The 72089-nt window shown below is 32.5% G+C and overlaps 5 protein-coding genes across 23 annotated transcripts; 4 read left to right on the top strand and 1 right to left on the bottom strand.

The window, feature by feature from the left end:
• Nucleotides 1-1064: 1064 nt before the first annotated feature.
• LOC112272997 (uncharacterized) lies at nucleotides 1065-4093 on the bottom strand. Of its 4 annotated transcripts, XM_024501275.3 has the most exons (6): nucleotides 3352-4012; nucleotides 2966-3143; nucleotides 2293-2400; nucleotides 1964-2020; nucleotides 1664-1803; nucleotides 1065-1415 (listed from the first exon to the last, which is right to left on the bottom strand). In XM_024501275.3, exons 2-5 carry the CDS (start codon nucleotides 2987-2989, stop codon nucleotides 1666-1668), a joined length of 327 nt encoding a protein of 108 aa, XP_024357043.1. In that variant the 5' UTR covers nucleotides 2990-3143; nucleotides 3352-4012; the 3' UTR covers nucleotides 1065-1415; nucleotides 1664-1665. The 4 variants fall into 4 exon arrangements, 2 of the variants coding, with proteins under 2 accessions (XP_024357043.1, XP_024357042.1); XR_016499117.1 differs by lacking the exon at nucleotides 1065-1415 and having other exon boundaries at nucleotides 1720-1803; nucleotides 2261-2400; nucleotides 3352-4093; XR_002966859.3 differs by lacking the exon at nucleotides 1065-1415 and having other exon boundaries at nucleotides 1720-1803; nucleotides 2261-2345; nucleotides 3352-4009.
• Nucleotides 4094-4179: 86 nt separating this feature from the next.
• Nucleotides 4180-15743, top strand: LOC112273144 (uncharacterized). 13 transcript variants are annotated; one of them, XM_090245444.1, is made up of 21 exons: nucleotides 4187-5640; nucleotides 6062-6199; nucleotides 6881-6966; nucleotides 7149-7424; nucleotides 7745-7891; nucleotides 8359-8529; nucleotides 8670-8838; nucleotides 9065-9300; nucleotides 9552-9773; nucleotides 10159-10270; nucleotides 10580-10827; nucleotides 11218-11370; nucleotides 11896-12002; nucleotides 12241-12334; nucleotides 12598-12752; nucleotides 12881-13066; nucleotides 13202-13286; nucleotides 13532-13659; nucleotides 13974-14139; nucleotides 14519-14650; nucleotides 14953-15743. In XM_090245444.1, the coding sequence occupies exons 1-21, from the start codon at nucleotides 5331-5333 to the stop codon at nucleotides 15325-15327; spliced, it is 3696 nt and encodes a 1231-aa protein (XP_090101570.1). In that variant the 5' UTR covers nucleotides 4187-5330; the 3' UTR covers nucleotides 15328-15743. The 13 variants fall into 13 exon arrangements, 11 of the variants coding, with proteins under 11 accessions (XP_090101571.1, XP_090101575.1, XP_090101578.1 ...); XM_090245443.1 differs by having other exon boundaries at nucleotides 4189-5640; nucleotides 6869-6966; XM_024501608.3 differs by having other exon boundaries at nucleotides 4190-5640; nucleotides 6869-6966; nucleotides 9083-9300.
• Nucleotides 15744-16607: 864 nt separating this feature from the next.
• Nucleotides 16608-18590, top strand: LOC141044621 (uncharacterized). Its single transcript, XM_073529521.2, has 3 exons — nucleotides 16608-17079; nucleotides 17353-18186; nucleotides 18373-18590. The coding sequence occupies exons 2-3, from the start codon at nucleotides 18087-18089 to the stop codon at nucleotides 18588-18590; spliced, it is 318 nt and encodes a 105-aa protein (XP_073385622.1). The 5' UTR covers nucleotides 16608-17079; nucleotides 17353-18086.
• Nucleotides 18591-18767: 177 nt separating this feature from the next.
• LOC112273188 (bZIP transcription factor 46) lies at nucleotides 18768-21777 on the top strand. 4 transcript variants are annotated; one of them, XM_073529516.2, is made up of 5 exons: nucleotides 18768-19570; nucleotides 19893-20372; nucleotides 20469-20558; nucleotides 20753-20782; nucleotides 20902-21777. In XM_073529516.2, the coding sequence occupies exons 1-5, from the start codon at nucleotides 18770-18772 to the stop codon at nucleotides 20995-20997; spliced, it is 1497 nt and encodes a 498-aa protein (XP_073385617.1). In that variant the 5' UTR covers nucleotides 18768-18769; the 3' UTR covers nucleotides 20998-21777. The 4 variants fall into 4 exon arrangements, with proteins under 4 accessions (XP_073385617.1, XP_073385618.1, XP_073385619.1 ...); XM_073529517.2 differs by having other exon boundaries at nucleotides 18769-19570; nucleotides 20911-21777; XM_073529518.2 differs by having other exon boundaries at nucleotides 18769-19570; nucleotides 20469-20540.
• Nucleotides 21778-21952: 175 nt separating this feature from the next.
• LOC112273465 (uncharacterized) lies at nucleotides 21953-24182 on the top strand. Its single transcript, XM_024502299.3, has 2 exons — nucleotides 21953-23011; nucleotides 23685-24182. Exons 1-2 carry the CDS (start codon nucleotides 22640-22642, stop codon nucleotides 23781-23783), a joined length of 471 nt encoding a protein of 156 aa, XP_024358067.1. The 5' UTR covers nucleotides 21953-22639; the 3' UTR covers nucleotides 23784-24182.
• Nucleotides 24183-72089: the final 47907 nt, after the last annotated feature.

Here is a 72089-nt window from a genome sequence, read left to right on the forward strand (position 1 = left end):
ATAAAATCTTAAAATTAATATTAAAAAATTTAAATAAAAAAATATTAATATTAAAATTACACATTAAAAAAAAAAAAAAAAAAAAAAAAAAAAAACCATTTAATTAAGATAATTTAAACTTAAAAAACTTAACTTTTAAGTTGTGAAAATATATATTATAACAATTACAAGATATAGATAATACTAATAAATTATAGTATTGATTGTTAAAATATTTCATTATTTATTTATTTAAATAACAAATACTAATGAATAATTTTAATAGCACAAAATATATTTCTAAATGTAAGAGAGCTAATAAGACTAAAAGGTAGATAATAACAAGTTGTTATTAATTAGGTAAAATTAAATTAAAATAACTACAACTTCTTGGATTCTACAAAACAATCTTCAACCTAAATAGATGGATACATATAATCGTGTAAAATTTTATTCACAAGATGTAGGCATTTGTCTTCATTTGCTTGTCAACAATTCAAAGCCCTTAGAAATAGCATGCACAAAAGAGATTTCATTATTTTTATAAGTACCTTGTATTTTGAACAAGTATTACAAAGGCTTGTTAATGTAATAATAAAGAGGTCTAGCAACTCCAAAGGTTCTAAGTTCAAAATATTATTGATAACACTTATCTTAAACATCTCACCTATTACGAATTTTAAAAGATCCAAACATTTCCACAAATTTCTTTAGCCTCCTTTCTCTCAATTGCAACTATTAATAATTCTCCTACATCTTTCTTTGGGTTGGGCTCCCTTTAACCTTCCAAGCTTCCTCAGTTAAGCTGGTTATTTTAATTATAGGCACACTCAATTTTTGAACATGTCCAAACCGTCCCCATTGGGATGAATGGCAATTTGCTTGACCAATTTCAAATTCTCATTTTTCTTTATATCCAAATTGGAAGTTGATTCTTTTAGTGTTCTTTCTCTAGAGGTTGATTGTTTGTAACCCAACTTCTACTACAAGAGTATTAAAATTCATTAGAAGGATAAGCAAGGGATGTTTTCTTTCTGCTCAGCATGAGGAATCATCTTGAATACCTTTAAAAGAAATAAACATAGTGCGTAGAAACACATGTTTATGACCATGAAACACATCTGTAACAATTCTGTTGGAATCCACATTCTAATGACAAAGACATGGAGTGACATTCAATACAAATTCTACGAAGTCTACATCAAATAGGGGACTGTTGGAGGGAAAAAAGAAGAAGAATGTTCCAGTTAAATACTTGGAAGACGATTATAACTTGCAGGCATGATCTCAGGTTTTTCATTTTGCAATGCGCGCTTGAATACTCCAATCCACCTCAATCGACCGCAGGACACTTCGCGAGGAACGAATCCATACTGGCAGCAAAGTGGACCACAAGGGCAGCACAGCAGCATACCGCAGGAATGTGTAGGGAAGTCCTACAGAGGCATCCAAAGGCTTTTCGTCTTGAACTAGATATAATTAGAATGAAAACAATTCAGCTCTATTCTCATATCGCTCCATTTGAGTCTGAACGCATCTCATTTTTTAACAGAAACTAGTAGCACAAGAACCGATGAAATCTAATCTAGTTGTCAACATGAAGTAAGCGTACAGCATTCCAGTGGAACTAATTACCATCCACTGCCAGAAACAGCCTAAGACAACCGAATTTAAGCCAATTTACCATCAACTGCTTAATTTTGGATAATTGTGGTCCATACACTTGCGGCCAGCTGCCATGGCTCGTTTCGCAGTTGGAATAACATCATCCCGCAGTGAGATACTCATTATATGGTTAATTATTCCTCCATAACCTTTCAGGTGCTGCATTGTAGAACAACTAATAAGTCAAGTAACTGCACCTGTACAATTCATCCTAACGCACAATCCAAATGCATTGGCCCAAAAAGGCAGATAAGCGAGAACTAACTACAGTAGATTAGACCTGGGATAGTGATGCTACAATAAGATAAGTAAAGCCCACCTTCCTTGGCGTGAGATGGCCACAACCTCGATCAGCCACATCCAGAAAAGAAGCCTTCTGTTGAATTTTCAAAACCATACAAGCACATAGCATGCGTTAAAGGTGCGTCAATAGCATACGGGCAAGGGAGAAAACGAGTAACTGGGATTTAAGTTTTTCTTTTGAATAATCCCGTGCAGAAATGCAGCCCGATGGACCTAAAGAGCAACCACTTGTAGCACCAGGTCACTGTCTACTGCCTAAAACAAACAGAATCTCGATTATTGACGGAATGACCTCTAGGGGTGATGAGCACACATTTTGGCACAGTAACCAGGGGGAGGTCACACCATTGCCGGTGTAGCAAAACCATTGCGATCCTTCGCATCCTTTGCGAAAATATCTAACAATTGCCCATGCCAATCAGCCACTTTAGGCTTTTGCAACTTCTTTGATTCCTACACAAGGAAAAGTATAACTGCAATAAATTTTGAAAAGAAACACAGACGTTCAAACTAATTGATTTTATTGGAAAAGTGATGAATGAAAGATTTTCATTGAGCAGGTAGAAAGTGAGTTGTACCCATTTCTACATCATAGAGACCCAAACTATTTAACTACTCGAAACAACGACATCTATGTACCTCCCACATACGACAGTGAAAAGAACATGGTCTCGAGGCATTAAGTGCTCTAGAAAAATTACAGTAAAAAGAGAAATTTACATCACAAAAAATTCGTGTAGCCAATGTAAAAATAAACCTTGTAAGTCATACAAGTGTCGTGGGATCGAAGGTGAAAATCGTGCTCTTTCCTGTCTATGACAACAGAGAATGCACGTTGCTTTCCAGCACCTAAAGATACCCTGGCGAGAGAACATTCTCATTTCAAAAGCCCCAGAACTAGCTGGAAGATCTACCAGCTTATAGTGGTAGACACAATAAAAGGCCCATCGCAATTTTAACTCATAGTACAATCAAAGTGCTCCGCAGTTCAAAACCTTACATAGCAATTAGGGTTTACCTGAGTGGCGATCATGAGATACATATCATGATGGTAATGGTCGCAGAAGCTCTCCAGGTACTCGATCCAAACAAATTTGAGCTGAAGAAACACTCACACGGTTCATGTGAACGAGGATCCAACCGCGCGGTGTGCTGTCGGCCTAGTCGTACCCATGACTGATAACTTTATTTCACAGCTGCAAATGCACACGGAGAGGTCAGCAACAAAAAGGACTACTTTCGAAGGACTTAACCTGGAACACCGAGCGAGCTGATTCTGCGAAAATTTCAATGTAGAGAGAAAGAATCCTGCCCATCTGGTGGTGCTGGAAAGACATTGTCTGACATCATATTCCATCAACGTAGCTGCCACACTTTAAATCAAGAGACGAGGAATAAACCCACAAGACCAACAGCTCAACACGCCATCCGCTCTCCTCCTCTTCTTTCTATTCTTCCACTTCCTCTCACTCTGCTTCGCAAGTAAGCCATATCCTAGACCCGAGATTTCTTCAAAGCTCAACACGGTTCCCTTGGAGCTCAAGTCAATTCTCGTCAGAGAAGCAGCGATGAGACCCTCACAAGATCGCCACCTGGAAGCGCTCAGCAGCCAGCACAGCCCAATCGCTGCGCCAGGTCTCGCCCTGCTTCACTTCTTCCAGTCCTTCAACAACAATAAGCCTCACAAAGAGCCACCGACACACGCTTTCTGCAGTCTCTGAGGGCTTTCTCATGCGGGTTTCGCTCGAGACGCCCCCCTCACAATCCTGACAAACAATGGCATAGCGAAGAAGATCACCGTCGCATTCTGCATCCTCACTGCCAAATCCATAAAGCGACGATGCAAACCCACTGTGAAGACGACGCTGAAGTCCTCGAAGATGCTGTAGACCTCGAAGACTCTGAGGATTATGAAGACCACGAAGACCATGCAGATAATGAAGATCACGAAGACTGTGAAGAATGGCAGAGGGGTTTCGAACACTTGTATGATGAATGGATTGCTTCTTCACAAGCTTGAAGGCCCTAGGACTCCCCCCGCAATGGTGGTTGATTGATAAAGCACCAAAAGTGGATCATGAGTTAATTATTCCTGTCTCATGCATTCCTGTCACAAAAAGCTTATTTTATTGATGCCACTTGTAACGGCACTCGTCTGCAATTTCAGTATAAATTCGTTTGTATGTATATGTATAGGGGAATGTTAAATAGACATATGTTTTTACTAAATTGACCCACTCATCTTAACCATCATAAATATATAAAGTAAAAAAAGACGTCTAGATTCATTTCTTCACTACTGTAAAATTCTGGGTCTATTTAACATTCCCTTGCTTAGATTTATATTTATATATTAATGTTATATCATGAATTACGTGGGTTTTGAGTACTTGTATACAGACAAGTGCTACGTCTGAGTGATGATTTTAAGAATACTTCGTGCTAGAATATGATTATGGTTCAGTGGATTTGTTCTTTGACTGTAATATGAGTCAAAATCTTGTTTTAGCCATAGTGACCAATTTTTTTTCCTTTTTTCTTTCTTCATTTCTTTAATCATCAAATATTAATTATTAAAAATATTGATTAAAATAAATAAATAGAATTTAATTTTGAATAATTTACATCACTAACACAAATTTACTTTGGAAACATCCACATAACAGTGATGTAACAGTGTAAAATTGTTTTTTTATTTTTTTATTTTTTAAGTGGCATGTTAAATTTTTATTAATTATACAGATTTTTCATTTTTTAAAAAAATACTTAAATGTAGGATGTTGGTATTCTACTTTGCAAGAAGAAACCAATACATAAAACAAAAATTGTGATAGGGGTAAATTTTAAATAATCGTACATGAACAATCAAAACTGTCTAACAAATTTTGTAATCAAACATTTTACAAAGATTCTAAGGAAAACCTAGAAAACCCAATTAAAATTTGTTGTAATTACAATCACACACAACAATTATAAATCTTGTTTTTCATTCTTTGAAGTGGTTGTTTTTAAGTTGAGATCATTTCAAACCTCATTTTGATTAAAATATAATGCAACATCCATTTACAATTAGCATGCATCACATGAACAAATGATTCTGTTGCCAATGACGACTTTTTGTACTTACAATTGTGCACCCATGAGTCAATTTTTTGCAAGCATATTCAAAAGTTACATTAAGACAAGAAAAACAAAAACACTAATTTGGAGCATATAAAATTTCAACAAAAGAAACCTAATCTTTTTTTTTCGATTCATTTCGAACTTTGGAAAATGCACTAATTGAAAGAAAATAAATAAATAAACAATAGAATTATATTCCTTTGTATGTAAAAAGTAGTTGAATCTTTCTTTTCTTTGCTCTTTAGAAAAATTTGATAAAAATGGCTTTAGCTTCTCTTATACCACATCATGTTTTTGGAGTGCGGTCTACGTTGAAAAATTCATTGTTTTTTGTGGATGAGACTACGGTGGCCTATCCAGCAGGCCACAATTTGGTATTTTGGAACCTTGACACGAGAACACAAAAGATAATATCTGGGTCTCCGGAGATGGAGGGCATATCGGCAATTGCCTTGAGCCCCAATAAGAAACAAATTGCCATTGCAGAGCGAGTGTATGCATCTGAGCGGATGATTCGCGTCGCAAGTCCAACCACGCAAGACCCTAAACCTACACCTCCACCTCCACCAGGTAATATTTCACTCATAATATATTCTTGCTTTTATTATAATGAATGAGATAATCTAAGTAACAGTAAAGAATCTCCTATTTGTTGTTGTCAAAAATAAAATAAGTTAAACCTAAAATCTCAAGCTTTTTTGGGTATTACTTATGAATAAATTTGAATACAATTTTCTTTCTAAATTAAGATTTGCATGAACATTGTCTAGAATATGAGAGTTGTGTTTTTTGTTAAAATTTTATAAAAACTTTGTGGTGGAATCTAGCATGTGTTTTCTTGAAATCAAAAGTATTGACTTTGTTTCATTCTATATTATCACTAATTCAATCTGTCCCATATATCAATCAATCTTTTCATTTTTGTGTTATTAACAATAGTATAATAAAAAAAAAAGGGGGGCAATGATTTGAAACAAAAATGTGTATATAGAACAAAGATATCCCATGATAAGCATATATGATACTGTGAGCTTGAGGAAGAAGAAGGTTCTAAGCAGCACAGACATTGGTTCAAAAGAATATGTATCCATAACTTATACATCTGACACAAGGATGATTGCTGCTCAAGGTAATTTAAAGCCACAGATTAATGAGAGTTTTACAAAATGATTATTGTATGGAAAAACTTAACGTGTGTAGTTTGCATTTTACATTCATGCATATATATATATATATATATATATCTATATATTGAAGGTATACAAAATATTTCACCAAAAATCAAGTAATCAATAGCTACATTTAATGTGTATTTTACTGTGTTATTTTTTATATTTGATTTTAACTATGATTTTCTTATTTTTTTTTTAAATGTATAACCTTCTTTTTTTCTTTTTTTTTATTTTTCGTTGCAAATTTGAGGTTTTATAGTTGAGAAAAAGACATTATGCAGTAATTAATGATTTGGTCAGTTATAAAGATTTTTTTGTGGATTTGAATCTATCATGAATGTAATTCTTATGTTCATAAATTGGATTCTCTTCATTTAGAGCATCAAAAACAATTTTGGAACATTTCCTTATATACCTAATTGTAGAAACACAATTTTTAAGTGGACTCATATACGTTGAATAGCTTCATTATATCTTAACAATAAGCTATATTATCAAATGTGGTTTACAATAGCAAGAACGTTGCATCAATTTTATTTTTTTTAATACAAGATGTTTTTTTTTTTTTTTTTTTTTTTTGTTGAAATCAAAATGTTGGTCTGTTTGTAAATTAAAATAATAAAAAGGTGGAGGACCAGAATGGAATCTTGTGACATGGAGCATTGACAAACAAAAGATAATTGCATCTGTTAAAGTTTCACCACATGGGGCTGAAGCTCACCAAGTATTTCTATTCTACCTAATTCAAGTTTTTATTATTATTACTAATAAGAATATTATTATTATTATTGATTTTTATTTAAAGTAAATAAATGAACTGAAAAGTTATATTCACCTTATTTACTATTTAAAAAACAAAACAAAACTGATCACTTTAAGAACCATTTGTATTACAACTTCATATAGGTTCTATGTTGTCCTCAAAATCCGGCTTTGATTACAAGTATTGGAGTTGGATTTGCGCGAACTTTCAAAGCAACAGAAACACAAATACGACCAGTTTCTACAGGAGTGAGTAAGAAAGATGGTGCAACATTTGTATGTCATGTGTGGCTTGAAGAGAAAAAAAGTGGTGATGAAGACAATGAAGCCTTGGAACGAGAGAGCATTGAACAACAAAAAGATGGCACTTGTATCTATGCAATTGATTCGGGAGAGATTTTATTAGTTGATGGGGGTGAGGTCTGTCTTTACCATACAAGAGTTTCAAATAAAGTCTCAATATAACCACAATAAGTAATTATTTTGTGTGTGTGTATATCTATATATATATATATATATATATATACACAGATATACATGTATGTGTGTGTATGTATTTGTTTGTGTAAGATTTTAAATGGTTTTATATTTTTATAGTCATTTTTGTTTTAAATTTACTTATTTGGTGTATTATTTATTATTAATAAATACGTACTATGTTTTTGAGTGTTTATATTTTTAAAAATTTTGAGTTGATATGGGTTTTGTTATTGATATTTATCATTAAAATGAAAATTTAGATTGTGAATACCATTGGCACAAGTGTGGATGCACTTGGAATAGTAGAGGCTATTGTTCAATATTCCAAAGGATTCATTTGTGGTGAAAGGATGGGAGTTGTTAGCTTATATGAGAAAGCAGAATCTGGAGAATTTCATTATAAAAAGGTATTTTTACTATTACTATACTTTGTAGTGGGATGTGTATCCTTGAATATTGAATAATCTCCTAAAATGAGAGTTTTTTTTCCTTTTTTTTCTTTGTATATATTTTAAGAATCTGTCAAAAATGAGTTATTTTTTTGTGTACATGATATTATAGTATCTTTTCCTTACCAATTATGCCTTATTTCAATTTTCATATTGTATTAATAAGTTTGAGATTTTCTTATGGTAATGATAAGAATTAAATTATGGCTTAATGCAAACCAGGTTTTAGGGTTTAGGATTTAGGGTTTAGACTATGTTTAATTATAACAATGAAGGTTCATCTTGATGTTTAGTGCACATTTACTAAGTCTAAATTTGGTTTTTAATTTGCAACCATCCGAAAGTGATTGTCTACTTGATTTTAAAAACCTTGCACATTTCAAGAACTTAATTTCTTTCTTTCTTTTTTTTAACATGATTTGTAGACTAATCAAATAAAAATGGAAAATGAGGGGGTGAAAGTTTCTAGTTTGGCAATGTCTCCTAATGAAGATTGGTTGGTGTGTATAATGGAAAATGGTCAATTGATTTCATTTCCATTTCAAAATTTGGATATGGTAAAACCCAATGAAGTTCCAAAAGACATAATTGTTCAAGTACGTGCAAAGTGAACTATTTTTCAGTATTTTGAAATTTAACATTTGATTACTTAATTATATGTAAGTATTTGAAAGTGTGTTGGCTTGAGTGGCAATTCCTTGACATAAATACCTATTTTTCATCTTATGTTATGAAGGCATTTCACACAAGTACAATAACAGGAATGGATATGTGCACAAGAAAACCCCTGATTGCAACATCTAGTTTAGACAAGACTGTGAAAATATGGAACTACATCACCAAAACACTTGAACTAGTTGGAGTTTATCCTGAAGATGCACTTTCAATAGCAATGCATCCTAATGGTATAAAACAGTTGTAGTAAATGTATAAGTTTACTACTATTTTATGTTTTATATTAACAATGTTTATGGTGTTAAATTCTTAACTCTATCATAGTAACCATAATTAATATTTGCTACACCAAGGTACTTTATTGCATGAATTTCCAGATTTTTTTTTAGTATAACATTATTACAACTTTGAACTTTAACAAGCAAGAAAAGTAGAAAATAAAATAAAATAAAATAGCAAATGGATTTTGTGAAGGTCTTCATGTACTTGTGGGTTTTGCGGACAAACTCCGGTTTATGAATCTACTAATGGATGATTTAAAAACAATAAAAGAGTTCAACGTGAAGGGTTGTAATGAATGTTGTTTTAGCACTGGTGGTCAATATTTTGCTGCGGTGCATAGTAATGCTGTACATGTCTTTGAGACATACACATGTAATAATATTGGAAATTTACGTGCTCATAGTGGAAAAGTATATTTCACATTCAAATACTTATTATTGTCTTCTACATACAATTAAAAATAATAATCTATATATTCTTTAAGTGTGTATTTAATTATTAAATTTTAATTTGTGAATTTTTCTCTACATAAAACATGGTCATGAACCATCAAATTATATATATATATATATATATATATATAGATTCTAATGCTCGAGTATTTATTTTCTTCATATACACATAGGTAACATTACTTGTATTGGTTGATGGATGAATGAAGGTTCGAAGCTTGGCTTGGTCTTTTGATGATTGTTTTCTATTGACCGCGGGGGTTGATGGAGCCATATATGAATGGGAGTTAAAAACATTGAAAAGGGTGCGTGAAAATGTGATAAAAGGATGCCAGTATTCAGGAGTGGTATCTGTTCGAGACTCCAAAACATTTTTTGCTGTGGGCTCTGATAGAAAATTGAAAGAACTTGATGATGCCCTTCTTGTTCGGGTATGTATGATCCATATACTTCTTCTTATTATTACTACTACTACTACTACTACCAGGCATATACGGTAGTAGTATATATATTTGTGCCTGGTAGTAGTAGTACCATATACCTTAAATATATTTGAAATCTACTAAGGTTTGTGTTCCACTCAGCAAATAAAGTGTAGTTTTAGTTGATTGCTTCAGCATATATTATTGACTTATACCTTTGTGCATGTACCTATCTTTTTTTTTTTTTTTTTGTATTTGTATGAATACAAATATATGTGTGTGTGTGTATATATATATATATATCTATATCTATGTATGTATGTAAATTCACCCTTTTGTGTAGTTGTTTTATGTAAGCAACTGAAATCTTCCAAAATGAAATGTTATTCTGTAGAGTTACACAAGTGCAGTAGCATTGACTCAAATTAAACTTCCTTTCGCAAGTCGTCTGTTATTTGCTGGAACAGATGTTGGCAGCGTACGTGCCTATAAATTTCCATTATCTGGTACTATCAAACTTCAATACCACATCTGTAGATAAAAACATAGCACTTCTGTGCAAAATTCATTCCCCAATATTTGCCTTCTGCTTTCACCCCTCAATATGAGTCAATTCATGGTAGTGTTTTTTTGTGTGTTAATTTATTTACTTAGATAAAATCTATGAAAGTACAAAAATAAGTTTAAGTAAAATTTCTTTCTTTTCCTTTTATTTATTTATTTATTTATTTATTTATTTTAATGTTTTTTTTGTGAGTTTATTTATTTTGGAAATGATACTAATCAAAAAAATAACAATCACAATCATCCTTTAGGTGATTACTATGAAGTAAGGGCATTGACGGGTGCCATCACACGTCTATCAGTGAGTGTGGACGGCAATATACTTGCGTGTGCAGGTGAGGATGGTAGCATTGTGTTATTTGATATCCACAACAAAGAAAGAAGTGTTGTTTCTAGTGCAAGAAAAGATAAAGATGCTCTTGGTTGGGCTAAAGAAGTGTTGATTTATAAAGCGGACATGGAAGAAATGCATCAAACTTGTCAAGATTTGGAGTCAAAAGTATGTATGCATATGTATGTACACATATATTTGTAACAATTTGTAATTTTATGTGTTAAAGTAATAAAAACTTATTCTATACAAAATTAAAATAAACACAATATTAGCAATCAGATATTTTTTTTGTTCAATTTGATTATGTTACTTGAATTACCAAATTATAAAACATATGAGTAATCACAATTTCTTTCTCCTCTATTTATCTTTTTAGTTGAATAGATAATTTTTGATTATTCAAGAAATAGAACTACTATATAATTATTCATTAAATTTGGTGTTTTCCTGTATGTGTACTATAATGGATTCAAGTTGGTAGAAAGTTGAGGAAGTTGTAGTTGTTTTTGTGCAACACATGAAATTCAACCATTTCATGCAAATGGATGGATGTAGGTTGTGCAAATTTCAACTTATTGTGATTATCAACTCAAGATAAAAGACCAAGATTTTAATGACTGGATTAAAGAGTCAAATGAACAACATCAACATGAATTAGAAGCCAGTCGAATTAAATTACAAACAATGTTGCAACAAAAGGCAGAAGATGTATGTGAATTTAATCAAATTCATTTAATTACTTGAATATAAAATATAATTCTACTAGAAATATAAAAAAATAATACAGTTGAAAACCTCTCAACTTTGTCATTCTTATTTCGTTTCCATACATAGACTGAAGGTTCAAATTGATATGCAACATGAATATGGTAATCTTTTTGATGGATCTTGTTTCAAGCATTTAATTTTCATGCACAACTTTTTTCAGCCTTATATCATCCCATGATTCTTGGTTTGGAAGAGAAAATAATATCAATAATCAAAAAACATCACAAAAGAAGTTTAATTAATAGTATCATATTATATAAACATATATACATAGACAAAAAGTGATTCGATCATGTTGGTGGAATGTGATTTTTGAAAACTAATTGTTTGACCTACACTTATTTTCAAATCACATTTATCTACATAGGTAGAACTTTGAGATAAAATTTCATTACAATTTGAACATATATAGTGTGTTTATTTTTATCTATATATATAATTAAGTTGTGAAATAAAAAAAGCTAGGAACTTGAACAAGAAAAAAAACTGCTACTAATTGAAGAGCAACATGCACAAGTATTGCAAGATGTGGAGGCTCAGTTTCATAAAAGAATGTTGGCAGAAGTAGAAAGGTAATCTGTTAATATTAAAAATTAATATTGATATTATTATGATTATCACTTCAATGCAGTTTACATAATCAGTCTAACTTTTTGACCAAAATTCTAAGTGAATAATTCCAATGAAACAAGTTGATGTGCAATGAAGTTTATTTTGTTGATTCATAGAGATCAAATCAATCTTGCCTCTGTAAAATAAAAGGTTCCTAAAGTGATTATCTGGAATATTTATACATATTTACATGGAAAGATATCAGGCACTGGAACAAGAAAAAATACTCTCCGATGCAAAATGGCAAGATGAAATAACAGTTGCATATCGTACAAATGAAAAAGCAATGCAGGTGTACACATACAAATACATTTTTGTACACTAATCAGTACTTAAAAATTAAAATTTCATAAAGAGAAATACAATAAAAATAAATGATAAATAATAAATAAAAAAGAATCAAACAAATATATAGCTAATCTAGCAGTATCATGTATTATTGTTGAATTTGATCTATTCTTGATGGCATGAACTTGCATATATAAAGCATTAATTTGATTACATAATACTTTTTTATATATGGGAAAAAAATGTACTATGTTCTTTCTAATGTAGGATCTCATTGAAGCTTATGAAGATAAACTTGATGGAGAAAAGGAAGCATATCAACAATTAAAAAAAGATAAAGAACAATCTTACCTTGATTTTGCAGAAGTACGCAGACAACATGAATTTGACCAAGACCAAGAATTAGAAGAAATTAAAGCTAGGTAGTATATTATACCTAAAGAAGTATGTATCTTTTATTTAAAAAAATTGATGTTTTTTCTTCGTACATACATGCAAACATTTAGACATATTGTGTACAATTATTAATTAACACATTTGATTCTTGTAGCTTTGAAGTAAAACTTTCTGCAGAAAAAGATACACTGTTGCGTATTAAAGGAGAAAATGGTATTCTGAACAAAAAAATGAGTGAATTTTCAAAGGATATTGAAATACAACGCGAGGAACTAAAACTTTTGTTTCATCAAAAAAAAGAGCTATACAAAATAATTGGGATATTTGAGCGTGATATGATGTAAATCTACTTAACACAATCTAAAGTACTTCATTTTAATGTGCATCATATATTGTTTAATGTATCCTTTGAAATCAATCTAAAAATAAAATAATTACACAACCATTAAAGTCAGTTTCTTTGAAGTTGAAATAGAGCATTAAGAAAGGATATTGAAGAAAGAAACGAAACAATCACTGAAAAAGAAAGAAGGATTTATGACTTAAAACGAAAAAATCAAGTATTGATAGAACATTAAAGTTACTCTTGGATTTTTAAAATTTATGTAAAATTCAGGAATTTTCCAGCCATAATATCAATTATGCATTCATCAGCATAATTTTCAAAATAGAATAAACATAATAGTCAGTAGTTAAAAATTAGTAATCACCAAGAAGATAATAACTTGTATCTGCTTTCTTAATAATTAACAGGAAATGCGAAACCCAATGGTTTCTCATACTTTATTTAATGCTCAACTTCTAGGAACTTGAGAAATTTAAATTTGTATTAGATTACAAAATAAAAGACTTGAAACAACAAATTGGACCTCGTGAAGTAGAACTTCAAGACACAAGAGACATTATACAAAAGATGGAAAAAGAATTACAAAGGTTGTTACAAAGGAAAAAAAAAAAAAATCTTATTAAAAAAACTATTTATGTAAAAAAAAATCATTTGTACTAGAATACAAATAGTAAAATCACACACTTTTTGCTAATACAAATGATTGAACAATCAATTAGCATTAAATAAGTATACTTGCTTGAATATGTTTAATGTTGTTGTTGTGTATTGTGGATTGTGAATTTTAAGTAACAATGTAAAGAGTGTTTCTTCTGATTTGTACAACATCAATCATCGAACAATTGCGATACTTCAAGACGCTCTAAGGGAGAATTTGATTGAAAATCCATGATGTGAACAGAACCCATAAATCCTTGGAAGCACGTGGATTTCAATTGGCAGAGATGAAGTTGCTTGTGGAAGGAGCTAAGAAAGATCAAAATATTATGCGTCAAAAGATTGCTGATGATGGGGCCATGTTGACAAGTTTCCAAAGCGATTTCTGCCGACTTACTGAAACTGCTGATGTAGTTCATATATTTCATTCTCCAACATATTGAAGAAATATTTATACTATATACATTTGAAGAAATGTTTATATATATATATATATATATATATATACACTAACAAATCAAAATTATATATATACTAACAAATGAAAATTGATTTATGATATTTTGAAAATGGTTTGTGAGAAATAGTCAAGGATTGATTTTAATTACTTATTCTCCATTAAAAATATATTTTTTTGGATTTTTTTTTCCATTGATTTGCAAGTCACAAAAAAAAAAGTGTACATGAGATTTGATGATGCCTATTTCATGAAAAGAAACTTGTGATATCATACTTTTTGAAATTGTGGATTAGAAATGCATCTAAGGTTTATGTTTGAATTTTTGATAGAATGCACGAGAGGCTAAGGAAATGATAAAAAGGATGTATGAGAAATATATCCAGAATAAATTTACACCGAAGGAGCTTGATAATAATATATTGAATGAGTATGCCCGCCAACGCATGTTTCTAGAAAGAAAGGTGCATCCTGCTTCTGCAAATTTTCCCTGGCTCTTTTTTCTTTCTTTTATTTTATTTTATTTGATTATCAGAATATATAATCATCTTTTATTCTAATGATTTAAGCCAATTTGATAGTTACATATATATACACACAGATATATATATATATATATATATATATATGTATTTATTTATTGAAGAAAAAGGTTTTCATGTTTAGAAACGATGGACCTACACATATACTCAAGTCATCAAGATATGCAACCATACAATCCATTTTTAACAAAATTTTAATGCTATTTGATAACATACTTCTGTAGGTGGATAATCTTTCAAAGAAGCTATTTCAACAAAAGGAAATATACAAAGAACAACATGCCCAAATATTAGAACAAAACAATGTTTTAATCAAAGCATATCATGAATTACAAGAAAGAACCAAAGGAAAACATTTTGATAAATCACAAGATGATTTGACCTCCAAATCCAATTCACTAACCCAAATTCTAACACAAGAAATTCCAAGCATGAAAAACAGTGATATTGAAAAGTTACAAGATTATGTTAAAAATCTTGAACAAACCATTGATGCTCAAGCTAAAAGAATACAAAGTCTTGAAGATATGTTAGACAAATCAGAAAAAATTGAACCAAGGCCTCAATCGAAGCAAAAATTGCCATCCTTAGATCTGTAGTGAATTACTGTTGATAACAGCAATAGTAAAATTTTCATGCGTTTATTTCCATATGTTTTATATTTTGAAAAAATAGTATTTTTTTGTATTTTTTATTAAGTAGGCATGACTATATATATATATATATATACAAGAGAAGTCTTAGCTGTTGGATAATAGTATCTTCATTCAATTTTAAGTCTTAGAGCATAGTTTAGATCAATTTTTTTCTGAAAGTTTCTCATAAATTTAATTACTAAAAGATTCTCATGTATTGGTATATACTTCTAACATAGGAAAATACTTAATTTTTTTAAAATTTTATCTTATTATTTTATCAAACATAAGGTACAAAGAGAAATGTTGAAATTATCCTACTACAAATCTTCACTTTTATGCACTTCATATTCAATGTAAAATAAATATGTGAATAAGCAGCTCTTTTAGTTCCTCAATTAGTTCTGTATCTGAACAAAATGTAGTTCCACCAATATACACATATTAAAATAAATAACTAATATCCAATCTAATATTACATCTTTATCACCTAAACATTCATTTGGTGTCTTTGTATCTATATACATCAAGCTACATTTACACACAAGGGTGAAAAAAAAAAAGAAAAAAAATGAAGCTTTGGTAGTTTTCATACCACCTAATCAACACTTCCATATAAGAACTATGAATTGGTGTTTCACCACATCATCAATCAAACAAAAAAAAAGAAATACACAATTTTCTTGCTACGATTTTTTTTTTTTTTTTTTTTTTTTTTTGATTTGTTTGTTTGTTTGTTTGTTTGTTTTGTTTTTTGTTTTTGTAGTACTCAAAATGTAGAGTTTCACATCTTCAATCAAGTTTTCTGAGACATGTTTTTCATACCAAATAATCCTACAAATGCATAATAGTTCAAAAAGGGAAAAGGCGGGGGGGTGGTAAAATAAAAATAATCAAACTCACCAATTCCATGGGAATTGCAATGGCCATTGAATAAATACAGCCAACATGAGTGCCGAGGAGTGGTAACACAAGGGCAAAGAGAAAATAAGAAAGGAAAGAGAGGTAGAGAAAGAAAAAAGAAAGACCCCCGAAAGAGACAGAAATAAAAGAAAAGCCCGCTTGTAACGTGGCGCCTACATGCAGTGACACCTAGTACGAAGGGCCGTCAAGCAAGGGCCCTCAGCCAGGAATTTCCGGGGGGGTGCGCCAGGACGGGTCGTCGTCCCTCAGAGACCCGGCCCAGCCATGCCCAACCCACCCCAGCCCCCGTTTGAAGTATTCTTCCCCACCCCTACGCCCCGCTTTTTAATGGTCTTTTCCTTTGATCCACCGAGTGTCTGGCAGCACCGTGCCGCCTGGTTGCGAGGTTTTCTGGTGAGGAGGAGGAGTAGGATCTCGTCATCGTTGTAGTGGAAGTCCAGCGCATTTCTGTCGTAAGGACGCTCTCATACTCTCTCTGTGTGGCACCCAATTTCGTGGACCTTTCTTTCCATTGCCTCATCCTGCTCCACTCTAGCTTGTACACGCAAGCAAGCGCATCGGGTGAAGCAGCACGCAGGCACGCGGGCAGGGCTTGAACACAACACAGCACGTCACTGGAGTGAGTAGACTAGTAGAATTGCAGAAAGGAGCATCGTTCCCGAGAGCGAGGGTGAAGCCGAGAGTTGGGCTTCTCTATCCAACTCGTGTAGTGCCAGCCAGCATCGCTGCTTTGCCGCTTGTCACCTTCCCGACCCCGCTGCTGCTCTTGGATGCTGTTTCGTCGCTGCGTAGGTGAGTTTCCATGCCATGCACGTCGCTTTCCTTGTTCTGGGTTGTTTCCACTTGGTCGGCAAGGCTTGGATTTGTGCGGGTCGCCCCGCTTGGTTCACTCGGGGCGCGGATGCCGCCCGCCCCGACGTTCTCTTGCCCTTCCTTCCCTTGTGTTTTGCCGTTCCTGAGTTTTTGCGATGACTTGAAGCATTCGCCGGGGTCGGCGATGGCCATCGGCGGTGGTTCTTGGAAATATTAGAATTTTGCGAGGGTTGAAGAGGGGGTTGCTTGCAGAGAGAAAGAGCGCACCTGGTTGTGGCGATGGGTGAAGGCGGTGTGGCATCCCATCGTGGTTCATCGCAGGGTGAGCTGCGGAGTCGTTTGGGGTTGTGGTTAGGCGAGTTTCATGCATGGGTGCGGTAGTGAAGTGGGGGTGGTCGTGGCAGGGCGATTTGGGGTGGGTGAGAGGTAGAATGTGGTGCATTGGTAGCGTCTTGGTGTGGGGACCAGAAATTGGATGTGGGAAGGGAGGCTAGATTAGTAGGGTGGTGGTGGTGTGATGTAGGCGTAGATGGGAAGAGTTGGTGTTTCGGTGTAGGGTTTGGTACCTGGTGAGCGAGAGCATGCCGTGCGTGAATGCTGAAGGTTATGGTAGAGCGTTGGGAAGGTCGTGAGGGCGGAATGTTGGGTATAGATAGCAGTGGCGTTGTGAATGCGTAGCGATGGGGAGGCTAGGCATGGGCGATTTCAGTTCCTGGCACGTGAGATTTGGTGGTGAGTGTGGATGAAGGTGCGGGAAAGTGTTAGCATGGAAGGTATGTGCGGTGCGGTAACCAAACCACGGGAGTTGGTTATAGCGTCGAGTGTGGAGAGAGAGAGAGAGAGAGAGAGAGAGAGAGAGAGAGAGTGGTTGTGTGGTAACGAGTACCCCTGCGAGATGTAGTGAAGGGGATGATAGCAGAAGGAGTGGAGGTGGGTATGCAAAGGACAGCGTGGGAGGTGGATTCGGTGGGGCATCTGGGTTGGCGATGGGTGCAGTGGAGTTAACGGCATGGGCATGGGCATGGTCGGTGCGCGTGCGATGTGCAGTGTTCGGTGAGCATGTCGCACGGGTATGGAGTTGGCAGGGTAAGGATGCATGGGGTCACGCAGAGCTACGAAGAAGTTCATGAATGGATGTGTGCACGGTGGAGGTCTAATCTGGCGTGGATGTGGGTTTGAAGTGTGAAGTTATGGAGTTGCGTGTGTGCGTGTGTGGCGTGTGAGCGGATGCAGGTGGTTAGATGGCGGACTGAGTGTGTGTGTGGCCTGCAGACGGAGAGGTGGGGGTGCAATTGGAGACATGTCGATGTGATATAGTGTGTAGAAGGATCGCGGGGACGTGGGGTGGATGTTTGATGTGTTCGCGACTTCGGGGTTACGGGAGCCCAGTGAATCCGGAGCGTGGTACATGCACAGAGGGTGTGCAGCTGGAGTGTGGCGGGCAGGATTCGCGCAGGCGAGAGCAGACGAGGCGTTGGCACCTAGAGTAACGTGCGTGAGGGAGCGTGGTGCGGCGGACTGGTGGTGTTCGAGAGGGAAGTTTTTGTGGTAAGAGAGAGCAGGAGCACTGGCAGGCCCAGACGCCCGCAGCCGGGCCCGAAACCGTGCTGCCCGAAGGGTAGCAGCGTCGGAGGGCGAGAAGCCGGGTGTTTGGGCGGAGGACGGAGGCATGGCGTCGCGGGCGCTGAGTCCGCGAACGCAAGGTCGGGGTGGAGGAGCAGGAGCAGGAGCAGGAGCAGGGGGAGGGGCGTCGAACGGGGCGAGTGCGTCGAGCGCGAGCAATGGACTGGCGGGGTCGAGCCTGGCGGGTTTGGGAAGCCGGTTCAATTCACTGGCGCGGCAATCGTCGATATACTCGCTGACGCTGGATGAGTTCCAGAATGCGCTGTCGGAGCCGGGGAAGAACTTCGGGTCCATGAACATGGACGAATTTTTGAAGAACATATGGACGGCAGAAGAGAGTCAGGCGATGGCGGCGGCGATGGGATCCGTGGGCGATGCAGGACAAGGTGGCGGGGGAATGCTATCTCGGCAATCGAGTTTGCAGAGGCAAGGATCGATCACGTTGCCGCGAACGCTGAGCAGGAAGACGGTGGACGAGGTATGGAAGGACATACATCGGGGGTCGTCGGGGAATTCGGAGGGCAGCGGGGAGCCGGCCGCAGGGGCGTCGGAGCAGGAGAGGACGCAGACGTTCGGGGAGATGACTCTGGAGGACTTTCTGGTGAAGGCGGGGGTGATGAGGGAGGAGTCGGAGGTATCGACGCAAGGATTCGGGGCGTTTGTGGGGGCGCTGGGGAACCAGGAGAAAGCGAGAGGTGCGCACGGAGAGCGGGGTGGCGAGATCGTACCGACGCTGTCGCTGTCGCCTGCTAACGCGATGACGAGCCAGGCGACCATAGAAGCAATGCAGATAGACGAGTACAACAAGAACCACGCGGCTGCGACGCAACAACAGCAGCAGCAGCAGGTAAGGGATGAGGGTGCGGGTGAGGATAGTGGGGGTAGCGGGGGTGTGGAAGAGGAGTGTGAGAAGCGCATGGGCGTTGTGGTAGAGGGGTGGAGGTGGTAGAGCGGTGTGGAGGGTGGTGATAGAGTGGGAAGGATGAGGTGGTGGGTAAAGGTGGAAAGATGCGATGGGATGGTGGTGAGGAAGTGTAGAGGTGTATGTTGAGCGTGGAGTGTAATTGGGGACGCGTGTGGGGGTTAGGGTGTTTGGGGACAGCATGGTGGAGGTGGGGGTGTGAGGATTGTGGGTTGTGATGAGTGGCATTGCGTGGTTGTGAGAGCAGGCTGACTGGCTGCGGAGCATCGCCCAGCAACAGCTGCACCAGCAGCAGCACATGCTGCAACAGCAGCAGCAGGCAGCGGCGGAGGCGGCTTACGTGAACGTGGCGGCGAAGAGGATGGGGAACGGGGCTGGTCCGATGGTGGGGATGGCGGGGCTGGGGATGGGTGGAGCGATGGGGGCAAACATGGGGCCAGGCATGGGAGGGGGGATGACGGGCGGGGGACTGGCGATGGGGCTGGGCGGGGCGATGGGGGGCGGGATGACGGTGAACATGGGGCTGGCGCCGAATTCTCCACCGAGTCCGGATTCGGATGGGGGTCGGAGCGGTCTGTCTCTGTCGCCGATGCACTACGGGCTGGACGGGTCGGTGAGGGGGAGGAAGAGAGGACCGGATGGGCCAGTGGAGAAGGTGGTGGAGAGGCGGCAGCGGCGGATGATCAAGAACAGGGAGTCGGCGGCGCGGTCGCGGGCTCGGAAGCAGGTAGGGGGGGGGGTGAGGGTTGTGGTGGTGGTTGCGGTGGAAGGGCGGGGGTGTGGAGACGGGGATGGCTAAAGTTGTGGGGGGGTTGGTGTGCAGGCTTACACGGTGGAGCTGGAGGCGGAAGTGAGCCAACTGAAGGAGGAAAACATGCGGCTGAGGAAGCAGCAGGTATCCACCAGAAAATCTGTACGTACCGCCTTCTTGCCGAGTAGCAACCTGTTGGGTGGTTTTTGGGGGTTGCGGGGTTGGGAGGAGGGGGGAGAGTTGGTGATGCGGAGGACGTGTGATGCATTTGGTGTGGGGCGGGAAGGGGTGGATGGAAGGAAGGGGAAGAGCAGGATCTGAAGAGGTTGGGGTGTGTGTTGTGTTTGGTGATGCAGGAGGAAGAGGCAGAGCGGAGGAAAAAGCAGGTAGGCGTGGTGGGAAGGTGGCGATGTAGTTGAATTGGTAGGGGCGTTGGTGGTGGTGTCGTGGTGGTGGGTGGGGAGGTTGGAAATGCGGGGAGTGTTGATTGAGGCGAATGTGGCAGTGTTTGCAGATAATGGATATATTGAAGTCCGCGACGACAGTGGGTGGAGCGAAGAAGTCGAGCACGTTGCGGAGGACGAAGACGGCAACGTGGTAGTGGGGAGCGGGAGCGTAAGAGCCGCCGGGTGGGCGGTGGGAAATGTGAGAAAGGCGAGCAGGATCCGAACGGTGTGGGAAGTCGATGCATGTTCCAGGAGTGGGAACTGAGCAACAGCAGTTGAGGCTGGCTGGCGGCTGTAGACACATGGGTGGGATCTTGCAGCGGGTTGTCCCGGAGTCCGTGGAGCGGGTTCCAGGGAAGGCTGTCGGAGACGTGGAAGGATGGTTTGGAGAGAGCGGGGGGATGATGGACGTGGTGGGAGGAGGTGGGAGTGGCAGCATTGAAGAGGAGAGAGGTGGGAGTGGCAGCATTGAAGAGGAGAGATGTGAATAGCGGTTTGAGGGGAGAAGGAAGCGCGGGAGGAGTGGGAGGTTCCCAGGCGGTGGGTAGAAGCAGCGGCCAGCGCGGCGAGAAGGGGCGGTGGGAGCGAAGTAAGTGCGAGTGGAGATGTATAGCACAGTGGTTTGCTGTGGAGAGAGCAGCATTGTCTGTTTTGGGGCCTCACCTGTACACATATGAGCGCAGCGTTTTGCGTGAGGTATCCATTACAGTGTAGAGTTGGTCGGGGTTAAGGTCAGAGATAGAGGTAGTGAAATGGAGGAGTTCCAAGGCCATCAAGGATGGTCTGTTGAGTTATTAGAGTGGGCACACTGAGGTGGAGGGCTTTGGGGAGGTTGTGCGGTATATCCGAGGGTAAGAGGGATCGATTTTTTGCACATGTGTGTACGAAAGCATGACCGACTGAAGCGAAGTTCAGACAAGCAATCTCCGTTCCTATTTGTGTGTCGTGGTCCATGAAGTGGTTGGTGTGAGAATTGTTGACCAGTGCTTGTCTATCGTGGATGACCCTTACAATATGGAAGAGGTTGTTGTCCATGTTGCTTATTTCGACTTCAGTTTGATTGCAGTCGGTTTCTTTGATGCCTTGCTGAGTAATTTCAAGTCTCTCTTAACTATAATCTCGTTGTGTTAGGTTTAGGGCTGTGCTCTGTTGTGTTCATTTTGATTTTCTTACATTCTGTATTGTTTAATTGTTTGGTTATAACTAGAGGCCTTCTAATGGGTTGAAATCAGCAAATTGTGAGGTTTAGTCAATTGATTGGTGTTCGTTGTTTTGAAATCGTATCCTTAATTTTTGAAGAGAATGATCAGTAGTACCATCATTGAATGATTGGGAATATTGCCTCGCTTTATTTTGAGGAGTTTATATGAAATATTTAATTCGTTACTCTTGTTTTTTTAGGTGATAACACAAAAGACTACTCATGGTGGACTTTCTGTATGTTTCAATTAAACCTACTTCTCAGTGCATCCATGAATTGTGTAATTAGTGTAAATTCCCTGCTTCATAGTGACACTGTCGTGTTGTGATTTATTTGAGTTTGGATAGTGTATAAAAGAACACTTCTGGTTATTGTGATTTCCCTGGGGTGAAAAACTAGATTTTAATAATATTGGTTTTTAAAATGGGTCATATAGTACAAGGTATTCATCCATTTCAGGACGATCACTTAAACTTTCTCATTCGAGATCTGACTGTATGCATCTTATCCTTCAATAATGTGAGGCGACGTGGGTAGCAACTAGTGGCGTCTATTCTTCGAGGAAAGCTCTCAGCAGGTGCCTCAAAGCGGCCAAAATGGGGATGCTGTCAAAGCATAGCAATAAATTATTTTTGGGTTGTGCCCGCTTGTTACTTGGCGGCCGCTTGGCAGTGCCTCATTGGCCCCGTCTTTATACACAATTTTTTTGGAATTCCCACTGCGATGCTGCAGTCGTATGTCACAGGGGTCTGACACGTGTTGGTGAATTTCCGGATTCATGCAAACTGGGTCTCGGCACTAATTCGGGACCCGGAAAGATCCTGAAATTGCGCGGGTACGTTTCCTTTTTTCCCAATTGGTGGGCAAGGTCGGGCCGGGCTAGGTTCAGGTTGGCACGGCTGGACCTGGACTTCGCGATGCGGTGGTCTCATCTCATGGTGTGGGTCCGTGAGTTTTACCGGGCCAGGGTGATTCATCTCCTGCCTCCCCTTCTCGATGCATTGTACTACGGCCTGTATATGCCCCTTCATGTCAAGATATTGCAATTTCATTATTTATTTATTTTTAAGTTTTGAAGTATTTAATGGATTAAAAATTTTAAAATTGAATCTTAAAAGTTAAATCAAGTGCTTTCTAGTTTGTGTGTATATAGAATTAAATGATTTTCATATATATATATATATATATATATAGACAGAGTTGTTAAAGCCACACCCCAATGTTCTAAAGCCACATCCCATATAACCATCTCATGATCAATTCTGTCCATTCCTGTCTTCCTCCTTTGTTCCATGTCTTTGTTTCATGTTTCAAACTTCCATGCTTTGTTTTCTAACCCCATCCCTTGTTCCCTATCTCCCAACATTTGGTTTGGGGATGTGGCTCTAACAATTCCCTATATATATAGATATTTGTAAGAGAATATTTTAGCATGATATTTTCACTGTCTTTTATTTATGCCAATTGTAAGACATAATTTTTTTTGTATTTTCATTTCTATCACTCTAGAGTACTTGCACAATGGAATCTGATTTTGAATTGATCAAATTATTTGCATTTTTTTTTTTTTTTTGATTGAATTGTAATAATTTTTTTGGAAATTACTCTACAATATGATATGAACCTCTTCATGGATGGCAGTACTCATGCCCGAACAGAGACACTGGTACGCAATTCCTAGAAGTCTGCAGTCGACTGTTAAAAGTCGGCCACCCCTCACTGCGTGCGATTCTGGGTTGACTAGCCGAAGCTGTGATGTGTGGCAATCGCTTGCGGTGCATGAGCGCATTCGAGCTTTTGAGGGGATTGGAGAATGAGATGAAGCGGGTAAATTGGTTCAGGTGCTGGTGGGTTTCACAGACTGGCTGTGAAGGCGGAGTGCGCATTTGGCGTGCACAGCTCCATCCCTTTTTTTTGTCTGATTTCGAAGACCAATTTGCTTCGGTGGAGGCTCATTTTTCATTTCCATACTTTGAAGTCCATGTGTCCACTAGAAGTTGCTTATTTGTGTCCGGCACATCAAACGTTGACGTATGCATTCTTTAATGCATACGTCATATTGTGTGTACAACACTTGGTTGCAAGAGGTTCAAAATTTATTTTTAAATATAATTGGTATGATTTTTTTTGTAATAGCAATTATTTAATGTTTATACGTGCATATACATGTTAATTTAAACTTGTATTATTGGGTGTAGAATTATTCATTGTAAATTTCAATTAATATCTTATTTGGAAGAGAAGTTTTCTACTCTGAAGATGAATTTTGTAAATTTGTGTAAGTTTTGGTTGATACTCTTCTGCTTGATGTATATAAGTTTTATTGTTCTAATTGATGACTTAGGAATAAAATTTGGTCAATAAAGATTATATATATATATATATATATATATATATAATAATGTTTATATACATGCATATATTTGTTGTTGTTGTTGGTGTTGTTTTTTTGCCTCTTATAATTTTATATTTTTATAATTTTTATATTTTTTGGTAAAAGCTTCAAAAAAAAATCATCATTTAATAGAATTTAAATTTGGTAGAACAAAGATTACATATTTAAAATATCTAACAATTTTTTTTCAAGATAAGATTATATTTAAATTATTCAAATTAAAATTTTTGTACGTTTTTATAATTTGAATAGTAAATTTGAACCTTTGTTGTCAAAAATACTATACATGTATTAAAGATATTATGTTGCTAATTGAACCTAATAATTATCTTATTAATATTTCTACTTCATACTAAGAATTTATAGTTTGATGTTTGAGTATATATTTTTATATATACAATTCTTATTTCATACAATTTTATTTTATTTTTATTGCAAGATAAATTCTTTTCTTTAGGAATTTGATTTTAATGTACATCCGTATCCTTGACAATAGACCAAATTATTAAGTCGACACTAAGGAAATTTTCTTGTCTTACAACTCAAACTATATGCATAAATCTAGTATGTATCAGATTTGCAATAGCTATTGCTACAATCTATTTATTTATTTTCTTTTGATGTTATCTAAGACCTTAAATTCTAATAAGATTCATGATTTCTTTTCAAAGTATAAAAACTTCAATCCACAATAAAAAATCTTTCACTTTTAAAAAATAAATTATAATTTAAAACTAATCCAAACTTCTTCTATTATTAAAAGTTTTTTATTCTCAAACTTTCTATTCTCCTACATGATTCTTTAGACCACACACTTCTACATTATCATGTATTATCTTATATATTTAATTATTATTTTATAAATAAAGTTATATTTAGTTTAAATCTCACTTGTCTAACTAAATAATATAATTCATTTAATATTAGTCAAATTTATCTTTAATAATTCAAAAAAAATTGGTATTCATCAAATTTATCTTTAAATTAATTTTTTTTCATAATAACTTTTAATTCATTATGTAAAAAAATCTATTGTCTTATTGTATCCTAAGACCTATATATGATATTATTTATACATTAATTGTCTATTATACAATAATTTGGTTTACAATTGGCAAGTATTAAACCAAAAATCAAACAACTTTAATAATATTTATAATATAATAAGATAATAAAAAGACTACATATCTATAACATGTTAATAAAAAAATATGATAAATTTTTAGAAGAATTTTATTAATTTTATTTTAAAAAAAATTAAAGAATTAATATTATATATATATAAGTATTTTTTACTAAAAATTATAGTAAATATAGATATATAAAAATTAAATATCATAAAATATACAAAAATAAAGAATAATGGTGTTTTAGGCTTTAGATGGAAAAATCCCTTTAACTTGACATTCTTATCAAGTCAAATCTTGTAAGTGTTTTTAAGAGTAAAAGTTGATGTTTATAAGATTTTGCTTAGCTATGGTGATTTAGCCATTTGGTAAACTTTTAGGATATTTTCTATATACTTGTACTCTTGTACTCATTTTTTGTGGTGTAAGAGATAGCTTGACTAAGTTGTATTTAGATTTTCCATCCTTAACTTGATAAGAATGTTTTTTCTTCTTCAACTTTGTAGAATTGAAATAGAATAGAAAAAAATAAAGAAAAATAAATCCTCTCTTCTTTAATTATTTTAGTTATTATTATTTTTATTATTAATTTTTTTGTATTAATTTAGATATTATGTTGCTAATATTTAATTACTATTGTATGGAATTGAATACTAATTTAGTATGCAGTGCAACACAAACTATAAGTTGAGGTTTTGGTGCAGCACAAAGGTGCAATCAAGGTACTATACAATATCAAAGATTAGAGCAAAGAATAATATTAAGCCTTTTTTTATTACTATTTATGGTATTATGTAATTAATTACTATGATGGATTAGTAGAGTTTACAACAAGGCCTAAAATGAACCTTTAGAATGTAGAGTACAATAAGATAGAGTACTTAATTTATAAATTAGATTTTGTGCTTCAATTAATTCTCAGTCACAAAGTTGAAGTAGTGGTAGAAATATTTGAGTTATAATATTTGATTTGATTTTTTTTCTTTCTTTATTTTTTAAAAGATATTATTTATTTATTTATTTATTATTTTCTTATAAAATAATTTTATTTTTTGTTATAAAAAAATAAAAAATAAAAAAGCTATTGTTGTGTAGGATTTCATGAACCTTACACTCGTACACTTTGCACATAGCCAATCTTATCTACATTGCCATTATCTTGGCTACATATTGATTCTTTTAGTATCAAGTAATGCTAAGCAATACAAATAGTTGGCAATTTGTAGCAACGAAAGCAACAATACTATGTGCTAATTTGCAATACTTTGTGATAATTGGTGGTACAAAGTAATAGGAAAAAAACAATAGAATGATAAGAATCAATGCAATGATAAGAGCCATTGCAATCATAGGTAATAGTATGTGATCTCAGGACTTTTGAAAAAAATTCCATCTAAAATTTTTAAGTGTCAAAGTTTGAAAGTTCTCTTAGGAAGCATATTAAGCTAAATTTGATAATTTTTGATTCATTATTATATAAAAGTTACATGTGATTACTAATAATATTCTTGATTTATAAATTAAAAATCATCTTGAGTACTTAAAAGAAATTTATTCAATAATATCCATTTTCTAAGTAAATTTTAATCATTTTTATTTTTACAATTCACATTTTAAAACTTTAGTGCAATCTTCTTTAATTATCAGAAGTTTTGTAATCTATAACTATTAATCATAAGCGGATGTTATTTATTCTTATTCACTTGTAATTTTTGTTGTTCTATTATTGGAATCAAAATTTAATTTAAATTTATAATTATTGTCTCTAATACCTTTTTTTAGTTATAAATATTATTACCAAAGATTTGTGGTATTATCCTATTTTGTATTGTAGTAGTCTTTGATAGTAAATATATTGCAAGAATGAAATTGAATTAATGGTTAATAAAATCTTCTTCTTTGCACCAAGTGAACAATGCTTATTAGCTTTGTAATGATCAATAGTTAATTTCTTATAAATTATAAAGGTTGATATTAAGGACATGAATCTCAAAGCACTAAAACATCAATGTACTTTTGTGTCATTTAAAATGAATAGATAATCACTCAAAGATAGTATAAAATTAAAAATAAAATAATAATTACTAAAGTATTAAGGACACATATTACAAAGAACCAAAATGTCAATACATTCTTGTATCACTAAAAAAGAGTAGATAATCACTGAAAGATAGTATAATATTAAACTGAAATTGCTATTGCCAAAGACAAGAAAATTTGAGACTTTTGAGATAAGATTAAAGACTAGAAAAGTACTGAGAAAAATAAAAAATATTTTATTCTTGCCTCCATATATACTATCTAATTAAGAGCTACGTGGCAACATTCTATAAGACCTCCAATGCATGTCTAATTTAGAAGCCATGTATCTAATTTGCAAGACAAGTTTTATAGTACGCCACATGACAAACTTCTACTACAAGTGGCCAATATGTGCAATACATAGCCAATTTTTTAACCTAATAATTACATATAAACAAATATAAAGTCAAATTCCAATATTGAACCTTTTAAAAAGATTTTTCATAAGATATTATTAAATTTACCTACATTTATTCTCTATAGTAATTTTCGAAGATGTATATTTTTTAATCTATTAAAAATATTAAAATGAATAATTGATGAATTCTTTAAAATATTAAGACCAACTATACCCTTATTCAACAAAAAAAATTTTAAATTCTTAAAAGAATAAACTTTGTTGCCATTATCAATTTTTGACCAACAATTACTATTTTCTATTATTGACAAATCTCTAGTCAATTCTAACAACTAACAAAAAACTTCCTCATCTCTAGCAATGTCGCCTCTATATCAACCTTGGCAGTCCATCCAACTATATAATCCTCATCAATACTATGTATTCCATGATTTTTATGAAAATTTTATTTGTCTTGTTAAAAAAAAATATAAATCCTTCAACTTTCAAAACGCATATTCTAATAAATGGTGGATCAAAGCTATAGTCTTTAAACTTCTCTCCATTAAAAAAAACATAACTTGGATATTAGTACCTCTTTTACCAAGTGTACAACCAATTATTTTTTGTAAGATTTCTAAATATATACCTAGTACTAATAGTCATCCAACAATAAAATAAATTTTCAAAGCAAGGGTTGTAGCTTAAGATAATAAATATTTTCTTCTATTTTTTTATTAAAAATTAATTTGATTCATTATAGTAGTTGTGGTTTATAAAGGCTAGTCGATTTATTACTTTGGTATTATTACGGCTATTATAATTAGAGATCTTAATGACATTGTATATATACTACAACGACTAGGTTGTGACTTCCTTGGCAAAGAACATTAAGTATATTGCTTTTCACAATCTCTTTATGGTCTTTGCCAAAGTCCTCAAGCATTGTCACGTTGTAACATAGATATTAGGTTAAAGAAAAAAACATGGATTCTATTATAAGAGAATCTAATTAAAAAATATAATAATAAAATATAAATAAAAAATAGAAAGATAATAAAAATATTTAGTATTTATATTTTTTTATAAAAATAATTTCTATTTACTTTATAAGACCATAAATAAGAAAAAATAATGTAGATTATAAGAAAATTAATAATATCAGTATTTTTAGAAAATGATTGAAAATAATTTTTAATAAAAATTATCTTAGAAACCAAGAATTGATACTTAGAGAGGATTGATTGAGAATTAGAATCGAAATTAGATCCCAAGACACAAAACCATGCACCTGTGGTAATTCTAATATTTTGTGGTTGATTAAACAAAAATATTTAAAAGAAAACTAGTAAAAGGTTCTTTGGATATTGATTTTGAGTGATTTGAGTTGATAAAGTCGTTGTAAAGGCTTTGCAAAGTTAAGGTTGTTTTGGAATGACTTTGTTTTATGCAAAATATAAATGGTTTATACTTTGAAAACTTTTGGAAGATTGGTAGTAGATCTATAGGTGAAATTTGTGGTTAAATGATTGTAATTGTATTTAATGTGCTTTGTAAGTTTGAACTTAATCTAATAGTTCATTTGAAGATTATCGAAACAAAAATGTATTAGAAACTTAGAAATTAGAATTAGATAAACCAATGAGAATTTTTAAGATTTAATTTTTTTTTTAGTTAAATTGAGATAAATTTTTGTTCACTACTAGCAATCTTTATTTCCTACAACTTTACAAGTTTTAAAAGAAACTTATTTTTCATTGATAAATTAAAAATTTTAAGAATTTTGAGTTAAAATTTATGATTAAATTACTATATATTAAGATTTTATTCTACCTTTAGGATATGGTAAAGATTTGATTAAGATTTTATTAGGATTTTATTAAGATTAAATTAGAATTTAGAATTTAGAGCTTTTTTAGGACTTATTTAGGATTTTATTAGGATTTTATCGGGATTTTATTAAAATTTGGTTAGTATTTAATTAAAATTCATTCAAATTTTATATTAATATTTATTTGATATTTTATTATAATTTTATTAGAATTTATTTAGGATTTGTATTAAGACTTTATTAGGATTTAGTTAAGATTTGTTTATAATTTTATTTTCAATATTACTTTTATATTTATATATTTAATATTATATATATATATATATATATATATATATATACATATATTTTTAGGATATTTTGTAAACTTTTATGATTTCTTTAGATGTTCTTTTAGATTTCTTTATATTTATTTTATGATTTATTTAAGACTTCTTTTGGATTTGATTAAGATTTAATTAAAGTTTATTTAAGTTTCTATTAGAATTTTTAAGATCTTGTTGTTGTATTTTCCAATTTATCTTTTACAATTAAGTGCTCGGTGTATTCTTAAGTAAGACTTTAAATTATACAACAATGTAGTATGCCCACATTGATACGTACCTTCATCACCACAGCAAGTAAAAGATCCATGCCGATTCTAACATCTACTTTTTTTTCAACAAAACCTTTATCGCTATCTTCATCTTATATGTAAAGGACTTCTTTATTATTAGATCCATTATTGTGCACATTACTTTTTTTAAAATAAATACATTCAAGAAATTTAAAATGAAGGATCTTAAGTTAATGCATAAGTTTTTTAATGTCCAAATACTTCCACTATCTTATAATATATTCCTACACCAAACTGATTATGTTTATTCTATTCTTCAAAAGTATAGTATCTCTATTCACTACTCAAAGGTTGTTCTATTTTCACCTCACCTTGTACTTCATAAATAAACTCAAATTCCTACAACAGATACAACAAAGTATCAAGGACTTATCATCCAACTTCTTTATCATATAATAACAAAATCAAATATTGACTTTGCAACGTCTCTGACCAGCCAATACATGCATAATTGACAACAACTTCACCTAGATGTTGTATAACAAATTGATCACCACCTCAGCAAAAATCCATTTATTGATCTTTAGTTCTCGCAAAGGGAAGAGAATCAACTTCAAAGATTTTTGGATACAAACTATAGAAGAGACTTAGGCAACCAAATTTGAATCAATATATATATCTTTTTACTTATAGCTCTACATTTGTATCTTGGTGTTCTAAAATATAGAATTCAATTACAAGATTCTTATAGAAATCCTAATATTGAGCTTCAACAAAGTGTACATATGAAGCAATTTGGCTAAAATCACTAGTAGAAGAGGTAGGACTAGGAAATAAGAAGTTGATAATAAGTTGGTGTCACATTTAACACAATATAAAAATATCAAAGAATCTAATTTTTTACAACAAGATAAAATACTTTAAAATAGATTAGAATTTTATTTGGCAAAAATTAAAGATAATATAATAAAAATAGAATTTATTAAAATAATAAATTAATCTACAAATATTTTAACAAAAGCCATAAATAAGATCAAATTTAAAAATTACAAATCAAAGTTCAAACTCAAACACTTGATAATTCAACTCTACCTAAACTTATTGATAACTATTGTTTATTTTCTTAAGTATTCAAAAATTCTATGTATTTTTCTTTGTTGTATCTTTTAACTTATTTTTTACAAACTTATCAATTAGTGTAGATTCATAAAATTACAACTTCATAAAATCATATAGAATTTTTGGATTGATTTTTTTTGAGCACCAAAAATTCTTGTTTTATTGTCTAAGTGATAGTAGAGGTTTTTTTTTTTTGTCCTTGAAATTTCTTTATTAGTATTAACAATACCATCAATATAAATAATATTAATAAAAAAATAATAAATAATACCTTGTGGCAAACAAGAACCAAAGCATACAGCAAGTAAAGATAGAATATTTCTTTAAGAAGCACTGAGATAATAAGATATGAAATTAACAATAAGAAAAAGGCTTATAAGAAAATACAAAAAATCAAAAGTCTAGTAATATGACATGCTAACAATAAAAAAAATTAATAAAAATACTACTATAGAAGAATGAATGTTAGAAAAGATGTTGGAAGATAAGAGACCTTAGATTGAAGACAACATAAGCCAAAAAATGACAAGCACTCTTGGTTAGAAATGACAAAGACTTGAAAATAACAAACAACCTCAAATAAAAGAAATTATAGAATCAAGAATAACAAGTGCCTTCATTCATATATAGAACCAGGCATCTAAACCTCTTAATTCTTAAAGAGACTATATTACAATAACACTCACTAATAAATTTTTTTTTTTAATTTATTTTCTTCTTATTGATCACATTATAATTTTTTAAAATTATATGCTTTTTATCATTACCTTTTTATAATCATCAAATTTTAAAAAATCAAAAGTATTAAGTTATAGATAATAATCAAAATTAATAAAAAAAATGTTTATTAAATAGAAAAATATATCATATTATAATAAGAAAACTTTGCTAATGGCAAAAGAATTATCTAATCATCTTGATGGTAGTTGATACTTCATCTCAAATATTGCTCTAAAATTTTATTTACTTATTATGTTTGTTGATGAATTTGAGGATAGAAAGCAATAGATAGTTTTATTTCTACCTTCAATATGTTGAGAAGAAGTTTTTAAATCCTTGATACGAATTAAATTCTTTTATCTAATATAATAATTTATGGCAATTTGTAATAGTTATCAATATTGTCAAGGAAAAATTTAGTTGATTCTTTACTTAGGAATTTTTTTTTCTATGATACAAAACATATCATCTTAATTAAATAATCTACTATTACAAATATAAAGTCATAGGAACTTGAAATTAAAAGATTTGTGATAAAATCCATAGAAGTAAAAGTTCATGGTTGTTTTGATATAAGTAATAACTAAAAAAGTCCATAAAATTAATGATAAAGAGATTTTGATCTTAAACAAATATTATATGATTGTACAAAATCTTTAATTTATTTTTACATTTGAAGCCATTAAAAATATCTTAATACTAATTTTAAACTCTTTTTATATCCAAAATATCCTATAATTAGAAAAATATGACAAGCTTAAAAAGTACGTAATTGCACTTTATTTTTTGGAAAATATAAGCATACTTTGAAGTAGAGAAGATTATTCTTGAAGTCAAACTTAGAAGCATTATGAGATTTAGAATAATTATTTTTAATGCCTTAAATAAAAATATTTAAGGATATACATGATTGAATTTTCTTTAAAAAAATTGAATAAATAATCAATGTTGATTTTATAGCTTAAAAATAAAATTCTTTGGCTTCAAAAGAATGGTTTGATGTTAATCAAAAGCTATAATTTTTTCTTTTAGTATGAGATAAAACTATCTAGAAAGAGTGTTTGACAAATTATGTTGTCTTTTTAGTCAATAAATGAACTTAAATTCAAATTTTGATAAAGACATACTCCATTAGGCTTGACAAAAATTTAAAATATATGCTACCATAAAATATTCAAGGTTCTTCTGATTTGTATAAACAATCAAAAGATTAGAAGCGCCTTCTAAATAATAGCATCATTTTAAAAATAAATCTACAATTATAAGAATTTCTTTATTGTAGATCACGTGATTGATCTTGATTTCTTAAAATATTTTTGAAGAAAAATCTACTATATAAAATTTATTATTTTCTCCCATTTATGGAAATGTTGTACTCAAGGTAAAGTGAAATGTATCTATTTCTATAAAAAAATACATTAAAAAAATCAACACAATATAAGCTTAATTTGTTTTGTAAAAATCATCTTTAAAGCTTTAAATTTTACTTTAGATTTCATATTTCACTTAAGTTTATTTTTTAAAATGAAATATGTTAGTGGAGTTATAACTTGAATTTTTTTTGATAAAAATTCAAATTTAATTAAAAAATCTCAAAAAATACTAGATATATATATTTTTTTTCTTTACAAACAAAATAAGTATTCTTATAAGAGATTTTGAATGGCATATAAAGTTCTTGGCCAAGTTTTTACTAATATATTCTATGAATATAGCCAATTTATTTTTTCGATAAGCTATAATTTGATCCAAATGGTAGATGAGCTTTTTCTTCAAGATTAATTGAATAATCATACAAATAATTCTTTAGAAGAATATTTTCATCTTTTTTTATAAGTGTCTTGATAATCTTTATATTAATTTAGAATGTTTCTTAAAGTCATTTTTCTATCAAAAATGGATATAACATAAATAAAAAAAGATATTTATTTTTATTTTTATAGCATGTATGAAAGTTCTTGCATCTATCAATAAGAATTTGGTTGTAATAGACTTATAAATTTTTATTTTAATAATAAAAGTTTGGATTAGATTATAAAAAAAATTAAGATTACAAGAAATCTAATTTATTCCAAGCTTATACTTCTCAAGCTATAATAAAACTAATTTTAGAAAGAAATCTATGACTTCTACATGGATAAGTTTAGTTTTTTTAATTAAAAGTATTTTTAATTTTTTAATAAAATATTTATTTTTAAAACAAGCAAAGGTCCTTGAATCTAATATAGCAAAGATTTTGTAATTTTTTAATCTTATACAAACATCTATTGTTAAAGAAGATGAGAAATTTAAAGATAGAATAGAACCTTTATTAGATATTATACAAGGTTTTGCCATATAATTGTTATTATAGGTGGACAAACTTATTTACCAATACGTTGTTTTCTTTGGCAACTAGCTCTTTATTTTGAGATTACATTGTTTCTTTAGATAATATTAAGTAGTGTGCTTGGATTTTCTATAATATAAAGATAATATTTTTTGACTATATTGAATTTTTTTATTGCTTAGTGAGAAGTTCAAAACATGCCTTATCAATTTTCATAAGTTTAGGCCATAATGAATAAATTTTTGAAGACTTAAGAATTGTTGTTGTAACATGACTTGTTCCTTTTCAATCGTATCTCTATTCTTAGAATCTTTCAAAAAATTGATTATTATATATAATGGCATGAAGAATAAATTATTTTAGTAATTTTACTTTTTGCATTGATAATAATAAATCTTTGACCTTATCTTTTAATCCATATTAAAATTCATTGATAAATATTTTATCATTTTAATTTACATTATAATCAAGATTTCAAAATTTATCAATATTTATTATAGTTGATTGTGATCCTTATTGTAAGGATAGGAGTTTTATCTTTGTTACTCTTTTTCTATTGCTTTTTTCAAATATGACCATAAATACTTTTAAGAATGAATTTAGATAAAAATTGTGATTTTTTTTTATTAAATATATAAATTAAAAAAATATTTTAAAATAAAAATATGCTTATAAATCTAACTTAAGTAAATCTATTAAAATACTGGAAAGAATGTAACTTTAGATATAGTTTAAGTTGTTATAAGAATCTTTGAAATTTTAATCTTATTCCATCAAACTTCTCCAACATATTAATCCTAATTTCACTCATACTTGTAGTAAGATTTTTCAAATTCAATTGTGAAGTTGAATTACTTGATTTTCTCAACTCTATAACTTCTAAGCATAGACATCAAACTTTATTTTTAACTTTTTTAATAGGCATAGGAACAGTACCTCTTGTTTGACAATGGAAATGTATGAAATTTCTACTCTAAGAGTATTGACAAGCTTATGAAGATTTGCAATAGTTACAAGTATATTTTTATCTCTGCCAAGTGTAGCATCCATAATTTGTCCTTTTATTTCTATAATAAGTGACTTAAACAAATCTATAAGTCAAATTAGAAGAGAGTAATTCGAAACTTTTAATATCAAATAAAAATTTCTATAAAGAAGGATAGTCAACTTTTTAAAAAGAAAGAATCAATGTTAGAAAACAAAAATTGTTAATTTAAAGGTAGATAATCTACAATAATTTAAACATAACAAAAGAAGTTAGATAATTCCTTAGCTTCTAAAATTAAATAAAAATAGTAAATTGGGACTTTTTTTAAATTATTTTGAATATGAATCTTAAACAATTAAAACATTAGTATATTCTTGTGTGAATAGAAAGTATAGATATTCACCCAAAAATAACATAATATTAAAACTAAGATGACAATTTTCAAAAATAAGAAAACTAGAGTCTAGAAAGATGTGAATTAATTGGTATTGTTATTCTAATTTAGAAAAATTAAATTATCTTGTGTATACTAATATTTGTAACTATTGCTTAAGTCTTTTTAATTAAATCTTTGACTTCTCTAAATTAATCCAATTAATCTCCAAAATAATCCAGTTTTTCATCCAAATCCTAATTTCATCCAAATACCAACATTATCCAACTTAACCTAGCTTCATCCATCCTTAAAATTCATCCAAGTATAATTTTATCCATTTCAGGAATTTTCATCAAGGCATGGAAGATGTCGAAGATGTATAAAAAACTGATCCCAGTTCACAGAGCGGACTAGTAATAGCACAATAAAGGTAATGGAGGTGGCAATAACACAATGCCACAGCACAACAGTTTACCAAATGCCGAAACTTTTTCTCAACCGTTGCAGTTCCAATCTTCATCAATCTTCCAACATGCTCCTCTTACAAAAGTGCGCCTGGAGTCAAACCAAGTTACTGGCAGCTCCTTGGAGACGAGGTAGCGGCAGCTTGATGAAAATCAGCAGTGCCAAAGAGAGAAACAGAAACCAAGGCTATGTTAAAGCAGCCCACTTGATCCACTCCTTGAGCTTCTCTTGAAATGCTGCCCTTGACATAAAAATCTGATACCAATTATGATGTGGCTATTTAAATGAGTAAATCCACAGCCACCGCAGTCTGACTTTAGACACGCACGGTACCCTGCTCTTGTGCTGCCAATGACAAAGTCCAGTCACTCTTTGAGCTCGAGCTTGAGCCCCCACAACAATTCTTCTCAGCAATTAGAGCTCTTGTTGAGCTCAACATACGGAAGTTGGTAGATGGGTGTCCGCCGCAACAGAGGCTTAGAAAATTAAGACACGGCTGGAAATGAATTTTACAAGGAGGCTAGAACTAACAACTACACAACAGTCCAGCAGCAACTGAACTACAACCGTCTTTACTTTAGTTACCACCAACAGCAAGAGCCTAAATGGTGACGACGATGGGATGAGGAGTAAGAAGGCCAGCAACAAATTGCAAGAGAACCATAAGAACACAAAATAAGATCAATAACTTCAGCCCTCTTGCATGGGTCGGCTTGCAGATGAACCACCGACAACTAGATGCACCCGGAACAATGGAGAGGCTAACAACAAGAGAAGATCATGGTCGATAAAAGAGAAATACACCACGTGGAACCAGATTAGAACCAGTCAGAATCAGAGGCAATCTGCCTTCTAAAACCAACAATGAATAGCGACAAGCCTTGGGTGACCAAAAAATCCAACAAGCTGAGGACTGTTTGCAACACCACAATCTCCTTGTAACTTAATAAGGAAATAAAAATTGGACATGCTAGCCGCTCTACTTGCACGCACAATAACAATAATGTAAGAAATGAAAAAATTAAAGCAGGGATATTGGCGATGGAAGCTCCAGCAGAACGACGATCTTGGATTGTTGAGATCCAGCAACCATCCACCGCAATCTGTTGAAATTTGACGTCAATGCCAATCATCTTATAAACTGTATTTTTGTATCTATCTTTAGTAATCCAGTTTAGGATTAGTATATAAAATTTTATACTAATATATGACTAAAATTTAAATCCTTGGTTCTACAGGTAGCAAAATCCTATTTATTAGATCATATGTAGTATAAATAGTTTCAGATAAATTTAATGTGGATATTATAGAACAAGTAATTGTACATATGAATTTATATTAGATTTAAGAAAGTAATTCAGATTTGGTCATTGATCTAAGTTTCAAAGGTTCAAGACTAGAAGCAATATTACAACTAAAGACTATATATATATATATATATATATATATGTGTATTTTTTTGGAGGGATTGAAATCTATATAATTGTTACCACACTTCAAGAAAGTATAAAAAAAAATTCACAATTATTCATTAATTTTTTCTTTTATATCTTAGGATTATATTCTAAGAGATTTACTTGAATCTTATAATCAATAATGAAGAAGATAGAATAGTATCAAGAACCAACTTTTACAACTTTCAATTTCAAACACTTATATTTATGATTATTATCTAAAGCATATACAAAGCCATGACTTTAAGGTCTATCTATATCAAGGATTAACAATAAAAAGGTTGTATTCAAATTAACAAAAAAATATTATTAAAATTATATTATTCTTTCTTTTATCTTTTTATTTATTATGCATGTTTGTATTATGTTTATAGTATAGATGTAAATTAATTATTTATAATGCTAAGAAATCAAGTTATTCTTTAATATTGATGAGAAATCTGTAGGCTATCATTTCTCCATAGAGAAAAACTAATAAACTTGTTGCCTTATCTATTATACATCCCTTTTTAAGAAATACCTCAAACACCAAGGATTCAAAAGAGACTTTAGAGTGATGCTTAAGACTTATGGTACATTTGGTGGTGGGATCCAAGTAGGCCTAGATGTAAGAGTATTTCGAGTATTGAAAATGTCTTGCTATATCAATTTCCAATACAAGAATTGTAATTGTAAAATGCCAACTATCACTTTAATTGGAGGTGCAACGGAGGAGTTATGGTACCCAAAAGAGATGCTAGGTAGAGACAATGTTGGCCTAGAGAGATTCTTTGGTATAGGAGTGGTATATCTTCTTTGATACATGCTTGAATATGACAAGTAAGTAGTCTATTGATATCTATGTAAAGATCAGATGTTAATATAATAGTTAATTACTTCATATGATAACCAAAAAAATAATTTTACAACTAAGAAGATTCAAAGAGGCTCCTTTGAGTTGTTGATGGCTAAGTGCCTAGTAGTTAGACTTCCATAATGTTATGACTATAGGATTGGAATGTTGCCTTAGGCCACAAGGCTAATTAAATCCTTTAGAATGTACTATAAGAAGGATTGATTTTTATCTTCATTTGTAAGGTGTCTAAGTATAATCAAAGAAAAGTCTCAATAGAATTAGATCTAGTATTGGGACTCTACAACAAGAACTTACAAATCTATATAAACCAATAGATGGATGGTTGCTAAATCTTGAATTGAATAAGTGTTATCAAAATTAAAGAATAATATCTCCATACCAATACGTGGTAACTGGGTGAGAAAATGATTACCACAATGGTCATAGGTGGTAGCAAGGAGACATGACTAAGTATTGTTATGCCAAGTTGTCTAGGTGTGCTACTTAGAACGCCTTTTATATGTATAATTTTTTTCTTCTAATCATGGATTTTTTTAAAATATAAAATAAATAAGAAAGATCAAAAACCAAGCTTTGAATATGAAATATGTGTTAGAAATTAAAATTAAGAATTAAATATGTATATATAGGGGTATGTAAGGTTGATGTTTATAGTCTTTAATAAATTCAGTTTTTTAAGCTTAAAACTACCAAAAATTTAATGAAAATTAAAACACTATTTAGTCATAATTTTAAAATAAGATTAATATGGTTGTATCAAAGATACAAGTATCATATTTTAAAAAATAATTTGTATAATTTGTATAATATATCTTATCAATATCTATTTTTAATCATATTCTAATCATATTTAATATTACATTCTTATTTCTTATTATTGATAATTTATTTTTTTATAATTAATATTTATTTTTCTTTCTTAATTACAAATTTCTAATTTAAATAAAAAGACATTAGATATATCCATCTACATCTCAAAGTACAAGTTCAATAAGCTATATATTAAATTAGATTATTTGTAAAAATGATCTTAATAATATTTCAATCATCATACTTTAAGATATAAAATGATATCAAAATTTTATGCTTTTAATAGATCTATTTTTAAATATTTAGATTATAGCTTATTTTATTTTAAATATCATGTGAAGAACCTACTATTTTTTAAATCTAAAATAGATTCTAGGACAACTATTGATCACATATATATGTTGTATCTACCATTGATATACAAATATTGGACTTTTAAATAATTAAATTTTTTTTAATCTATTATAAATAAATAATTTAATATTATCCAAATTCAAGTACAAATCTAAGAAATAATTATAATATTCTTCATATACAAGTTCTCTTTGCTAAGGATCAGGTGGTTTTACAATTGTGCCCATCAATATTAAAGCAAACTAGAGATCAGTTCTTAAAGACACATCTTTGTTCTTATAAACAAGTGGATTATCAAGGGCTTTTTACTTAGTCCATCTTGCATCTAAGTATTGAGATATTGCATTAGTAGAATTTGATTAGTGATAAAAAGAGTTTGGTCTTAAGAAGAGTAATGGATGATGGCTTATAAGCTTTCAACCACTTGAAATTTCAAGCATTAAAATCTTATAGTTTATTAGATTTACTAATATATATATATATATATATATATATATATATCTTAGATTAATTAATACATATTAGATTAATTAATATATATTAGTAAATATAGAATTACTTTTAGATAGTTATATAGTAGTTATAAAAAAATTATAACTACTTCTCTCTATAAGATATTATAAAAGGTTCTTATTATTATAATATAAAGTTATTTATTAATATACTTCATTTTTTTTATTATTCTTAGAATTTTTTCTTTTATATGGTATCAATGGACTAATTGTCTTTCATTTTCTTTGATATAAGTAGAAAACTCTATCCACTATGACTTTTCATAATTCTTCTTATATTTCATTAAAACCTTCATTTTTTGCAAATAACTATTACACTTGGAGTATTAAATTGAAAGCTTTCTTAAGTCGAATAGAATTATGAGGAGTAATTAATGGCTCTAAGGTTGCACCTAATATAAATAATTTTGTGCAACATCATGCCTATAATTCAAAAGATGTTAAATCCTATACAAAAATACTTTTGTATTGTAAAAATAAACAACTTATGATACTACAAAAACTACCTATACCAAAGGTATTTTGGAATTATATGAAGAATATTTACAAACAATCTAATAAAGCTTCTTAGGTATATTTCCACAAAAAGCTTTGTCATTTAATTATAGATAAGAATAAAGATATTCATACATTTATGAAAAATTGGTAGTACATCCTTAAAGAAGCTACTATTGCTGGTTGTATTTTCATTGAATCACAATAAGTTAATCTATTATTAACTACTCTTTTTAATTTATAGAATATATCATTATTATTTAAAGTATTATTAATTATTTAAATTTTTTAATATTATTATTTAATATATTATAATAAATAGCAATTAATTGTTCAAAATATGGTAATTCTAAAACTAGTGCCTTTTATGTGCAAGAAAAAATTGTTAAGAATAATAGATCCTCAGACATTCCAAAATCAAGTAGTAATTTCTGTCAATAATATTATTCTAAATTGTCTTATGCTTTACATTCCAATCTATCAACTAAACATATTATTTGCCATTACTGTAGAAAATAAAGACACAAATTTCCAAAATGTCACAAGAAACAAAGAGATTAGATGAAAAAATCAAAACTTGCAAGATCTTATCTTATAGAGGCACTATTACACCTCTTTATAGCAATATTTGTTGATACTTTTGGTCAACCATGGTATCTAGATTCTAAAGCTAGTAATCATATATCTTCTTTGAAAAACCTTTTCAACAACTATACTCCATTCATCATATCAAAATTTATTTTATTAAGAGATAATAGTTCTTAAATTGCTAAAGGCTTTGGATATGTTATCTTGTAATTCCAATGTAGTCAATACATATAGATTTTACATATCTTAAATATTTCAAGATTAAAAAAGAATCTTTTATAAATGGCTTAACTTACTAAAATTAAACACACAAAAATTAAGTTTTTTAATAAAATATGTATTATTAATACTAAATCACTTTAGATTGATGAGGTTCATAGTTTTTTAGTATCTAAATAAAACAATTTATATTCCTTCAGTGAAGAAATTTTACCAATATCTTCTTTATTTACATGATTCAAATATTTCATTTGAAATAAAAATAAAGTCTTTTCTTTCTTATCCAGATGAATCTCCTTCATGGTGAACCTTTGCTTTTGGACATCCACTCTTTTTAGAACTTGATAGTCATGAAAAGGCTACTTCAATAGACAAGCTCAAAGTTTCTTCACCAACCTCTCTTGTACCTCTTCCATCCAATAATGAGGTCATTGGTACTTCTAGTTCCATGCCTTCTTTGTCTACCATTTCTCCCATTGACCTTCCATGGGATTCTTCAAAAGATAGATTACTTCAATAATCCACATGATTCACTCATAGAACTTGGAGAGCACTCAAATCTAATAACACTACTTTCTATGTTAGTAGATTTTTAATTACCTTGATAGATCCACTTTTGGTTCGTGAAGCACTTGAAAGTAAAGATGCCTCCCATTGGTATCTATCTATAGAAAGTAAATATAACTCTTTAATCAAGAATGACATATGAGAGTTAGTACTTTATTCTTCTAATTGCTTTATTGTAAGCACTACATGGCTCTTCTATCAAAAATATATTTTTGATAGTTCTTTAGTGTGCTTTAAGGCACGTTTTGTTGCTCAAGGTTTCTTACAATAAAAAGGCCTTAATTATCATAAGACTTTCTTTTCCATCAAAATAAAATCACTATTTTTTATTTATTTATTTATTTATTTTTTTCTTTTAACTAGTCATTATGACTTTTATATTCATCAAATAGATGTCACTATGGCTTTCTTAAATGGTGTTCTTAAACATATTATTGAAAGTTCATAATACCTTGTCACTTGTATTAGGTATGACTTAGCCTTTGTTGTATATTATATAGCACAATTCATTACTAAGTCTAGTTCAATATATTGGACAGCTTTGAAATGCATACTTTGATATGCATACTTTGATATTTAAAAAGAATTCAAAATTTGGATTATGTTATTTGAATTCTTCTTTGACATTTCCACCACAACTTTATGGTTGGAGTGATGCACATTATGTGGGAGATCTACATGCTCAAAAATCTATTTCCAAATACTTGTTTTATCTCAATTCATCTCATTTGAATTGATATTTTAAGAAATAAGCTGCAGTAACACAATCAAGTACAAAATCAAAATATATTGCAATGCCAACATCTTTAAAAGAATTAATGTGACTTCAAACTCTTTTTAAAGAAATTGGACATCAAATAAGTTTACTAAGTACAATTTATTGTGATAATCAATCGTGTATTGCAATGACACAAAATCCATATTTCTATGATTGTACAAAATATATTGATATTAAGTACCCTTACATTTGAAAAAAAATAAAGACAAATGAAGTTGTCTTGGAGTTTATTCTTACAAATGAAATGAAGGCAAATATAATGACAAAGTCACTTACTAAGCCCAAGTACAACCATTTCATGAAAGATTTAATCAACATCAATAATTCAAATAAAATTTAATCTATGATGATTAAGAGAGGATGTTAGATTTACTAATATATATTAGATTAATTAATACATGTTATTAAATGTAGAATTATTTTTAGTAGTTACAAAGTAATTATGGACAAGTTATAACTACTTCTCTCCACAAGACATTATAAAAGGCTTTTATTATTATAATATAATCAAGTTATTTATTTATCAATATACTTCATGCTTTATTAACATTCTTAGTATTCTTTCTCTTACATAGTCCAAGCACAGAAGGAGCTAGTCGTCCATATCGAACCAACATTACCAATCAACGCTGATGAGGTATTAACAACCAGAGCAGAAGCCATTACGATTTTACACCTGAATTTCCTCGACAGTGATGCCGTTCTTGCAATAAGTTTCAGGGATGGAATGGAACCAAAGCAAGATTAGAACATCTGCTGATCAACAGTTACTTTCCATCACCAACTTAAAGACGATCGGGTATGCAACTCTCAGAGATGGTGACGAAAATTGCGACTAGTAGACCCAGTGATGAGAAGAAATGAACTTGTGTTGGGGATTGATTCCCAAGTCTCAATGCTAGATCAATGTGGTAATCGTATACTGACATCCCTAAAGTACCGAAAACCTCTCGTTCACAAACTTCATACACATTTATACCCGCCTTCCCAACTAGAATGCAGACACTCTCTCTTTACAAAAAATGAGTTGACTTTTACTACGACCTGTGGTCATGGGCATCCGAGGCAGCGGGAACAGACGCTACATTTATGGTCCACAAGGGCTGTCGCCCTTCTGCTTGAGACATAGAGAGAGAGGGAGCTGAATCCCCTCAGCTAGCTCAGTTCATTTGAACGAGTCGATCCCCAGGGTTGGCTTGCATATGCTTGTACATGAGGCTTGCCACCTCTCTTGCCGTGATGGAATATAACAGCAACCCCCCTACTTTGTGCAGCAGTTCTTCAGTTTTAGTGCACAGCAGGACACCCACATCATATTCAGGTGGCCGCCCCTTCCTCTCCACAAGGTCCTATATAACAGGCAAACCTACAAGGGATTGGTTCACAATGGTGACCTGCCAGTTTTCAGATTACTTCTACCAACTATGTCGGAAATATCGAGGACTCCCACATTGTAGCCATTCACCCAACAAACTTCACTCCCCCAGATTTCTCCGGACTTGTTTGTATCCACCGCACTCAACACCTCAACAGTGACCACATTGCCAGGTAGATCTACAGGAGGCTCAAAGGACAACGATATAGTCCACCATGAAACATCGGATTCGTGTTCCAAACGCAGTTCTTGAAACTCCAAAATGATCTCCGACTGTATTTGCTCAGAATCCTTTTCCTCCACCTTGTTTATGATCACTGAGAAAGGATTCTGCGCTTTGCCAGTGACTTTGTTAGCCTCGACATCATAGTCCCACTCGCCTATGGGTGATGCTAAAATCTGACTCAACCATCCTGTTTTAGGACGACGTAAATCCGGCATTCAAGATGACCCCGGCATGCTCGGATACATGTCAATACCGTTTGTGACAATAAGAGCATGTCTCACTTTGGGTGGGGCAACACCACAGAGCCACTTTATTTGGTCATACAATGATAACCCAGAGCGCAGTGTCTCAGTAGTCCCAGTGCCCAGCATTCCAAGCACTGCCAATACTCGATCTTCTGGATGAGAGCAGCTGCGCTCCTACACTTTCTCGAGGATCTCGATCACTTCAAGTGACCGCTCTGCCTGACAACTGAATCCAAAATTGAAAACAGCATATAGGGATTCGAAGGCAATCGAGGCTTCCTTAGCATGGGTCGTGCATATGATGAGCACAGCCCACCTCGATATGAGAAGGACCTGCTCCAAACTGTACAAGTGACTGTGAAAGTGCATCTGTTGCATGCATACGCCCCTCTCATGCACATTGTGCCTGTCCTCCTCTGTGTAGAACCCGGAACACTTCACTGAGCAGCAGCAACATGGAACGCGAGCACACAGCTGCTCGTATAATTTAGCTCGTTTAGGTGCGTGAGAAGTCGCTCGGTGAATATCTCTGGTACTATGAACGTGCTGAATCAGCGAAGTTGTTACTAAGTGATGGATGGTGTAATCTTGTTTCAGACTCTCCATCAATTCTGCCACCACACTTGCGAGGATGCCAGTGACAGGGGCCTCTATGCCGTAAACCTCATGGCAAGCGAGTCCCCCCTGGAAAGTCCAAACACGACTGAACCATCTCGCCACCGCCGTTGGCCACTCCCCAAAGTTGGTCTGCTTGCCCAACCCATTCAGTCACACAATTGTGCAGTAAGAATTCTTACGATAGGAGTACATCCTTCCGATCTCGAAGGCCATGCTGTCGGCATTGCACTAGTCCCAACAAATGGAATCGACCCACATGTAGCGCACTCTCAAGGACACTGTGCATTGTGCCAACTCCGTCAGAGCTTCTAGAATGCTCCCTCCGCAACCTTCAGTTAACATTGTAGAGATTCTGTGCAAGTAGCTCCTTCCACCGCTTCCAGAACCATCATCATTCCTACACAACGATTTAGTTTCATTGACTAGGTCTATCAGGGCTTCTGTCCAAGGATGAGAGACGATGGTGTACTTGTCCACTCTGTCGCCGTTGCTAATGGTCTCTACCTTCACAACGTCGAGTTTCCTGGTGGCTACTAACGTAACCCAGTCAATGTTGTGCCTCGGCGTATCTGAGCCTAGTGCCGGGTACCGAAGTTCCCATTCCTGCCTGTTGCTAGAAGCCTCAAACTCGATCTGCTGAAGTCCTCCAGTCGTAATGATCTGATACTCAGAAAGGCCATGGCAGGAATGAAGCTTCGGAGAACTCCATGTCTCCATTATAGAGAGACGAAGAAACTAACAAAAAAAGCTCCCCCTTTAGGAGTATCTTTTGAAATTCAGGAGATGGTCACACATTCACACCAGGGTGGAGGTGACAGCAAGGTTTCGTACGTTGTGCAATTGGAAGTGTGGTGTTTGTGGGAGGGTATAGGTAATGGGAGTGTTGGAGTTGGTTAAGGGTACGGGTTCCGTGTGTGGTATGTGTGTTGTAGAAGTTCAGCAACTCGGGGCCAGGAGCAATTTGAGCAGCCAGGGAACAGAAAGCCCTCAACAACCCTCCACAGACCACCAGCAAGAGGAGTTAGCTGCAATTCAACAGCACCCTTTTTTCCACAAAAAAAAAAAAAAAAAAAAAAAAAAGGGGACACCGCAGTTCTGAACGAATCCTCCAACTTGTCCTGCTCCACCACCAGACCTCCTTCATTAAGCCCACGCCACACGTCTTCAGTTTGCGGGAAATTCAAGATTCTGATGGTTGAAGAACCAAGAACTTAGTGCAACAACTCCCAAACCCACAGGAGAGAGCACCCTCCTCCAACTTATTCACTGGTTTCCTGAGATCAGTAAGAAAAGATCTCAGAAATGAGTGAAATAGAGCTAGGAGGTCACCCTTTTGTGGGAGAATCCAACAAATTAGTTGGGGATAAGAATTACCATGTATGGCAGTCTAGCTTGAAGTTTGTGCTCATCAGAGAGAACCTGTGGCCAATCGTAGAAGTGAAAAGAGAGCCAACTACGTTTCTTGCATTGATTGGAGGAAGACACTACATTACAACAGCTTTTCAGTAAGAAAAGAACAGAGCACACTCTAGAATTTTAACATCTGTCTGAGATGAATTAGTGGATATAGTGATGGAGAAGTTAGACCTTGTCAATGCTTAGAGTTCATTCAAAGAGATTTATCAGAGTAGAGATCAGTCTCAAATCATGTTGATAAACTCTCAATTTTTTGCATCGCCTTTATAGGAAGAAAACAATGTTGAAGAATACGTGAAATTAGCAAGGGAGTACAAGAATAAGCTTGTTATGTTGGGAGAACCGCTTCCAGATAAAATGGCAGTGAATTTACTCTTGAATGGACTACAGCTAACTTACGACATGATGATACAATCTATCAACAATTTGACGCCTTTACCTAGTTTTGACAAATATATTATCAGGATACTAAATGAAGCAAAACAACTCAATATCAAAACATGGCATTTGGGCAAAATTGAAGAGATAAACTATGTTACTAGGCCAAATCATGGACACACAAGAAGCCGAGGAAAATCATAACAATGTGGGTGAAGAGGAAGAAAAGTAAGATCAAACACTAAAGAAGAAATATTCTACTCTATTGCATGTGGAAAGCCTATTCATATTACCCTGGAATGCTATCATTGCAAATTTTAGCATACAATTTGGTACATATAAAAGAAAAAGATGAATAAAAGACTACATTATGAAATAGGTATAGTCATTTCAAATATAATGTCAATACCTTTTGAACTCATAAATATACAAGATACTTTTCAATATTTTATAAATGATATTTTTTGAAAATATCTTAATAATTTTATTATTTATTATTTAGGATTTTTTTGAAAATATTCTAAGAATACAAAAGTGCATGAACTTCAAGTTTGTTATATGTTACAATAAGTTAGAGATATAGGACTCTATGCCAAGATGGAAAAGTATATATTTTTCACTACTCAAGTTGACTTCTTAAGATACATCATTTCAAATGATGATCTTGTGATGGATTCTAAAAAAGTTCAAACTATCATAGATTAGAAATTTTCAAAAATATATTTAGAAAAAATAATTATTTATAATTATCCTACTTAATATTCATTTAAGTTATTAGATTCATCCATAGGAGTTAGTTACAAATAAGTCCAATTAGGTCAACAAACTACATTAACAAATACTAGGTCAACAAACACTATATAGATCATGTTTAGTGTGATGATTTTTTTATACAAAAAATATCTTATACTTCTCATTTCATCTAATACAAGTTTTATAATGCATTTGGTTGATTTTAATATGATATCAAAGCACAAGCTCATCTTTTTTATTTAAGCATAGTTAAAAAAAATCTTTTTTTTTAATCTTTTTTTGTAGACTTCCTCCTTTTAGAACTATCACTATTATGACATTGAAGTAGCTTACATCCTTCAATCTACATTTCTTTTATATCTAGCATAGCTAAATTTATCTATATTTTAACATAGATATTACAATGGATTTTTTAAAAAATATAAGATTAATAATATCAACAACTATGCCACATAGAGCTTTTAAATAGAGCAAATACTAATATATATGAAGACATGGAGATTTATAAAAAGAAATCTTTATCAAAAAATAAATCCAATAATTGACAGGCATCCATTATTTTTCTAAGATCAAGAAAGAAAATGCATAGAAGAATCAACAAGTGACGGTCATATATTTGTTATTGCAACTAACTCCGCCTTCTTATAGAAAGTCAAGTAACTAGGGTAGATGCCTTATCCATTTTTAAATTCTTGGTAAAAGACTATTTCATTTCTATTCTTTAGTTTGTTTTAAGTTCTTTATTTATTGTAGTCTAGATTGAAGTTCTTGTTTCAATAACAAAGCCTGGCAAGATGGTTAATGTTAAAAAAGAAATTATAGTCAATAAAGTTCAATGAAGTATAAAATATGGTAGAAATTCTATAGCAAGTTTATAATATTGTAAGACAATTTGCAAGATGTGGCAATCTCTTTTTTAATAAAGAATTCATAGAGATTGTAATTTGAAGTCTCTTTTTTAGTTTCTTAAATTTTTGATAAAATATGACTTACAACATAGAGATATATTATTAAAAATAATAGATTTAGAAGTTAGACTTCTATAAAAAGAGGTATAGTACTCTTTTTCCTAAAAAAATAAAATAAGATTCATATAACTTGATTTTAGAAATATGACTTTAAATCCTAGTACCAAAAAAATAGGTGCTATCAATAATTTCCACATTATTGAAGTAAATCTCATACATATCATCTATTACAACTCAAATAGAACAACATCCAATAATAATAATTAAGAAGGAAAAGCAGACAAAATCCAAATAATACCTAAAATATGAAAGAAAGATGTTTAAAATGTAGATCATTTGAACACCTTACACAAGAATTTCCAATAATAATACTTATGCAAAAGCTAAAAGACATAGAAATAAAAATCTCACAACTCAAGAGAGATTAGCAATCTTATGTTCATTGCACCAAAGTTTACAATAATGAAAAAATACCTACTAAAAAAACTCTTAAGATTGGTGTTGCAAAAATTATGGATATATGTATGACCAAGTTCAACCTCACACAACCTAATTATAATAGTTAGTACATTAATTTAGAGGCAAGTCAACATGTAACTACAACCACAAGTTGCCATATAATATTAGTTCATAAAAAAATCAAGAAGCATTAAGACAATAAGAAAAAGATTGCTTTTTATAATTAAAAAAATAGATATTTATTTCAACTTAGGAAGGAAAAATTAAAAAAATATTCAATATTTTATATGTTCTTGGTGTCAAAAAAACCTTTTTTTGAATTAGAATTTTTACAAACAAAAGATATTATATTCCATTTAATTCCAAAAAATGTATAATCTTTGCTTAAAAAAATCTCCAAAATATCTTCATTCAAGAATTAGAGATCCTAAAAATATAATATACAAGATAATTATAAGCAAGTTACAAATTATTAGTTGTTCAAATTAAAAATATATACTTATTATACAATCTAATATTGAAAAAAATGACATATTACACCTTTGTGTCAACATAACTTTTATTTTATTAATATTTCTTGACAAAATTCAACTATTATATCAACCTATTGAATATTTAAACTATCAAAGTTTATATCACCTATCAAATCAAGGCTTTATAAATAGAGTTTCTAAAAATTTTAATATAAAATATACATGTCTAAGTTACATTATGAAAAAACATCATATGAAGTATATTTACAAAAAAAAAACATATTGTAAGCAAGTCAACTACTTTAATTGATCTACACAAACTTATGCGAATCATTCAAAATAAAATTATTAAAAAATATATAATATATTCTTATCTTTATTGATGGTGATAATAAAAAAATATTGGATCTAATGTATAGACAAGAATATTAAAATACAAAAGAAATTTGTTGAATTCAAAAGCATAGTAGAAAAATAGATCACACATAAGTTCTTATATATTTGATTAAAAAAAGAGAAGAGGAAGATGGAGTAAATATATATTTCTATGAAGGATATGAATCTCTAAGAAAGAAATCTCAATACACTCTTATGCTACTCAAAAAGATTAGAAAGTCACTCAAAGATGGTAATATATTGAATTAGAATGATTATTGCCAAAGATATAAAGATTAGAAAGTCTTGAAATAAGACTGAGGACTAAAAAATCATTGATAAGAGTGAAGAAGGCTTCACTCTTGCCTCTATATATACTATCTAACTAAGAGTTCTATAATGATGTTCTATAGAATCTCTAATACATATTAATTGTATGAGACATGTATTTTAACTTGCAACGTAAGTTTTTTATATGTATGCCATATAATTAACTTATTCTACAAGCTATTAACACAAGTGATACATGGTTAATTTATTGAATTTTTTTTAAACCTATTAATTAATTATGAATATGTACAAAATCAAAATTACATCTATGAAGCTTCTCTAGAAGATGTTATGAAACTAATCTACTTTTATTTACTTCTACTTAATCATATAAATAATTATTAGGATATATATATATATATATATATATATATATATATATGTGATATTATCTTTTCTTTTATAAATAAATTTTATGAGGAATAGTCATCGTATGTTGAAAAAATCTAAGATGTGACAAATTATATTTGTTATATACTCTAATCTTTATTTTCTTTGAAGATGGTTGATAGGTCTTCTTAGCTATTGATAGTATCTTATATTAGAATAGAAAGACCACCTTATCATTTGATGGTTGTTAAAGCTTTTATAATTACCTTTAAAGAAAATATTTGAAATACCATTAGAAGTTGTTTCTACTTCTAATAAAATCACCAAATATTGAAAGTTTCTTCCAAGGTCTTGATACCAAATACATTATATCTTGTCATCTATTTAAAAAAGGACATATAATTCTTGAGGATCTCTATCTTGATTACATCATCTTGAAGGTTGTCACAATTATAATGTCTTGTCCAATAACTCAACAAATAATAGTTTTTAAGTTAAATCTATTGGTTATTAGTTCTCCCTCTCAGTAATACCACAAATATATAGAATCTATAAATAAGGATAGAAGGTAAACTACTATCTTTCATAGATCTTGTTTCTTTTATAGTAAGGATTTTTTTATTTTTTTTTTAATTTTAATTTTTTTATCTTGATTTTGATGGATGGTGTCAATAAACGGCATCAATTTTTTTTTGCTGTATTTGCAAGATTTTTTTCTAACTCCCATGTATGTTTACTGATATCATATCTATGCTAATTAATAAGATATTTTAATCTATTTTGGCATTGCTTTGAATTTAAGACTTCTTCCACCTCAAACTATTGATTATTATTGACTTCTACAAAAGAATGTGGTATTTATCTTTTTCTCAAGATATTAACTATCTTATATGGCTCAAGTAGAAATACTTAGAATATAAGATGGATTTTCATAGTCTCCAATAGATGTAATTAATAAGCAATAGAATTGATTTATTTATAAATAAGAAATAGTCTAAGTTTATAATAGTCTAATTTATTATAAAGACAAATAGTCTTGATATTATAAAAAAGTAATCATATCTTATTATTTACATTGAATCGAGGTTGTTCTAAATAATAGGCATTCATATTGATCTTTTATCATTCTTGATCTTCTTTTAATTACATCTTTATTATTCCATGTAGCTTTGACAAATGATTTTCTAAATCTTTTGTCATAAATTTATCCATCAATTTGAAGATGAAAGGTCAAAGATAATTTTATATCCATCTTCAATATCTCAAAAAAAAAAAATTTAAATCTTGATACAAATTGTGTCTCTCTATCTAATATAATATCTTTGATAATCTATGATAGCAATAGATGTTATCAAAGAAAAGCTTAACTTTCTATTTCTTCACCTAAAATATATTTTGTATATAATAAAAAATATGCCATTTTGGTGAAGCAATCTATGATCATGAATATAAAATTATATAAACTTAAATTTAAAGATCCATAATAAAATCCATAAAAAGAAAAGACCATGGTTGTTTCAATATAGATGTAAAATAGATAAATAAATTTTGTGGTAAGTTACTGATTGGTTATTGACAACCTTGAGAATTAGACTTATGGTTAGGCAGTTTAGTTGGTAACAGTAGGTTGTTAATGGAATAAATGGTTAAGAATTCAAAGAGTCATAACCTTTGGAATCTGTTGGCCAACGAATCATCTTTTTGGTAGGATAAAGAGGTTGAGGAAAGAGAAATCGGAGCTAGACTGTGAGAGTCATAACTGAGATAAGCTTGGTGCTACTTCTTTATTTTCTTTGCTTTTATTATTTTCTTATGAAGAATCGTGATTGAGAGAAGTATTGTTGAAACTGTAATTAGAATATTATGGGATATGACTTTGGATTGACCATTTTGGAAAAAATCTGTGACCTTAAGAATTGAGATTATCGAATTATGTTGTGTTAAGTGAAGATATTGAATTCTGTGTGATGAATTGAGAAATTGAATATAATAAGTAAGCTAGAGATCAGTAATTGAATATATATATATATATATATATATATATATATATATAAATCGCAAAGAGAGTAAGCGGGAGATGAACTAATAAGAATATGGAAGTAATGTTGAATTGATAGTCGTAGAATGAATTATGTGTTGAATTAAGTCAGAAGTAGTAAGCTTTGGTATTTTGTAGTTTGATAATTGATTTCAAATAGCCAGAGTACAATCAATTGTAACACGAACAGATCCAATTCATATAACCAGTCTTTTTGCGTGTTTGAACCCACCTCTATTAAATCAATTGCTTTGGTATACTGAAGCTTGAACACAACGAGAATAACATTTTGGCACCGCTGCTAGAAAAATAATAACAATATGAAATATTAGAAATTGATTGTATAAAAAGAATCAAAGATTATGAGTAATAATCATGAAGGAGAGGATTATCAAAGAATTAATCGACAAGCGAAAGAAAGACAAGAGTGATTACGCATAAGAAATCTCCTACGGAAACGACAAAAAGGAATTATATGTCCTAATAAAACCAAAAGAAGAAAAATTCAAATTCAAATAGCAAAGAGACTAGTGATAACACCAATGGCCACGAGAGTGCCAGAAGTACCAATTGCAGTACAAATAGGAGCAGTAAGAGACCGAACTACAAGTGTGGCACTATTACCTACTTTTAGTGGTTGGCCGAGTCTCTGATCCTAATCACCATATATCTCAATTTTTGATAGCCTACGTGGCAAATAATGGTAGAACTGAAGACATTTGGTTGAGATGGTTGCTAGCAACTTTAAAAGATATAGCTTTTGAATGATATATTCGGCAACTTGTGGATAGATTTATCAATTGGGAGGCCTTGAGGAATACCATCCTAATCCATTTTAGACTAATTGGATTTAAAGATCAGCTTCAAGAAAGTTTTATGAATAGTAGGATATTTGCGGAGGAATTTGTAGAGTCCTCTTATGGCCAAATCACGGATATACTTTGTAAATGGTTAAATAATCAAATTTCAGATGCGTTTATATTGTCGATATTAATTAACGGTTTGCATCCACCAGAACTAAAAATGTTTGTAAAAGAAGCTCGACCAAGTATGATAGAGGCATCGTTGGCACGAGCAAAGGTGTAGAAAGAATATCATTATGACCAATTGTTAACAATGGGAGCCACAATGATTTCATATTGAGAAAGCCAACAAATACAATCGAAAAATGTATCGATGGATAATTATCCACAAATGGCGCCCTCCAATATTAGGAACATTATATTGCAACAACCAATTAATGCTACACGACTCCAAGCAATAGTGCCAATAATAATGACAGCTTATTTTACATCGCCAACCTATCAACAACCGGAGTTGTTCACAAATGTAACTGTAAAAGATCCAAATGAAGCCTTGTTATTAAATCTAATAAAGAAGATGGAAGAATTGGCCATAAATTTGGCTAAAGACAAGGAGAAATGACATAAGCCTTTTAATACAAGACCTAATATATGGTGTAATAATTATAAGGGACAAGGTCATTTTAATACGGAATATCCATCACCTAGACAAATGGGTGTTCAATGTACATTATGTGGAGGAAAGCACCCTACCCAAAACTGTTGGCATTTACAAAGGCAACAACAATTCAGTAATCAAACCATGATCCCATCGACTCAGTGGAAAGTCAATCAAGTTCAAATGGAAAATACGTATGGATGGAATAGAAATCAATCTAATCAACAAAATTGAACATTCAATAACTTTTAAAGTTCCAATTTTAATCAGGGGTCTGCATCAAATCTTCACAATTATAGCAAGGAGCAGCAGAGGTATCAGCAATATACTCCACCAATGTCATCAAACCAAATATCCTCCGTACCAATGGGACAACCAGGATTATTTTCTAATCCTACATGGAACAAGCCTAATAGGTATATATCGATGGAGACACCCAATATGCCGGATGGAGGTACAAGAAGACCACTTCATTGTTTTTGTTGTAGACAGATTAGTCATTATACTAGTAAATGTCCCAATCCTAGAGCTAGTGACAATTATGCACTAGTGTGTGTAAATTGCAAGCAGTCAGGATACACTTATCAGCAATGTAATACTCCGTTCAATTTCAATAATCGAGATTAGCAGATCCAAAGCCAAGGAACAATGGAAGAGATAAATCAAGGTCCTCAAAATTCACCAGTTCATCGGATAGAAGTAGTCCAAGCTATCCATACAAGAAGTCAACAAAAAGAGAAAGGATCAATTCAACATTTGAGTGATCCTGAAGCGAAGGACCAATTGGATCCAATTATGGGGATATCCAATCCAAGTCCTGACATGGGTCCCTTACTCAGTATAAGACCTGAATCGGTTGTGCATCCTAATGAGGTACCAATTACAAAGGCTTTGATTCTATGTCGAGCTGTTCCATTCTCTACATAGTTTCGGGAAATGTCCTTTTTATTGAAAGATCCTTTAAGAGGCGTGAATTCCAAGGAACTAATATCAGCCCAATTGAGAGAACAATCTTACCTATTGAAAGAATCAATTTTACAAGCTTCGTCAAATTCAATTCCAAGAGCTTTACCAATTTCCAATAAAGAAAAAATCAATTTAGCTACGTCGATGTCTAGAACTAAGAAGAAGAAATGGATATTGAGAATTACCACTAATACAGAACCATATGATATTCTAAAAGCTTTGGGCACCATACAGTCCATAATCTCTATGAAGTAACTATTGGCACTAGCAACTAAGTGTCCAATTATCTTGAATTCCTCATTAATTTGTCGCAGATCTCGAAATAAAGAAATCCGAGAAGTAAGTTTCAATCCCGATCTGGATGCACCTATGATTGATGTCTCAATTGATGGAGTGTTATTATCGAAAGTGCAAATAGACGGCGGATCTAGTATAAATCTTATGAATGCTGCTACAATAGAAGAGCAAGGTTTGAATCACTTATTATCTACTACAGTAGTTTTGAAAATGGCTAACTCTAATCGAGTTAAACCTATAGATATTTTACGAAGTATTGATACAGTAATTGTGGAGATTACGTACAAAACTGATTATATTATTTTTTGATTGCAAAGCTCTATATTGTCATATCAAATTTTATTGGGACCACTGTGGTTGTATCAAGCTAAAGCTCAAAATAATTGAGGCCGTGGTATATAGACAATTGGGAAAGGTAATGATAAAATTATGCTTCAAATGTACCCTGTCCAATATCACGGAGAAACTCAAGTTGCCAATTCAAAATTCACGTCGGATTGTGAAGATGAGTCTACAGAAGAAGAAATTGGTGCACTTGACCTAATTTATGTTGATACAAGGTAAGTTGTCGAGCACACTAGAATCAATTACTAGTATAGGGGACCGGGAGAGTACTTAGTTCGTCTAGATGTTATTGACGATTTTGATCATATGATTGCATATTGGATGAATAGATGAGATGTTTATCACGTTAGTGCTATGGAACTAGAGTTGGAAAGTTCTAATTTGTCAGATTTTATGAAAGATTTTAGAATTGAGTAGAACATCAATCCAGGGATTCTTGAAATTCTATGATGTCAACCAATTAATTTAGGTACAAGGGAGGCTCTCCAAATCATTCAAATTTATGACGATATAAAAGGCAAGGAGAAAGAAATTTGGGTGGATTACTTTTTAATGCATAAAATTACTTTTGCATGGTCGTATGGGGATTTGAAAGGAATTCTAGTTGAAGTTTGTGAGCATTGAATTATATTGGAGGAGAATGCTACACCAGTACGGCAAAGACAACATCGACTTAATCTAAAATACTCACTTATGGTAAAAGAAGAATTGGATAAACTCTTGGAGGTTGGATTTATCTATTTGATTCTTTTTAGTGAATGGATTTCATCAATTATTATGGTACCAAAAAAAAATGAAAAATTTTGCATTTGTCAAGTTTTTTGAAAATTAAATGCGGCTACAAAGAAGGATTATTTTTCTTTACCATTCACGTATAGTATATTGGATGTTGTCACTAGACATGAATGTTATTCATTTCTTGATGGATTCTCCGGTTATAATCAAATTAATATTGCAAAAGAAGATCAGTTAAAAACTACTTTTACTATGGATTGGGGGACCTTTGCTTGTAAGGTTATGCTATTTGGACTTTGTAATGCAACAGCTACATTTCAAAGGGTAATGATGCAAGCATTTCAAGATTATCTACGAATTTCAATGGAAATTTTTTTAGATGATTTTTATACATTTAGTACGAGAGCCCGGCATTTAGAATATCTAGGTCAATATTTGAATCAATATGCCAAATATGGAATTTCTTTAAATTTAGAAAAGTACCAATTTGGTGAACCTTTTGGTAAACTATTGTGACTGGGATTTTGATCACCCTATTTATTATGTAAGTTGTCAATTGATAGTAGCTGAAAGAAATTATACAACAACCAAAAGAGAAGCATTTGGAATAATTTATTTCATACAAAAGTTTCGACATTATCTTCTTAGTTATAAATTTGTTTTCCATGTCGACCATGATGCTTTAAAATATATGATTAATAAGCCTCAATTGAGTATTCATATTATACGATGGGTTCTACTCTTGCAAGAATTTGACTTTACTATTTAGGTAAAATCAGAGAAATCACATTCCAATGCGGACCATTTATCTTGGTTATCCAATATATTGGATAATGAACCCATTAACAATGCACTATTCGATACGGAACTGTTTGCAGTAGATGTAATTACTCCAAAGTGTAGTGAAATAATTCAATACTTGACATTTCAAACCTTCCCAGCCAATTTTAATGAAAAACTTAAATGATGTTTAATATTAAAATATACACTTTATATGATGATTGGTGAAGTTTTATATAAACAAGGTAAGGATGGAGTTTTGCGATGCTGTATTTATCAGATTGAAGTACGTACTATATTAGAAGGTTGCCACTTGGATAGTTGTGGTGGATATTTTGCAGGAGATAGCATGGCTCGTAAAGCTTTACAAGCTAGTTATTGGTGGCCAACAATGTTTCCAAATGCCCACCAATTTGTCTGTCATTGTGATCCATGTCAGAGAACGGGTCGACCTATTGAAAATTCAGCAATGCCATTGGTACCAATTCTGGCTCAAGCGCCTTTTGAAAAATGGAGAATTGATTTTGTAGGACCAATTGCAACAGCTTTGAAAAATGGACAAAAACGGTATATACTAGTAGTAATGGATTATGTAATAAAATGGGCTGAAGCCGTAGCTACAAAAATTGATAGTGCAAGTACAGTAGCAACCTTTTTGTATGAAAATATTATTACACGGTTCGATTGTCTACGAGAATTGGTTAGTGATCGAGAAACTCATTTTATAAATAGTACAATCAAAGCACTCAGTGCTAAATACGAGATAAAACATCGGAAGACTATACCGTATCATTCTAGAGTCAATAGACAAACAAAAAAGACTAATAGAATTTTATGTAAAATCTTAACAAAAATAGTTTCAAGAGCGGGAACAGATTGGGACACTTAGTTGTTCGCAGCTTTATAGGCATATTGTACTGCGTATAAAGTTACTACCAATGCTATCCTTTTCTAATTGGTTTATGGCCAAGAAACAATATTACCAATTGAATTGGAAGTCCAAAGTTTACGAATTGCTATCGATATTAGATTGGGAGTTCAAGAATCATTACGGCACCATTTAAAAGAATTAAAAAAATTAGATGAAACTAGAGTCAATGCATTAATGATAATAGAAATGATACAAAAACAAAGGCAGACTTATTATGATAGTAAGCTTAGACCAAAGGCTTTTATGCCAAATGATTTGATACTTCTTTATGATAGTCGATTTAAAAAAATTTCAGAAAAATTTCAAGTTCGATGGCATGGGCCATATCGAGTTATTGATGGATTTCCAAATAATTTCGTGCAATTGGAAGATTTTACGGGTACTAAATTTATGACATGGATCAATGGCAATTGGCTTAAACTTTACTATATATAAATTCGGGACAGGTTTTCTGTTCCAAAAAGAAGGGGGATAAATAATGATGACGATAGGGTATTTCATCATGATAAATCGTGGAAAATAAGGGAGAGTCAATCCAATTAATTGGACCATAGTAAGAAGTAGGAGGGGGGCTCTTGACAAGCATAGTATTTTTTTTTGTGGTTAAGGAGAAGAGGATGGTGGAGAAGGAGAAGATGGCAAACATCGTATCTAAGAAAGTCTAGAATAGGTAAATAAACTTTGTGGTAAGTTACTGGTTGGTTATTGACAACCTTGAGAATTAAACTGATGGCTAGGCAATTTAGCTGGTTATAGTAGGTTATTAGTGGAATAAATGGTTATGAATTCAAAAGATCATAATTTTTAGAATCCGCTAGCCGATGGATCATTTTTTTGATAGGATAAATAGGTTGAAGAAAGAGTGATCGATGCCTGACTAAGAGTCATAAGCTAAGAGCCAGATTGAGAGTCAAGAGCCCAATTGAGAGTCGAGAGCCAGACTGAGAGCCGAGAGCTAGACTGAGAGCCAAGAGCCAGATTGAGAGTCATAAGTTGAGATAAGCTTGGTGCTACCTCTTTATTTTTTTTATTATTTGCTTATGAAGAATTGTGATTGAGAGAAATATTGTTGAATTGATAATCGTAGAATAGATTATATATTGAATTAAGATGGAAGTAGTAAGCCCCAGTGTTTTGTAGTTTGATAATTGATTTCAGATTGCTAGAGTACAATCAATTGTGATACTAACAGACTCAATTCATATAACCTATCTTTTCTCGTGTTCGAATCCACCTCTATTAGTTCAATTGCTTTGGTCTATTGAAGCTTGAATGCAACGAGAACAACATTTTGGCACCGCTGCTAGGGAAATGATAACAATATGAAATATTAAAAATTGATTGTATAGGAGATGTAATATATGTTGAATAAGAACGTGAGAAGAACCAATTTTAGGGTTACAAATATGTGAGTTGTAATTCAAGGCAGTATTGATTTTGTAAAGAAGAGTGAAAGATTATGAGTGATAACCGTAGAGAGAGGTAGAGGATTATCAAAGAATTAATCGACAAATGAAAGAAAGACAAGAGTGATTATGAAAAGAAATCTCCTATGGAAACAACAAAAAGGAATTGCAGGTCCAAGAAAAACCTAAAGAAGAAAAATTTAGATTCAAATAGAAAGGAGACCAAAGATAATATTAATGGCCATGGGAGTGCCAGAAGTACCAATTGCAGTACAAATGGAAGCAGTAAGATACTGAGCTACAAGTATCGCACCATTATCTACTTTTAGTGGTTGGCCGGGCTGTCATCCCGATCACTATATATCTCAATTCTTTATAGCCTACGTGGCAAATAATGGTAGAACTGAAGACATTTGATTGAGATGGTTGCTATCAACTTTAAAAGATACAGCTTTTAAATGGTATATTCAGCAACATGTGGATAGATTTTCCAATTGGGAGGCCTTGACGAACGCCTTCCTAATCCATTTTACACCAATTGGATTTGAAGATCAGCTTCAAGAAAGTTTTATGAATAGCAGGATATTTGCGGAGGAATTTGTAGAGTCCTCTTATGGCCAGATCATGAATATACTTTGTAAATGGTTAAATAATCAAATTTCAGATGCGTTTATATTATCGATATTAATTAACGGTTTGCATCCACCAGAACTAAAAATGTTTGTAAAAGAGGCTCGACCAAGTATGATAGAGGCATCGTTGGCACGAGCAAAGGTGTAGAAAGAATATCATTATGACCAATTGTTAACGATGGGAGCCACAATGATTTCATATTGAGAAAGCCAACAAATACAATCGAAAAATGTATCGATGGATAATTATCCACAAATGGCGCCCTCCAATGTTAGGAACATTATGTTGCAACAACCATTTAATGCTACACCACTCCAAGCAATAGCACCAATAATAATGACACCTTATTTTACATCGCCAACCTATCAACAACCGGAGTTGTTCATAAATGTGACTATAAAAGATCCAAATGAAGCCTTGTTATTAAATCTAATAAAGAAGATGGAAGAATTGGCTGTAAATTTGGCTAAAGACAAGGAGAAATGACATAAGCCTTTTAATACAAGACCTAATGTATGGTGTAATAATTGTAAGGGACAAGGTCATTTTGATACGGAATATCCATCACCTAGACAAACAGGTGTTCGATGTACATTATGTGGAGGAAAGTACCCTACCCAAAACTGTTGGCATTTACAAAGGCAACAACAATTCAGTAATCAAACCATGATCCCACCGACTCCGTGGAAAGTCAATCAAGTTCAAATGAAAAATATATATGGATGGAATGGAAATCAATCTAATCAACAAAATTGAACATTCAATAATTTTTAAAGTTCCAATTTTAATAAGGGGTCTACATCAGACCCTCAGAACTATGAGAAGGAGCAGTAGAGGTATCAGCAATATGCTCCACCGACGTCATGCAACCAAATATCCTTCGTACAAATGGGACAACCAGGATCATTTTCTAATCCTATATGGAACAAGTCTAGTAGATATATATCGATGGAGACATCCAATATGCCGGATAGAGGTACAAGAAGACCACTTTGTTGTTTTTATTGTAGAAAGATTGGTCATTCTGCTAATGAATGTTCCAATCCCAGAGTTAGTGATAATTACGCGTCAGTATGCGCAAATTGCAAGCAGTCGGGACATACTTATCAGCAATGTAATGCTCCGTTCAATTTCAATAATCAAGATTAGTAGATCCAAATCTAAGAAAAAATAGAGGAGATAAATCAAGGTCCTCAAGATCCATCAATTCATCAGGTACAAGTAGTCCAAGCTGTCCATATAAAAAGTCAACAAAAGGAAAAAGGACCAATTCAACATTTGAGTGATCTTGAAGCGAAGGACCAATTGGACTCAATTACGGGGACATCTAATCTAGGTCCTGACATGGATTCCTTACTCAGTATAAGACCTGAATTGGTTGTGCACCCTAATGAGGTACCAATTACAGAGGCTTCGATTCCATGTCAAGTTATTTCGTTCTCTATACAGTTTTAGAAAACGTCCTTTCCATTGAAAGATCCTTTAAGAGGCGTGAATTCCAAGGAACTAATATCAGCCCAATTGAGAGAAAAATCTTACCCGTTGAAAGAATCGATTTTACAAGCTTCGTCAAATTCAATTCCAAGAGCTGTACCAATTTCCAATAAAGAGAAAATCAATTTAGCTACCTCGATGTCTAGGACTAAGAAGAAGAAATGGATATTGAGAATTACCACTAATACAGAACCATATGATATTCTAAAAGATTTGGGCACCATACAGCCCATGATCTCTATGAAGCAACTATTGGCACTAGCAGCTAAGTGTCCAACTATCTTGAATTCCTCATTAATTTGTCGCAAATCTCGAAATAAAGAAATCCGAGAAGTAAGTTTCAATCCCGATCTAGATGCACCTATAATTGATGTCTCAATTGATGGAGTATTATTATCGAAAGTGCAAATAGACGACGGATCTAGTATAAATCTTATGAATGCTGCTATAATAGAAGAGCAAGGTTTGAATCACTTATTATCTACTACAGTAGTTTTGAAAATGGCTAACTCTAATCGAGTTAAATCTATAGATATTTTACGAAGTATTGATATAGTAATTGTGGAAATTACGTACAAAACTGATTATATTGTTTTTTGATTGCAAAGCTCTATATTATCATATCCAATTTTATTGCAGCGACAGTGGTTGTATCAAGCTAAAGCTCAAAATGATTGAGGCCGTGGTACATAGATAATTGAGAAAGGTAATGATAAAATTGTGCTTCAAATGTACCTTGTCCAATATTATGGAGAAACTCAAGTTGTTAGTTCAGAATTTACTTCGAATTGTGAAGATGAGTCTACAAAAGAAGAAATTGGTGCACCTGACTCAATTTATGCTGATACAAGGTAAGTTGTCGAGCATACTAGAATGAACTACTAGTATAGGGGATCAGGAGAGTACTTAGTTCCTCTAGATGTTATTGACGATTGTGATCATATGATTGCATATTGGATGAATAGATGAGATGTTTATCATGTTAGTACTATGGAACTGGAGTTGAAAAGTTTTAATTTGTCAGATTTTATGAAAGATTCTAGAATTGAATAGAACATCAGTCCAAGGACTCCTGAAATTCTATGATGTCAACCAATTAATTTAGGTACAAGGGAGGCTCTCCAAATCATTCAAATTTACGACGATATAAAAGGCAAGGAGAAAGAAATTTGGGTGGATTACTTTTTAATGCATAAAATTACTTTTGCATGGTCGTATGGAGATTTAAAAGGAATTCTAGTTGAAGTTTGTGAGTATTGAATTATATTGGAGGAGAATGCTACACCAGTACGGTAAAGATAACATCACCTTAATCTAAAATACTCACTTATGGTAAAAGAAGAATTGGATAAACTCTTGGAGGTTGGATTTATCTATCTGATTCCTTTTAATAAATGGATTTCATCAATTGTTATGGTACCGAAAAAAATAAAAAATTTTGCATCTGTCAAGATTTTTGAAAATTAAATGTGGCTACAAAGAAGGATTATTTTTCTTTACCATTCACGGATAGTATATTGGATGTTGTCACTGGACATGAATGTTATTCATTTCTTGATGGATTCTCTGGTTATAATCAAGTTAAGATTACAAAAGAAGATCAGTTAAAAACTACTTTTACTATGGATTGGGGGACCTTTGCCTATAAGGTTATGTTATTTGGGCTTTGTAATGCACCAGCTATATTTCAAAGGGTAATGATGCAAGCGTTCTAAGATTATCTACAAATTTCAATGGAAATATTTCTGGATGATTGTAATTGACATTTTACTTATTCTACAAATTTTTTTCAGAATAAACTTATATAGGGGAATTCGAATATAGAGGATGACTAAGTCCATGAGCTTTAATAGTTAGGATCACACAATTAACTGTATTCCAAACCACTAAAAAACCAAGAAACACTACAATGCTTCCTCCAAGTAACAATATTCCTTCATCATCTGATAACATCAGTGTACAATCCTACACTCTTAAAAGACTGCTCAAAACTCATAAATTTCATCCAACACCATGAATAAGAGACTTCACTCCAACCAATATGGATTCACAAATTTTTTGTAATCACACACTTCCTTTGTCCAAAACACACACAACTCTCAATAAACAATAATTATAATCTTCCATCCATAATCAATCTTACAATAACTTTTCATATAATTCAATCACTTAATACTCTAATTACATAATCAATAACTCATAAATCAATCTCTAATTTATTCCATAGACTCACTTCTCAGTATTCAAAAACTATCCATTATTCTTCAACAACAAAGAAAACAAAAAAAACAAAGAGATAGCACTAAGCTTAATTCCGGCTAATGACTATCACAGTCTGGCCCTTCAACAAACTTCTACAACTCCTATATAATTACTATTGATTTCCAAATCCTAATCGTAATCCTGTAATTAACCACTTTTAATAACTAAATCAACCATCCGTCCTCCTGAACTGACTATTCTATAGACTATTAATCTATTTTATCAATATCTTACAAAAACAAACTAATATCTATTCTACATAACTCCAATCCTATCTGTGCAGCGTCCTCACAAATATACAATGGATACCTATCTAAAAACTACTTAATAAAATTCTATAAAATTACTAGTTCCTCTGGCCCACCCAATTAATCATTTGCTTCATTATCGAATGTAGGTTCCACTGATTCTGGTTCTAAATTCAAATTTTCTTCCTCCTCCAATCTGTCCATCGGCTCCTTTCTCAACTAGTTTGATAGATCTTCATTATACTCATCCAATTCATGGACTTGAGCCTCCAGTTTCAAGATCTGGGCATCTCAAAGTTCTAATTGATGCTGCTGTTGACTCATCTATTCTGGAACATCTTCAATTGACACTTGTGACTGGCTTCTCAGTATTAAGTCTTCCGTCACTCTTGTCACCTTAGCTTGTAAAACTTCGATTTCAGACCTCAACTTCTTCGTTTCGTATCTGGATTGGTCACTCAATGCCTCTTTATTTTTCGTCAATAACTTTGCCTTGTCTCCTTCTGCCTGTAACTGGTATTTGAGTTTTTTCCGTTTCAAATCTCATCTCTTACGATTCTAGATCAATTCGTCCCATTGTCCTTCCACAATCCGTAAGATGTGTTCTTTTTCTTTCGTCCAAGACTCATATTGGTGAACATATTTCCGCTCCAATACCAGTTTGGATTCTCCAATTTTGTTTATCGTCTGTTCTTGCTCTTCAATTCTTTAGTTTTGCTCTGATATCACCTTCGTTCTCTCCTCTAAATTCCGTTTGCTACTACCCTCTACATCCAATGCTCGCACCATATAATGTATTTGTAAAATGTGCTTCAATAAAGCATTCTTAAGAGTTATTCCTTCGGACAATCAACCTTATGGAAATGCCAACTGATTAATATCCATCAAAATTGGGATTTCATTCTCCTCCTCCGCTGCTAAATAAATTGAAATCCATTCTGATTCAATAATTGGAATGACCCATTGTGCCACTATACAACTTGACTCTCTGATTTCATATATTACATCCGTTGTATTGACATTCTGTACCAATGAATTTTATTCGCTCTGCGAAGGCACTAGCATTGGTACAGGACTTTCCTCTATTGGTATTGTTTGACACAATGTGTGCACGATCACAACATATACATAATTGGAATAAAAAAAATAAGTAAATTTCTCTAATTTCTACTTGGCTCTTATCTCCGCATGAATACAAGTGACTATGCATGCTACCCAGTTGAACACCATCTCTTTTAGCGCCCCTACTGCTGCATATAATAACCATTTGGACATATGTGTGGGATGTCAGTACAATCCTAATCGCCTCACCACAAAACGAAATCATTTTACGAGTTTTGGTGAAATTACCTCAGTAGTCTATCAACCTTGGCTCCTCTCAAAGGCCGACATACCTCCCTTGAAATATCTTCCTAGGCTGAAGTCGCTTAAGTCATCAGCTCCTACTGCAATTTCTTTAATGGAAAGACTCAGCACTTTTTTCAGGATTGTTCCATCAATCCCAATAATTCATCCTTATATCACACTCAATCCATCCTCTGGGTCGTAGTTTGCGATATATTCCTCCATTAATGATACATTAATTGATAGTAAGCAATTTGACACATGCAAAAATTGGAACAATTGTGCATTCTGAAAGTCTTTTATTCTTTTTGGCATCCAGTAGATATCCAACTTCATCAATTCCATATTGATAACGATTATCACAGAAGGTGGTTTAGATGCACATCTAGCTCTCACGTTTTGGCCATTGTCCTCTTTATTAGTAGCTCACTTTGTACTTTCAATTGCCATGATGCTCCCTCTCTCAAACTCTTCATTGGAACTACTACGCTCAAAAACGTAAGAAACATAAGAAATAGCAATCTCAAAAAACAACCAAGAACGACAATACAGAATGACCTCTAACTGGTGCTCCACTCCTATTCTCTTACTACCGATGATCATGACAACATGTTACTCATACTGTCTGTTTCTCACCTCCATCCCATCCGACACATTAATAATTATTAACCATCTTTTTAGCCGCCTCTACATCCTAACGCACTAAATCCAAGATGATGTATTATATAATCATAATTGATTCCCGTTAATGTGGGTACTAAAGCAATGGCCCATGAAATCTTCCAATTGAACACATCGATTGGAAAAACCTTCAATCACACGATACGGCCCATGCCAATGAACTTGAAATTTTTTCAGAAAATGAATAAACCGGTTATCATATAGTAATATCAAATCATTGGGCATAAAAATCTTCAGATGCAGTTTACTATCATAGTAATTCTTCCTTCGTTTTTGAGTTGCTTCCATGTGGAAAAGAGCTGTAGCCCTTATTTCATCCAATTCTTCCAATTTCGCCAACCAAGAATATAATGACTCTTTATCACTGAGTCATTCATCTAAGGCAATCCATAAACTTTGAACCTCCAACTCGATGGATAAAATTGCTTCTTGATCGTAAACTAGTTGAAATGGAGTAGATTTGGTAGTTACTTTATATGCAGTGCGATATGCCCACAAAGCCACAAAGAATTTGGTCTCCCAATCGGTACTCGCCCCCGAAATTATCTTAGTTAAGACCTTGTACAAAATTCCGTTGGTCTTTTCTGTTTGCCCATTAGCACGAAGATGATATGGAGTGGTTTTTTAATGCTTTATCTCATATGTGTTCATTAAGGCAACTATGGTAGCATTTAAGAAATGGATGCTGCGATTGCTAACTAATTCCTTTGGACACTCAAACCGAGTTATAATATTCTCGTATAGAAAAGTAGCCACTGTACTGGCATTATCATGGTGGGTAGCAAAGCTTTTATGCCAAATGATTTGGTACTTCTTTATGATAGTCGATTTAAAATTTTCTAAGAAAATTTCAAGTTCAATGGCATGGGCCATATCGAGTTATTGACATATTTCGAAATGGTTCAGTGCAATTGGAAGATTTTATGGGTACTAAATTTATGATAGAGATCAATGGCAACTGGCTTAAACTTTATTATATCTAAACCCGGGATGGATTTTTTGTTACAAAAGAGAGAATTGACTCAATTGATTGGACCACAGTAAGAAGTAAGAGGGAGGCTCTTGACAAGCATCATATTTTCTTTTGTGGTTAAAGAGAAGATGGCAAACATGATATCTGAGAAAGTAAGGATGGAGACTGATTGGAAAGAACGACAAGAATGGCTGCACGTAGAGGTTGCGATGTTGCAGGCTAAACTATCCGCATTAGCAAAAGAGGCCAATAATTTAGTGTGGACCAATACGCCAGTTTCAGCATCAACACTTTCGGAGGTATACGCTGCTACGTTTTTATAAGTTTGGACTAAATAATATTTTTGAGGACGCTGCACAATTAGGAGTGGGGCTATATAGAATAGATAAATAAATTTTGTGGTAAGTTATTGACAACCTTGAGAATTAGACTTATGGTTAGACAGTTTAGTTGGTAATAGTAGGATGTTAGTCGAACAAATGGTTAAGAATTCAAAGGATCATAACCTTTGAAATCCGCTGGCCAACGGATCATCTTTTTGGTAGGATAAATAGGTTGAGAAAAGAGAGATCAGGGCCAGAATGTGAGAGTCGTAAGGCGAGAGCTAGACTACGAGAGTCGTAAGCCGAGGTAAGTTTGGTGCTACCTCTTTGTTTTCTTTACTTTTTTTATTTACTTATGAAGAATTGTGATTGAGAGAAGTATTGTTGAATTGATAGTTATAGAATAGATTATGTGTTAAATCAAGATGAAAGTAGTAAGCCTTGGTATTTTGTAGTTTGATAATTGATATCAGATAGCTAGAGTACAGTCAATTGTGATACTAATAGATCCAATTCATATAACCAGTCTTTCCCCGTATTTGAACCCACCTCTATTAGTTCAATTGCTTAGGTATATTGAAGCATGAACACAACGAGAATAACAGGGCCTTTATGGTGCATGTCCAACAGTTAAAACAAAAATTAGGAATGTGGAGGTAGATCAAAATTTCTTTGTGCAAGTCGAAAGTATGTATCCAATTATACTTAAACAACCATATATTATAGCTTCAAGAATGGAAACTAAGATATTAGATGTTGGATCATATTATGCTAGAATCCAAAGTTGTGATAGAAGAAATTTAGTACAATTTCTCATAATAAGGCCAGAGCATGAAAGACATTAAGATCAATTGCGAGAAGTACCTCTAGACATTGAAGAGACCTTCCAAGGTTTCTAAGAGGCATGTGTGGAGCATGGAGATCCGTGGATGCAAGTATCTTGCTTACTACTATATTTTCTTATGTATAGAAGAATGAGTGTAGAATTTTAGATTTGACCAAGTGTGGTATTTCAAGTTTTCAAGGTATCAATATATTAGACTTTAGTTATAGAACCAAATTAAAAAAAAATTAAAAAAAAAACTATAAAGATAAAAAAATACTTTTAGAAGATGAAGTTATTTCAAGAATGGTAGTAGAATTTGGATTTGTAGAAGATGTTTTGCAACAATTAGAAGATTTAAATGAAGAAATGGATGGAAGAGATAGAAATGATGTTGTGGTGGAAATTTATGATCAAGCTTTTTATGAAGAAATAGAATAATTTATAAAAATTAATGCTAAAGTGGTTAATAGCTACGTATATGGAATTAAAGCACAAGTGAATATAAAGTATAAATCAGTGGCAAAGAAAATTAAGCCTCTGGCAACACAATTACTTAAAGACACTAAAGATCATATAAATTAAGTTGAAATAGAACCAAGGCTAAGGAATCTAGAAGGGATTGAATATCAATTTACGGAAGAAACACTCATGAAGTTGAAGATTAGAAGAGATGAGTTCTTGATTTTTTTTTAATATACTTTTTAAATATGGAAAGGTTTTTGCATCAAAATCTAATAAGATAAGATGTATCTATCTAAACATAGTGGCACCAATGGTGATCTTTACAATTCCATATATACCATGGGATTTAAAACTCATTTTGGTTTTGAGAGCTTAGCTTCCAAAATTAATTGAGCTGCTGAAGGAAAAAATAGAAATGAAAAACTTTGAACCTTCTATAGGGCCATATTCCAATCATTGGTTTATGATGCAAAAGAAAATAGGAGCATTGAGATTTATTCAAGATATGCAATGTGCTAATTAAGTTACTATTAGAAATAAAAAATTTGGTCCTATTGTGGATGAAGTCCCTGAGGCTTTTGTAAGCCATGCCATTTATTCAATTGGAGATTTGTATTGAGGCTATGATCACTTTCAATTGGTAATACAGAGTAGGGATTTAACCACAATGAAGACTCCTTTAAGTTTGGTTTGAATGTATACATTACTTCAAGGTGCCATCAATTCAATGGCATATATGTAGAATGTAATTAATTGAATCTTAAAAGATTTTATACTAAAAAAGACTATATCATTTGAAGACAATATTCCAATCAAAGGTTACAGAGAAGAGATAAAAGATGTGATTGTAGAAGCAAATGGATATAGAACATTTATAAAATAATATATCAAGGATGTAGAGAAGATTTTGAAGAAATTAGAGGAGTTAAATTTAATTCTATCTATTCATAAATCTAAATTTAGAATTTAATAAATTATAGTTGTAGGCCATTTATATGGAAGCTATGAAAGAAAGCCAAATTCAGATAAGGTAGATGTCATTTCACAAATGAAATCCTATAACAATATCACTAAGGTGAGAAGTTTTTTTGGAGCATGTATTTTCTATCAAATTTGGATACTCCATTTTGTTCATGTAATGGAGCCTTTATATAAACTTTTTAAAAAAGGGAGTAAATTTACATGGAACATGGAGCAAAATAATTTAAAAGAGATTTTAAGATCTCCACCAGCTCTAAGTTAAGTAAATTATGACAGTGGCAGACCAATGATAGTAACAGTGGATACTAGCTTTATTACCATAGGTTGGATTATTGCACAGGATGATGCTAACGGGAATCAATTTACTATTAAATTTGGAGCAAGAATCTTGACAAAGCATTAGAGGATATATCCACAAGTGAAAAGGGAGTTGTGGAATATAGTCACAATATTAAAAGCAAAAAGAAAATATTTGATTGGAGCAAATATGCTATTAGAGACTGATTTTTTACCTTTGTTTGGTATAATATCTAACTGCTCAACTCTTGATATTGCCATGCTAAAATGGATAGCCTACATTATATCTCTAAATCCAATTTTGATTTGCATTAAAGATAAAAAAAAAAAAATGCAATAGCGGATATGTTATCAAGAGCTAGATATAAAAATAGAGAAGAAATGATTGCTCAAGAAGACAATGAAGATAGCTACATTAAGGATATGAGTTACATATTTTCATCAAATAGTAAGAGAATGGAAGAAGTTCTATCCTTTGAGATTGAATTATATGAAGAAAAATTAAAAGATATTAGCATCTATTTGAATATCCTTAGAAAATTGCAAGATTGGTCAAATAAGGTTTTTAAAGAAATTAGGCAACATTCATATGGATATTTTCTACAAGATGGACTTCTTTGGAAAAAACCAAAAAAAAAGGATAGAATACTATTGCAAGTAATTGGAGATGCTTCTATCAAAGCTCAAGTTTTGAAGGAATTCCATGATTTACATTGGGTTGGATACCGAGGAATTTGGGCTACATATACAAAGATCAAGGAGTGATATTGGTAGAAGGGTCTTTATAAAGATGTAGAGAATTTTGTGGAATTATACCTTGAATGTCAATTCTAATCCAAAATCAAATATCATGATGAATTTCATCCAACATACCCTCTTTCCATTTACTTACAATGGATAATCGATTTAGTGGCTATGCTAGTTGGATTATGGAATATGAAATATTCATTTTTGGCATGGGAAGAGCTATCAAATTATATTGAAGGTAAAGCTTTAAGAACCAAATAAATAGTTGAAATATGTTGATTTATTCTTGAGGATATTTTTAGTCACTATGAATGTATTAGAAGAATAAAGGCTGATAGAGGAGAATTAGATGCTACTCAAGCTAGAAGCTTTTTTAAAAGATATGAAATGAAGCTAAAATCAATCATTGCATATAATCCAGAGGCAAATGGAAAGAATGAAAGAGGCCATCCACCACTCATATATGCATTACTTAAAGCTTATAAAGTTAATTCAAAGAAATATTTAAGATTATTATTATTTGTTTTATGGATTGATAGAATCATCTATAGTATGGTAATAGGATACATGTAAGTTGAATTAATGTTAGGTCAAAAGTCCATTATGCCAACAAAAGAATCTATGCCTATATAGTGATTTTTATCTTGGAAAGACGAAATTTTTCATGAAAGACTTCTAAAACTAAAGATCCAACAAATCAAGAGACTATCAGAAGACCATCAATTGGCATTAGAGAGGTTAAAAGTAGCAAGATTGAAAAACAAAGAAAGGTTTGACCGAACTCATCAATTACATTTTTAATCAATTTTAAAAGGTGATTGGATAGTAGTTTATGATAATACTTTGAACCACCAACATAGCATGCAAAGAAAATTTGCTCAGAGATGGTTTAGATTATATGTTGTTGTAATT

Source organism: Physcomitrium patens, chromosome 20, assembly GCF_059467195.1.
Source record: "Physcomitrium patens ecotype Gransden chromosome 20, ASM5946719v1, whole genome shotgun sequence".
NCBI classification, from domain to species: domain Eukaryota; kingdom Viridiplantae; phylum Streptophyta; class Bryopsida; order Funariales; family Funariaceae; genus Physcomitrium; species Physcomitrium patens.

Coding starts and splice junctions, on each gene's coding strand:
- LOC112272997 (XM_024501275.3), bottom strand. CDS start 2,989: ATGTATCTCATGATCGCCACTCAG. Junction 2,401..2,965: donor ATCTCATGATCGCCACTCAG/GTAAACCCTAAT, acceptor TTCCTTGTGTAG/GAATCAAAGAAGTTGCAAAA. Junction 1,804..1,963: donor GCCATCTCACGCCAAGGAAG/GTGGGCTTTACT, acceptor TCTACAATGCAG/CACCTGAAAGGTTATGGAGG.
- LOC112273144 (XM_090245443.1), top strand. CDS start 5,331: ATGGCTTTAGCTTCTCTTATACCACATCATGTTTTTGGAGTGCGGTCT. Junction 6,967..7,148: donor ATGGGGCTGAAGCTCACCAA/GTATTTCTATTC, acceptor AACTTCATATAG/GTTCTATGTTGTCCTCAAAA. Junction 8,530..8,669: donor CAAAAGACATAATTGTTCAA/GTACGTGCAAAG, acceptor TATGTTATGAAG/GCATTTCACACAAGTACAAT.
- LOC141044621 (XM_073529521.2), top strand. CDS start 18,087: ATGGGTGCAGTGGAGTTAACGGCATGGGCATGGGCATGGTCGGTGCGC. Junction 18,187..18,372: donor ACGGGTATGGAGTTGGCAGG/GTAAGGATGCAT, acceptor TGTGGCCTGCAG/ACGGAGAGGTGGGGGTGCAA.
- LOC112273188 (XM_073529516.2), top strand. CDS start 18,770: ATGGCGTCGCGGGCGCTGAGTCCGCGAACGCAAGGTCGGGGTGGAGGA. Junction 19,571..19,892: donor AACAACAGCAGCAGCAGCAG/GTAAGGGATGAG, acceptor TTGTGAGAGCAG/GCTGACTGGCTGCGGAGCAT. Junction 20,783..20,901: donor CAGAGCGGAGGAAAAAGCAG/GTAGGCGTGGTG, acceptor CGAATGTGGCAG/TGTTTGCAGATAATGGATAT.
- LOC112273465 (XM_024502299.3), top strand. CDS start 22,640: ATGGGGATGCTGTCAAAGCATAGCAATAAATTATTTTTGGGTTGTGCC. Junction 23,012..23,684: donor GTGAGTTTTACCGGGCCAGG/GTGATTCATCTC, acceptor CATGGATGGCAG/TACTCATGCCCGAACAGAGA.